The 72,089-nt window shown below is 39.6% G+C and overlaps 1 protein-coding gene across 2 annotated transcripts; it reads left to right on the top strand.

The window, feature by feature from the left end:
* Window positions 1–22,911: 22,911 nt before the first annotated feature.
* gask1a (golgi associated kinase 1A) lies at window positions 22,912–66,027 on the top strand. Of its 2 annotated transcripts, XM_059338304.1 has the most exons (6): window positions 22,912–23,195; window positions 39,052–40,149; window positions 41,618–42,055; window positions 57,606–57,728; window positions 61,993–62,096; window positions 64,694–66,027. In XM_059338304.1, the coding sequence occupies exons 1-6, from the start codon at window positions 23,193–23,195 to the stop codon at window positions 64,896–64,898; spliced, it is 1,971 nt and encodes a 656-aa protein (XP_059194287.1). In that variant the 5' UTR covers window positions 22,912–23,192; the 3' UTR covers window positions 64,899–66,027. The 2 variants fall into 2 exon arrangements, with proteins under 2 accessions (XP_059194287.1, XP_059194288.1); XM_059338305.1 differs by lacking the exons at window positions 61,993–62,096; window positions 64,694–66,027 and adding an exon at window positions 59,092–61,955.
* The last annotated feature ends 6,062 nt before the right edge of the window (window positions 66,028–72,089 follow it).

Genomic DNA, 72,089 nt, shown 5'->3' with positions numbered 1-72,089 from the left:
AGAAAGCTTTTCACTCTTTTTAGAATGAAGGGCTTCTCTACTGTGGTAAAAAGGGCAAAAAGTATGATCTGGTCAAATTAAAGTTCTTAAAAAATAGGTGTGTTGTTAAAGTTGTCCACAAACAGATTGAATTCGTCATACAGAGAAGTGGTTTCACTCAGGGTGGCCTCTCTGTGTTACAGTATGCAGATAACCCTGTTCTACTGTATCCTACTGACAAAGTAGTTATGTCAGAGTTACTCATAAGAGGGTCTGTCTGCAGACCTCCAGTGTGAGGCTGCTTCCGGTCCAGGGTCACCTCACAGGCTGCCTCCAGTGTCACGACTGCAGATAACAAACTTTTTGTGCGTATCTCAAAGGACGATGGCATATAAATACAAACAATGTGAATCCACGGGTTATGTTTGCGAATTGCCGAATGATAATACCGAATGTGGATGGTTTGTAATAAATAAGTTACGCTAACGATGGCTAACGGTTATCTGATGATCAGGCTGACTGATGATCAGGTTATTTGCTCCACTCTCAGGCTGCCTCTAGTATCAAGACCGGAATTTTTTGTTTTTGTTTTTTTGTTATGTGTAAGAAACTTCATAATAAAACTGTTTACACACTTTTGGAAGAAGCCGCTTCGTTGTTTGTTTTTAATTAACTATTTTTTTTATTAATCAACACTACCATGAAAAACATGAATTTATACATTGCATTATAAGTCTATCAGCATTATTATTGCATTAGCCTACATCAAGTGTCAAAATAAACTCCATTCATAGTCTATAGTTTAGCGACATTAGTCCATATAAAAACGCTGGGCTAAATGGAAGATGTTTTTCCTAATAGAAAATGTATTTATTGACACAAATCAATGTCTGCTCAGATGGTTGTACATACTGAAGTAATCTCAGCTGTTATGCCCGGCCAGGCCATCCTAGGTTATGACTGAACGACTGGACACCCGAGACGCCGGTTTGTACGTTTTCAACAGACAAAGATTTATTTACAAATAATATGAATGAATATAGTACTTTTATGTGTATGTAAACTGCTATTTTCCTAAAAAAATACCAACCAAGTAATGGTATGATGAAATAAAGTTTTATTAAGTGCTCACTTAAAACATAAACGAAAATAAAATGACAAATTTTCATTCTTTTCCACAATTACTGCTACTTTTGAATAACACACTGCAAGCAAAAGCATTGAGTATACACTGAAATTATACAATTATATCGGATATAATAATGGATATCGGTTAATGAAACATGGTGATATCACAATACATTGAAACTAGAGTTAATCTTTAAACTTACAGCTGGTTTTAGACACTATAACTGGCACACAGAAAAAGCAAAAAACTAAACAAAACAAAAAGTCCTCAATCAGTCGTGTGAATGTAAAAAGTAGGCTGGTGTTTGCAGCTAAGCTTTTATTGACTGTTACTACTCCAATTCACATTCACAATATGCCAAGTATCCTTGTTTGTCACAAATCTCATCACAAAACAGCCACATGTCCTCGATTTTGGTGAATTTGAACTTTAATGGTTCCCGGATGTCCTCTTTCTCCAGTTCATCAAGTTTGGAACATTCCTCCTCAGACCAAAGTCTGGCATACTGCTTTGCAGCTTCTGCCACTTCCTCCTCTCCGATTCTGACTGCACTGGGCAACTCCACCTTGGATCAAAGATACAAAAGATCCTTCGCTCCTACAGCCATCAGGCTGTCTAATTCTAACAGAGCTAACAGACTTACTTGCTCACCTTCAAGGCCATTCACAACCTCGCCCCTCCATACCTCTCTGACCTCCTCCACATTGCCACACCCGCCCGCCCACTCAGATCTTCTTCCTCCACCCACCTCTCTGTCCCCCCTGCCCACCTGGTTACCATGGGGAGCAGAGTTTTCAGTCGCTCTGCTCCCTTGCTCTGGAATTCCCTTCCCCCTTCCCTTCGCAACATCACATCTCTCAATCAATTCAAATCACAACTCAAGACCTACCTGTTCAGACTCGCTCACTCCATTTGATCCTCCACACAAACTCCCCTCCTTAATTGTAAATGTATTTGTAAATATTCTGATTTGTTTAGATTGTATGATATGTATGATGTTCTGATTGTTTTTTGTTTTTTTTCCATGTTGTAAGGCGACCTTGAGTGCCTTGAAAGGCGCCCTATTAAATAAAATGAATTATTATTATTATTATTATTACTGAATTTAAAATGAATAAATAAATAAATAAAGTAATTTAGATTTTTTTTTGTTTTTGGTTGATTTTGATGTTGAGCCAAATTCTTTTTATTCATCCATTTATCCTTTTTGCACCTTCTGGAGAAATCTCTTTGATGTCTCCTGGGAAGTACATAAATGTGTCTCTCCAGGGGAAGGGTTGGCAGAAGGTGTGGAGGTAGAGGTAGCAGCATGCACCTTTATATCTGGTTGGGGAGGAGGAACAATTGAAATGGGGGAGACAAGTGGAATGGTGGATGGTGAAGGACGGGGAGAGGGTATGGCAGGTAAGTCTGCATTTTGCTTGGATGGGGCAGCAGCTTCTGTTGCACCTTGGCGAGCCTTCAGGTGTCTCTCCATGTCTGTTCTTCTACTGATGGATTTGCTGCATATAGGGCAATGAAGGTGCCCTTTATTTCTGCATTTCTAATTGCACTTGCATAGCTTTTTGTCTAAGAGCAATTAAAGAAAAGTTTAAATTAGCCAATAACAAGACATGAGAGTACATAAAGACACATACCCACACAAATCCATACCTTTGAATAGCATTTTTAATGTGAACATCTGGGTGCTGCTGAAGCTTGGCTCGTTGGCTGGGTTTGTATTTGGGGCAAAGGGGGCAGTGGAAGAGCTTACAACAAGCTGTGCAGTGTTCCACTTTAAACCCTCTCTCCTCTTCGTAGATTGAGGCATGCATCTACATAACACAGGAAAAAGTGCTGAAAAATACATTTATTTCAATTGGTAAAAGTATAAAACGAGTGGAATGAAGGAAAATAGAAATACTTATCATGTCATGATATTCATGCTAACAAATCGCCTGAGCATCACTAAATCTTCTTCCTCTCCTCCCTCTTCTTTTTTGTTTTTAGTCGCAATATATTTATATGCCGTAGTCCTTTAAGAGATGACAAAAACTTTGTTTTTTACAGTCCTGACACTGGAGGCAGCCTGAAAGTGGAATCTGCACCAGAAGCAGCCTCACACTGGAGGTCTGCAGACAGACCCCTCTCAAATTACAGATGTCATGATTTTTAAAGTGCCCCAGATGTCAAGAGAACAAGTTTACCATAAATAATCACATCATTGAACATGGCATGAGTTATACCTACATTGGTATAACCAGAGCAACAGGGAGTTTCAACAAGGCAGTAAATGCACTCCACAGAAAACAAGAACTAGGCAGATACCATTCAAAACAGACCGCTCAAGTTTTTTAATTAGTTGTTGCTGAGGCCATCTCAGACACACTCTGACAAGCCTCACAGCAACACTGCTCTCCAAACACCAATCAGAGTCAACCAAGTTATAATACAATGCAAATGAACTGCAACACTGGAAAAAAGAAACAAAAAGCTAAAGAATATAGAAATGTTATCTGGCCCCCAAACAGAGAGAATGAATAGGCAGAATATCAGAGACAGACAGTCAAGTCGAGTCAATTTTATTTATATAGCCCAAAATCAAATCACAGATTTGCCTCAAAGGGCTTTACAGCTGTACATGGTACGACATCCTCTGCCCTTAGACCCTCACAGCGGCCAGGGAAAACACCTCAAAATACCCTTTTAACAGAGGAAAAAGAAGAAGAAACCTCAGGGAGACAGACAGAGGAGGGATCCATCTCCCATGACGGACAGACGTGCAATAGATGTCGTTTTACAGGATCAACAGAGTAGAATAGAGTAGATAGAGGTTGAAGGGAGAGAGAGAGGGAGGATAGAGAGACGGTTGAGAAGGAGAGAGAGAAATAGAAGAGCAGGACTTCTGGGAGGAGCACAGCAGCAGGTGATGAAGTGCCACCATTGGCCAATAGTGATGTGGTGAGTGTAGAGTGGACCAGGAGAGGAGCATTACAATCTGGGGCCGACCAAGATCCACGGCAGTGAGACCAAGAGGAGAGAGAGAGAGACAGGACCACAGATCTACACCCTGTGAAAGAGAGAGCAAAGAAAAGTGCGAGTACTCTGGGAAAATACAAGCTTGTGTCATGGCTGCCTCAGGCTGCTGGTAGAAAAGGAGGATTGGAGAGTCTGGCAGCCAAGGGAGTCAATCAGGTTCAACAATTAGGTGGCTGCAGGTTTCAAAAGGCTGGCTGGAGCTTCAGTCAGGGGCGGCTGAATTTGATGTGAACTGCCCCTCGAACCTCTGTCTGTGCTCAGATTTGAGATTAGCTATTGTTTTTTGTCTTTGTGCAGCATGAAACTAAAACTGGAGAATGTTATTGTTTCTGTCTAAACCTTAAGCCTGGAGAGTCTTTTGTTTTGTAAAATGATAATGCTGCTATTCTATTTTTTTTTTATTTAAACACCTCTGTTGAAAAACAATTCCATCTGGTTTATGTTACCTCCTTTAACACCTTTAAGAGCTGGTGGACGTAACAATGTTCCAACATACTGTAACCCGGCCCGTGTGGGATGAGCCTCTCCTCTGCGTTGTGTTGTGTATGATGATGTAGGGTGGAGGAGGGACCAGTCGGACACGGGTGGTCGTTATATTTGCGGCTCGGACCGCTTCATGCTTTATTTCTCACAACAGCTCGCAGCTCAACCTTAAACAGTACAAGTAAACACTGGCGTCAGACAACAGAAAGTCTAAAGTTGGGCTCACAGGCTAAGCAACAGATACCTTTGAGCTAGTGCTATATACACACACATAAAATGGACTTAAGTAAAAACTCATCAGACAGTGCACATATCTCCTATCATCACATTGTTAAGCACGGCAGTCTAACAACATACACAAACAGCCGTTAAAATAACAGAAAACAGACATTAATTTGCTGCGCACCATTTACAGTGCTTACCTTAAACAGTACAACTAAACACTGAATAAAAATGGCGACCGCGCGGAACAGAGAATGCGAACCACGGTGTCCCACAAGGGACAAAAAGCTAAACAACCACAGGCCATACATGACACCAGAGCGCCATCCCCTGGCCACCCGAAGCAACTACCTTACAATACTATTACGATACACTGACATATGTACATGTCACTGTATAAAATAGGTACATGTATTTATGTATGTGTATACATGGATACATGTATGGGGTTGGATATTGTTTGGACTTTTATTATTCCGTACTTTGTACTCTAACTGTAACACGTAAATGATACAGGGTCCAACATATGTTCGACATATGACATACTACATAATAACTTAATTTCTCCAGTCGGAACAAAACAAACTGTTAAACAACAAGATTGGCGTTCACTTTAACAGCCTGAATTTCGTAATTTATGAAGTGCACCTGAATGTACCATTAATTCCCCATCTTTGGCCCCACACCATACCTTTCTTTGTTTGCATAAACTCATGGAGAAAGCAACACTTTCCACACTGCTGACTTCAGTTAAGCAAGAGGGTTTTCCAGTTTTGTTGTTTTTCCGTCATCTCTGACTCCAGCAGTGTTTCTGCTGTCTGGAAAAGTACACCTGCAAGCTACCAGTAAGCAATGCTGTGTCATCTTTAATGCATTGCTGTTGTTTTAGACAGTACTCATGCAATTTGGCAGCAAGTTGTGCTGAAACCAGGACTTATTGCCAGTGAATGTTGAAAACAGCATTTTAGTGTTTTACAAATATCCAGCTTGAAACCGCAACAATTCCTCACAAACTGTCTGATCTCTGAGTGAGTCGGAGCAGATGACAAAAAGTTGCGGTCCGTGACACACAGCCGAGTCATGCTTTTAACTCTTCTTAAACTTGTCAGTTTCGAAACAATACAAAATGTATGTGCAGTTTCTTCCAGTCAAGAAAGAGCACTGATGTGTAGCTGCTTAGCTAGTATTATTACTAGTGCAGTGCCTGTAGGAAGTATGTATTCGTATAGTGGGAGATTAAGTAGATTTTTCAATTATGGCCAAATAAGGTTGTGTGTGAAAGTGGGATGTACAATGTGGTGTAATACTCTTGCTTAGTGTTATTGTACAAAGTTAAATTGGGTAATACATGGGTGTATATTGAGATATAAAGAGACACAGAAATAGTTATTTTAAGAAAAAGAAACTTAATCATTCAACATGGTTAGACATACAGATATAGGAGGGAATAGTTTACATGCAGCATAAACAGATGGATGTGAATAATGTGAGTAAGGGTTATTAGGTGTGTTGTGGAATGTCTAGATTGATAACGATTGTGTTTCATATATTGTGGCTTTTAGCAGGACACCGCAGGGAGTTGAACCCCATTCCTGATGCGGATGAAAGGGCTTAAATCTCTGCTTAGCATGCTAATCGTGAGATAGCACATTACGCAGCATGCTGCACTAAAAGTACATTAACATGAAACCAATTAGCTGATGTTCTATATTGCATATGTCATATCAAATGATTATGGGCATTACGCTAAGCAACATGAATGTCATCCCTGAATTACATAGTAATGCAACATAAGAAGTGAATAAAGCTAAATCTCCGTTTAGCATGCTAATCGCGAATTACAGAATTTGCATCACTACAACGTCTGCAACTCCATAAAACACTTACTTTTCATAAGGTACTCACACCATCTAGCACATACACATTGAACATTGATATTTGCTGGAAACTATTTGAATATTATTGGAAAATTGAACCTTGTAGCGCACTTTTAAACTCCGAAAGATAGGTAGGCTAAATAGACTTACACATGAGATGAGTCAGAGTGAATTGTGTTACTGACCAGGTGTAGGCCTATCACACAATGGGGCGGAGCTCCCCTAGAAGAAGAAAACAGTGGACAGTGCAATGCCACAACACGTTCTTAGTAAATAATGATATTTTGAAAAATGAATTCAAAAATCAAGGATGCAGACCTTCACGCCATGCGCAAGACACATACGAAATCTTAAGTCAGTCTGATGGTCTGTCTCCGTCTATCTGTCAGTATTACAGAAAAATATACGAATTATAGTACGACATGAACAGTATATTCTGTAAGCCGTTATACATGGCATCACATAAACTGATCTCATGTTGATCACTGCTATGTCCTGCAAAACCACACCCATACTTGTGAAATACCAGGTTTTAATGAGTTCCCTCATTTTTCTCCTCCAGCTTGAGTGGAGCATGTTTAACTCTCAACTCTTTACTGACTCATAAATAATAAAACAAGAATGATTCATTTAATCAACATAGATACTACAATCCATTTGCACATTCCTAAATTCAAAACTAAAATTAACTTTCAAAAGGGCATATAACAGAGTTGAGACAGAGAAAACCAGTACACATTCCACTCATGTTCTCTCTCTCTCTCTCTCTCTCCAACCAAGAACACATTTGGCAGCAGGTCTACTGAGGACTGCTGTTGTGGTACACTGACTTTCTGTTGGCAAGCACTGGATGCTTTCTGTGTAGACAAGGTTTCCTCCCTCTTGTTCACGTGTTTTTTAGAGTGGGGTTTAAGCAGCCATCACATTGGATAACAAACAGTCTGCTCTTGGCTTACTGAAATGCATTCTGTATGATTTATGTGTAGGTTCTCCATAACATTTATCCTTAAAATAACCATGATCTGTTCCATGTTTAGGGTGATGAGGCCTGTTAGCAGCATGCTGATGTTTTACACTTTTCTCTGTATGGCAACAGTATTTTGCAATACTGTGCTCTGTTAGTAATAAACCCACACCAACACATATTTACTCAAGAAAGAATGCAGAGAAAAAAGAGAATAAGACAGGCGCAAAGCAAAGCAAGATGGAAATGTGTTTCCGCGCCCGACAAGGCTATTGAAAAACATTGTGAAGTAGAGTTACTCCGGCAGAGCTGGACTCATGTCATTGTGCTGGAAATAAAGGGATGAGTCCACTCAGGTGCTGTATAACTGGCCCGGCCATTCAGGTAAGACTCTGGTATTATCTCAAACTAGAAAATCTGGGGAATCCATTGGTACCAACCATGTTATGATAACTTGTATGGAATAAACGCTCAAAGGTTCAGCTACATTTTAACAAGGGAAAAATTAGTATGGTAATGGTTAAAGTGGCCCCTTGACCTCTGACCTTAAGATATCTAAATAAAAATGGGTTCTATGGGTACCCACAAGTCTCCCCTTTACAGACGTGCTGAGGTTTCTCTAAGGTTCCCAGCTTTCCAATTGTGTTCATCATTTCTATCTGGCCCAAAATACCCACTGCCTCCCAACAACCAATTATTGGACATGAAGGGGTTAAGTGTCTCTAATTCCCGCTTTTCAAGCAACATAAGCCTAGTTATTTTGCTGTGCTGGTGCTGGAGCTGGTTCGCAGCTGGTTCAACTTGCGAACATCATAGTGGCTCTAGAGCCACGTCATTATGTCACTGTATACATCTGTATACGTCTCTGATCTCCACAACTATAATAACAACAATGGCAGACTACATTGTCTCTTTACAAAGGTTGCTCATGGCTCTGTGAGCCACCATTACATTGTCACCAAACACTACTGGTACAATACATTTGTTCTGCTTGTCTCGATCTCTATGGAGGGAGATTACATTCTTATTCACAATGAACGTAAGATATTAATATTGTTATGTTATATTTTCTTCTGTAACATCCTCTTCACCTCTGCCATTATGTCCATGGATGCTGTCAACTGTGGTTTGTTGCTTGTTCACCCACTCCAGTTCTGGAGTGTCAATTCCATGAATGTTACCTTTCTCCCTATTACAATTAAGTATTGCATCAAAATGATTTTAAAGCTGTAATTTATGGTGAAATAGTCATGTAATGTCTATGATCTAATAACCTCCCCTCATCTTTATTTTTTCTACAAAACACATTGTGGCCCATTGCGGATTACTTAGTAAAATGAATCAGTCATCTACATGTGTGAAAATCCTGCGCCAGCTAGTGAGCCTTTTAGCAAGTGCAGGCCATATATTACTGTATGTGTTGTTCCCCAATGGTACCATACCATGACTTCTCTATATTAGCCAACTTGGTAATCAGATCTAACCATGATTTAATGATGATTATGTTGGAGGGACTGGGTGGTCAGGGTCTCAGGATCTGGGATGTGGTTGAACAGTGATGGGTGGGGCCTAACAAGTGTATGAATAAGCAGGGGATTATTCATCATCATGTTGGGATCGGGCAGGGCCGTTCAGGCACAATGTGGTGGGGATTTGGACATTTTCCCTCTGATGCAGTTGGGTGGAGTGGGTGCTATTTTAAGAGTGGTAGAAGGGTCAATTCATTAAGCCCTGAGTTGAATACTACATTAAAAGTATTTATGCATCAATTAGGTGTGACTCCTGCTCAGTATGACACAGGCTATTAGGCTATTTTTATTGAGGACATGGCGATTTTCAAAGCAGCTCTGACCTTTGACCTCAAGATATCTAAATGAACATGGGCTCTCTGGGTACCCACGAGTCTTCTCTTTACATACGGGCATACAGTTATGGTGATAACATTCAGTTGAATTCCCTAAACAGAAATTCATAAATTGGATATCAATGGTAAGACTCAGTGAGCCCGATTTTATAAAATGTGTGATGATGCTACTGCTGCACTTCTAGGGTAAGCACAGCCTCAAGATACTTTAGAACCACAAACTAGAGCATTCAGAGGATTCCTAGGTATATTAAAAATAAGGGGGTTCCTCAGGAGTTTACACAATATAAATGTTTGCCATCCATATTGTTGAAAATACAGAAGTCTGTGTCTGAAGTTTTTGTGTTGAACAAGTGGGATCAACTCAAAAATTGCTGCAAATACTTATGGGATATAGTTGAACATGAAAATTATCCTCAGAAAGCCGTATTATTATGTTCTGAACCCTTATACACCTTGATATGTTTAATTCCATGATTAGTCAATCAAACATTTTCAGATTTATGACTAGAACAATTTGACAGACAGTACTAAACTGCATCTCTAAGGTTCCCAGCTTTCAGATGGTGTTCACCATTTCTATGTGGCCCAAACAATCCAATGCATCCCAACACCCAATTATCAGACATGAAAAGGATTTTAAAACTGTAATTTATGGTAAAATAGTCATGTAATGTTGATCTAATGTCTAAAATGAATCTTCAGGTTTCCAGCTTTCATGTATGTTTGACATTTACTGTTGACCCCAAATTCTGTTTTCAGTTAGCTAAAATGACTAGGTTAAATAATGTCTTATTTGTTTAATTGATTCACAAATTCTAAAGACAAGGCAGCTCCAGGTGCCCCCCTAAATTTTAATATTAAGTATTATTGTTGTGTTATTGATTTGTTTTCCACTGCTTAGGGTTAGTACCCGATAACAGTGGAGCACACTGTTGAAAACATTTGGTTATTTGGTTACACCGTTTTTATCATCAGAATGCCAAAACAGGTTCAGCTACAAAGCTGAATATAGTTGTTTAAGACAAGATGACCAGCCACACCTCTAACATTTTTGAAACTCTCCAGTACATTATGCTGGAAGAGTCTGACAAGATCTTTGTCTCTAGAGATAGAAAAGGAAGTGCTCCAGTGAATCATTTTGTGGCTGTCATTTGGAAGGCACAGGCAAGCCTGTTTTGTTCTTGGTGAGGACTAAAAGAAAGTATAATTCACATTTTTTATAAATAACAATTTATCAAATTACAATGTGAAAACAATGTGACAGGAGTCAAGTGTCCATCCAGATTTAGTGCAAACTGAAAACAAAATGTGAACCAATGTGTGTTTCCACGCACTGCTGTTAATACAGTAAATTTTAGGAATTTGGCAGGATAAACAGCTGGTTATGTAAGTTCTTCCATCAGGTGCCATTAAACCATTGTAGAAGAAGATAGCTGAGTGAAGTGTTTAGTAGCTAGGCATGTTCTTTATGAGTTGGTAGAGTCAAAAGCAGAGCTAACACAGTCTTTTGTTGTTTTGTAACTACTGGATATGGAAAAAGGCAACTGTTACCTAATGAGTTTGCTGTGTTAACTTAAAAGGCAATGATATGTCAATGTTGTGTTTACAAATTGCTTCTTCTGCCCCCCAGTGGCCAAAAATATCTGTAAAAAATAAGGTCAAGGTTTCTTTATTTATACCCGAAGGTAAAAAAAAATATTATTGCAGACAGGCAATGCAGCAATCCATAGGTTAAAAGATAAGCAAAAAACAAGAAAACCATACAATTTCTCAGGACATCAAAACAAACACTCACCATCGGGCAGCAGTACAACACAACACACAACACCAGGCTCAAAAGGAAAAGTACAGGCATAAGAAATTGCTTTACCAGTCCCCATTTCCACAAAATTCAACAGATGATACCCATCATCATACACAATTTTTGTTCAATTGTGTAATTGCTGCAGGTACAAAACTAGTTCTGTAGCATTTTTACCCTTAGGGGCCAGAATCAAGGAGGGAAGGAGCTGGAATTCAGCTCAGGGTGGGAACAGTCCTGGAGGATGGGGCTGGCCTTAAGCTGCAGCTGTGTGGAGTAGAGTGCTGACAAGCAACATCCTCTGGGCCTGAACAGTAAAGCCAATAGTGAAGTGCCTTGAATCTGCATTCTTTTTAATGGTCAGCAGGGGGTGACCCAACTGGGTGCTAAAAGAAGTCCATCCATAGGAGTCTATTAGAAAATAATGAGCCTACTTTCTATATTCTTATAATGATCTAATGGTCTCAATTGTTAGTTACAAGTCTCATTTTGTCCAGCGTGACATTCATTTTATAAAACTGATGGTCCTAGAGTAAAGAAAGATGATAAAGCAATCAATTTAAATGTTTTGTTCGTGTTCAGTTGTACTTAAAGACACATTACTATCTGAATTACGAGAATCCATGCATGGTTAAAAGACACCAGAAGTACTTACAGTAAGTACTTACATTACTTCTGCAGATTCCGCCTCTTGATTGACTTTGTAGAGGACTACTAAAGACAGGACAACTACTCACTTACTCATGCATACCAACAGTCTACACTGCTGCTTTATTGTAAACTGTGTTGTGTCTTTGGATGGATTAGTTCATACTGATTAATAACCACAGAGGAGCAAACACACACACACACACACACTTTGTGTCTTGTTCTTTAAATCAACCGACAGCTGTTGAATAGACTGTGGCTTTACTCATCTTTCCGTCATCATCCTGCTCTCCACATGTGTCTTCTGCCTCACGGAACTGTCTGGGTGTCCCCTTTAGACAAACACACAGACCACCAGACCCTCTTCAGTCTACTCACAGTCTGTTATTAGAGGCAGGAGCTTGACAACATTAAGGTTGACTCTTCACTTCCAGTAAAGTTGGACAGAACATCAGCAGCTGTAATCTTGGTTGAAATTCTTTGTCAGAACTGGCCTTTAAGAACTTTATTTGGATTTGTCTGTCTTGTCTCATCAATCATCGTGTGGATGATAGACCTATTACCCAAACTGTGGTTTAATCAATCTGAGCTGTTGGATTGGTTATAACCTGATTATGTTCCCATGCCCCACAATGGTGCAACAGTGTTAATAATAATGTTGGCCAGAACTATAAAAAGAAAAACAACAAAAATGGAATTAACTTTTAACACTCAGTACCTCCTGTTATGTCTGGAGTGATGGTGTTACCTGAGTAGTTGAGGATAACCCCAAGTTGTTTCTGGCTCTCTGCACTCAGCTGTATTTATCACTCGGATGGATTTGATTTCTCCATCGAATCACAAAAAATGCTTTGAAGTCTATTCTGCATATTACCCAAGTACTTTTCCCCCTTTATCTTTGTTCTGATTTTTGTTGTTTTTTTTTTTTTTTACCGACCCACAAGAAGGTCGTGGAAAAAAAAAAGGACCTACTGCTAAACACATGGATACGATTTTTTTGGTGCCCAGATTTAGGAGCTGGATTACTACAGTAAGTTTGTTGACAATAAGAACTCATCTGATCGTAGGCAATTATTTCTGGGACTTTAGTCAACATGCAACATATTAATTTTCATGCTTTTTTAACAGTTACCACCAAACAAATATATCAACCAAAAGTTAAACAGCAGCTCATTACTGATTAAAAAGGTTGGGTTTTTTTTAATCCAAAAAATACAAACTTGTGTAGACAGCTGGGTTTTAAAGCCTGCAGTTAGAGTGTCCTGCTGCCATTCTACATTAGAACTGCAGAGTTTATTAAACATTCTTCTTGCCCTGGTGCAGTGAAGCAGCAAATGTACATCCAGTACTGCTCTTTTCTATGGCTCAATCTTTAATGATGTGTTTGTTGAGCCCACCAGGCTTGAAACTAACTCATAAAGCCCTTCACTACCTCACAACCTCTTATGTCAAACTCCCTCTTTGGTTGCCCCTTGGTCCTTTCCACTTCACCTTTAACCTCTGTTCTTTTTCCATCTCACCCTCCCTCCGTCATTCTCCTCCTCCCATCTCTGTTTACGTCTGTTGTTAGCGATGTTCCCATGCCAACCAAACTGGGCACTCAGACCAAAGTCTGGGCTCACAAACCTATCTGGGGAGAAACAGTGGAAAGGAAGAGGAGTGAGTGAAAGGCAGAGAGGAAGCCAGAGAGAAGAGAGATCAAATCCAAAACACTCTCCAGACATGGCAGCAAAAAAATACATCTGTCTGGGAAATGAGTTGAGTTCTCCAGCTTTAATTATCTTTTAAGACGCACCAGGGGGAAGTGAAAGATTCCAAAATGTAGGGACAAGGAGAGAGGCCACAGAGATTCATGCTGCAGATTCCTGTGACTTTTTCCTCTTCACGGCACACCAGCCAGAATCAACATACAAAAGTCTACAAAGAAGAAGGAATGATTAACAGAGGTGTAGGAAGGGAGATGGCAAGAGTAAGAGCATGTGAAAGAGACACTCACAGAGTATAAAAAAAGGGGGTTCAAATTTCAGTATCATCCTCTACCAGTTAAACATGAGAGAGGCCTTAAATGAACCTGCTGTGCAGACCAGCATCTGTTTGCCAGAGAGCAACTGAAGCCTCCACCCTGAACCAGACCAACACTGAGATCATTGTTGTTGTACAGCCCTCACTGGGCTCAAACAGTGGGGCTCCACTGTGGTAGGTCCTCGCTAGGATTTTACTGAATCTTATCTTCTTACGTTATTCCTGCTCTGTACGTTAATTCAGCATAGTGTCTGATGGCTATTGGCTAGAGAGGAGAAAGATTCATTAAGACATCCTGGAATCACATGATATGATGTAAAATTAGGATGGTATGAAAGGTCCATAACAATGAATGTGTTGTCTTTCCAGCAAATGGTTCATATCACCACCACTTCAATAATCCTGTGTGCGGTACAGGTGTCTGTTGCAACAAGATCTCAGACCTAAACAATAGCATAGACCAGGGGTATTCAACTAGTGATGGGTGATGTGAGTAACTGAAGTTACGTAAAAAGTTGTTACAACCCATCTAGCTTCAATCCACCATTTTAACTCTGCGTTGCCATAGATCATTACTACTACATCCGCAAGATGGCGGCAAAGGACAGTCTAAAACGTAAATGTGAGTCGTATTTTGCTGCATGTACAAATTACGTTTTTGAAAGGAGACCAGTGTCAGGGACACGCACACAAGATTAAAAAATGTGATCTTCCTTCCACCTATGTCTCTCTGTTAGGTGTTGCTATCTTTTCTTAGTGTTGCTATATTACAATGCAAGGAACAGTTCTGACACTGAATTACTATGGAATTACAGGGGGATGCAGGCTGGAGGTGGTGATTGCATTTGCAGGTGAGCGGCGTGGCAGCAGAGGAGTGGACAGATTGTTTCCAGTTTGGCAGCAGTTTGGAAGGGCTGTCGTCATTCAATTTTGTCATTAATTTGACATATGTTTTATTATTCACCCTTCTTAGACTTGGAGGACCTGCTTCTAAAACTGACCTCTGAATTTTGGTGTCTATTGTATCCAGTTCAACATAGGCACAGCCACCACAACCAAAGGCAAAGAAGCCTAAAGTGAGAATGACCGCAAACAAGATGGTAGTTTAGCATCTGGGCTAGTTTCATATCATGGAGGTGTTCTTTAGGAGGTTTAATGTTAGCTGTAGATTTTGAGTGGTGGTATGAATAGAATGTGCACAGGAATGAAGGAAAGTGTTAATTATAGTACAATGAAGAGGTAATATCGATTAAGAATGGTCCCAGGAGAGAAGCCTGGGGAACTCCCTTTGTAGAGGGAGACAGGAGGACTGAATATTATCCATCTTGACATACTGCAACTTTTCAGAGAGACAATTCGAAAACCATCCATAGCTACCAAAGTCAAGAAAAGTTTTAACTGTAAAAGCAGAGAGTGTGGTCAACTGTGTTAAAAGCCTTTGTTAACTGTCTTAACAAAAGGAGCCGCACTCATCTAAATCTGAGACTATATTGTGAATAAACTAAAGAAGTGGCAGGCCTAAAGCCAGACTAAAATAGAGTTAGCATGGAATAAGGAGATAAAAAATATTTTCTGTTGATTAAAAATTGACCCTTGACTAATTTTTGCGAGTTTTAGTTCAGATTTGCTGTCAACTTTATGGAGAGAAAGAATAAAGGAAGTGTTCCAAGCTATAGGAATGATTCATTCATCATCTACCGCTTATCCTGTACATGTCGTGGGGGGCTGGAGCCAATCTCAGTGGACATTGGGCGTAGGGCAGGGTACAACCTAGATGGGACGCCAGTCCATCACAGGGCAACACATAGAAACGGACAATCACTCACACTCACATACACACCTACGGCCAATTCAGAGACCTCAATTAACCTAGCCCCATGTATGTCTTTGGACTGCGGGAGGAAGCCGGAGAACCCAGAGAGAACCCACGCTGACACGGGGAGAACATGCACACAGAATTTCTCCACACAGAAGGTGCCCGGGCCGGGATTTGAACCCGGGTCCCTCTTGCTGTGAGGCGACAGTGCTAGGAATGACACCTGAGAAAATACTTAAATTAAAAGTATTAATTATATATTCAGAAATTAGTTGTGCTGATAATGTCAAAGCATCACACATTGACTGTCGTGCATCAATATTACATAAAAAAGTAGGCTACCATCCAACTGGACACAGGAACTAAGCTCAAGCAGTGGTTCACTTCATTGCTAATATTAAAGAATGTTCTTCATTATCCTTCCACACAGCCAAAACGAACAGTTCATATTTCATGGCTGTCAGTTATCTGAGTATAAAGAACATGGGAAGGTAGAGGACTGCTAGAACTGTTGAGGCAGATTTGACTATTAAATAGTCCCCCTTGACCCCCTCACACTCACTTTTATAAAACAGAAATAATAAAAAAAAAAAAAGCCAGAAGATATTTCCACTCAGGCTGAGGTTAGGAAGGGATATGGTTCAAATTCCAAAAGTATACAAAGTACTTTTGTAAGTCATGGTTCATATCAGTTGTGGAAGAAGTATTATATCCTGTAGCTATAATTGCTATTTTTTGTATTTTAACAATGTATCAAGTTTGACTTCACTCTCATCATAGTAAAGATATTGGACTTACAATCATCAGACAGACACAGACTGTCACAGACTCCAATAAATGCTAATGTTGCTCTTTATCTTTTTTGCCAACAAGTTCACCAGATGAGCTTAAGAAGCAATGCTATGTCAATTCTGTGATCAAATCAAATCAAAATCAAATCAAAATTACTTTATTTATCCCTGCGGGGAAATTCAGATAATCTGTAGCTCCTTTGTAAATTATTGAAGAATTAGACAGCCTGATGGCTGTAGGAGCGAAGGATCTTTTAAATCTCTCCGTGACAAAGGAGTTGTGTAGCGGATGATCTGGGTATTTCGTACAACGACACTGAGCGTGCTTGTACGGCGTGAGTGAGGCTCGTCACAGCTTTATTCGTTGGTGGGGGCCGCATGGTACTTGCAGTGGTGGTGTGGACAGGGGTGTGTCCACTCCCTAGGACTATGGCACAACGGATAGTATCATCTTGTCCTGTGTATTATTGTATGTATTTCCAGAGTACTCGCACTTCTGCCTCCCCAGCAGACTGCAGCATAAAACAACACACTACCACCACAGACTGATAAAACATCTGCAGCATCTTACTACAGATGTCAAGAGATCTGAGCTTCCTTAAGAAAAAGAGGCGGCTCTGCACTTTTTTGAAGAGAGCGTGTTCAGTAGGAGATAGTTCTTGTGACTCCAGTCACTGAAGGCTTTTATCAGATCCCTATATTCAGATTCCTGTCCATTCCTGATACACACCACAATAACAGTGTCGTCAGAGTATTTCTGGATGTGGCAGGACTCAGAGTTGTGTTTGAAGTCCACTGTGTACAGTGTGAACAGTAATGGAGCCAGAACAGTCCCTTGTGGAGCCCCTTTGCTGCTCATTAATGTCCCAGAAACACAGTTCCCCAACCTGACATACTGTGGTCTTCCTGTCAGGTAATCTGTGATCCAGGAGATGAAGGAAAGATCCACTGTTGGGTTAGATGGTGTTGAATGTGCTTAAATTATCAAAGAACATGATTCTCACATAAGCACCAGTTTCCTCCGGATGAGCAAGGGCACGGTGAAGCAAGTAGAGGACAGCATCGTTCTCTCCAATGTGTTGTTTGTATGCAAACTGCAGGGGGTCGAGTTTATCTTTGACTTCAGCTCTCAGTAGGCGTAGAATCAGCCGCTCCAAGGTCTTCATGATGTCAGAAGTGAGGGCTACTGGTCTGTAGTCATTACGTTCAGCTGGACATTTTATTTTTGGTATTGGAGTTTAAATGGTGGATATGGCTGGAGGGGAGGTGTATGGGTCCAACAAATGGCAGACTTTCACCCAGGAGAACGGGGTTTATGTCCCATGTGAAAACAAATGTAATGTGTTTTTACGTAACTTCTGTGGCTCGCATCACCCTCATAACTACTTCACTTCCAGAATTTATGTACATTTATTTACTGGGTAAATTGTCTTTTATAATGCTTGACCAGGATTTTTTTCGCCCTAAACCTAGGCCAGTTGTTTTGTAGCCTGAATTCACCAAAAGTGCAGCCTTTTTTGCAAACTGTACATGTAAGTATAATGATGTGTGTGCTATTTTGAGAACTCTCCTCTTTGTACCATGAGCCGAAAAACTCTCACATGGGTAATTTTGTCAAACGCTCCTGATATGTGTCTTTATCATAGACTGTATAAAATAGGTTGTTATGGGTGGAGTTGACAAATGACTTATTCTGTTGTTAGGTTGGATATCTTGTTGACATATTATCAAGTGAAAAAGTTGTCTTATGGCTTACATGGTAGCAAACAGTTGCCTAATTACACATGTAGCTGACATGTAGCAGCATTAGCATTTTGTTTAGAAGTCATGCTTATGGTCACCTCTTCTTGACCCATGTGAAAAATATCTGAATAAGCCCTGGTGTCTCGGGCTGATCTCTGGCAGTCGGCCTAAAAGGAGCTGAAAGATGCTAAAATAGATCAAACTGAGGTGAATATTCTGTGTAGGTCTGTCACTGCGAGATACAGCTTTACCAGTAAACATAAAAATTTAAACAATTGTTAATATAAAAAAGACTTAATTAGTTAATATTTAAAGAATTGTAAATATAATATTTAATATAATATTTATATTAGATATTTTAATGTATTTTAATATAGCAGTAGTTTGCACATATGTGTTTGGTAGTTTTGTAACAGTACAACATGTGTAACAGTGCATTTTTTTATTTTCATAGCTGATCAACTTAGTCAAGTTGGCCATACACTAGTAAAGTACAACTATCTCCGAATCGTAACATACTTAGTTATGTTTCAGCAGTGGCTGAGATGGATTCAACTCTGTAAGGAAACAGAGATGCTGAGAGACTGTGTGGGACAGCAGAAACAGAATACAGATGAAAAAGGAGAGAAGTGACAGCTGAACAAAAGAGTGTGTGAACAAACTGTCATGGTTGTAAACAGCTTGGATGGGGTTTCCCAAGCGTTATCAAAGCATTAAATTAGCTTTACCCCACAGACTAAAAGTACAAGGGAGCTTATCTGATCAGGCTGCAAACATGCATCTATGAAACAAGGCCCCATTTGTTATCTCTGACTCTGACTCATGCTCTGGTAGGTTTAAGGTGGGTGTTTCTGCACATTCAAATGAAACTGGCCCTGACCAGCTCTGGATCCTGCAACAAGATGGTTATATAACTACAGCACTGTTTGATGTATTTCTCACAGGTTAAAGATTTCTGGGTCTCCTCACACACTCAGCAGTTAAGATGTCCACTCTATCCTTTACTTGAGCAAGCAAGTCTCTGAGTACAGTACAGTCTAATGAATGTACTGTAAACGATGGTGCAGTTAGCTGATAATGTACAGTAGTGTCAAGCCAGAGGAATGCTGCCAAGGAACAAAGCTCTCACTGTGTGGCAGGGAAATATCTTCTGTATCTGCCTCTCTGTGGTTTGGAAATATTCTCCCTCAGTCTTCCATAAAGCCTGTGCAGTCCAACGAAATGGAATGATGCACACATATGTAATGTACATGCACGCACACGAATACTCAATTGGACATGCTGTTTGCTGCACAAAAATGCCTGATTGTGTTTCCTACACACGCACTCACACACATACGCACACATATACAGAGCATCCTGTAGAGTGGATCTTTTATTCAGCTGAAATGTCACACAGTGAGAGCCGTAGGGGTCGCGTGGCTGGATGGGGTCAGTGTAAGGGGTCAAAGGTCAGCCAAGTCAGATGAAGCAGCTGATTGTACATTGAGACAGTAGTCCTGAACATTAGGAATGAGTGAGTCGGCGGCGAAGCAGCAGAGAGGCAGAAAGGTCATGGACCAGATGAACACGATCAGCCAAGCTTTGTGTGCTTTCACGTTGTTTCACACACACATGCACACACACACACACACACACACACACATACACACACACACACACACACACACTACTTCTTTCCTTCCTTCCCTTTTCGCTGTGTCCCTTCCGTGTTTGCACAATGTTTTTCGGTGCGCTCTAGTGGATCACTTTAAAACATGTAAAATTAAGTTGGAATAACAAATAGAAAAGCACTGAAGACACCAGAGGGTCTTGTAGAAAAAGTGAGTAGCCCCTAACCCTAATCAAACTATCAACTTTCTGTTTTATCATGACAGAAGTTTAGTTGTTTGGTTTTGAACGTTCTCTGTTTTACCTACACCCAGAAAAAGTTGTTAAAGTTGTTTCATCCTAAAATTACTATGTCAAACACACATGACAAATTCCTTTCGGAAGGTTTGGCGGTTTTTGCTTTCAAAAGTTTTCATGCTTCTAATTTCAAAAACACACCAACATCACCACCTACAGGTGATTGCTCTTCAACACATCTTATAGCAGCTATGGGTGTCTCCTGTGCCACATACTGTGTATACTTACTAATAAGTGTTTTGCAGTTTGTATTCAAAGTTTTTATTCATATTCACTTTTTTTTTTTTTTTACTAAGGATGCAGCGCAGATGCATAATGATAGACATCAATCGAAATATTTTAAACACAAAAACAAAACAAATAGTTTTTTCCTTCTTTTACTATCTCATCATTTTGGTAATTTTTATTGTTGTCATTTATCTATTTCCTTTTCCTGGCAGATTTTGGCTATTCAGTTTTCCTCATGAAAAACCATTAAAAAAGCATTAGTTCTGTGAATGAAAAATTGGTGCAGTTACAATCATCATGGAGTATCATGGTGTCTAATTCTCACATCTTTTAGGCTAGCATCGCCAGACTAGAACATCTCAGTTATTTTTTTATTTCCAAGGGGCATTATCAACAGGTGCAGACAAAAATGCCTCTGAATAGACTTATAACCAATCAGATTAACTTATTAATTATTAAGGTGACCACCAACCAATCGGACTAAAGGAGCGTGTGATATAGCGCTGACTGACAGAAGCAGGACAAACATGGCAGCCGGGTGACGATATTTCTCAAATTACAGAGAAACAGTCACTAAAATGTTTTTCTGAAAACATTTGAGGAGAGAAATAGACAGCACAGTAACATAATATTGAGTTGGAGTTTCATGAGTTCCACTGAGCATCAATCTTGCGATCAAACCCACTGCCGTCTGGAAATCAGTCTAAATGGGGGTGGCCAGACTCAACTGCCAGAGCAAATACAATGTGCTTGGCAAATTCATCTGGTTTCCAGGCTACAGATCATAGACTGTATAAATAATGTCCTTTTTTAATATGGATATAATGTTATATATGACACAGTGCCATGGATACGCATTATTCTGCTTCTCTCTTAATGAAGTTAGCCACGCCCCAAATCATCCGATTTTTTGTCTTCTAATTTCTTTTAAATGAGGCCATTATTTGAACTATTAACATCAAATTGTCTTGAAGAAGATTTTTTACTAGCGATTGAGACCGTAGTGTTGGCCTGGAAAAAAAATTCTGAGGTAATAAATCAAGTGAGAAGTTTTCTTATTTTGTATTGAAATGAATGGGCCCAAATGCTTTTGCAGTCGCCGTCAGCACCCCCTGCTGGAATTTTCGGTGGAGCAAGAGGAGGTTGCTGCCTGCTACAGATCTTTGATAGTGATTGATGTATGGTGTGCTGTGCATGACAGCATGAGTTAAGGCATAGCTTATTCGTTTTATCAACCTAACTTTCAACCATATCTTCTCATGGTTCTAGGCAGAGAACAAACAACCACTGGTGTACACAGACACAGAAAAGCCAAAAAGCCAAATAACCTTGTTGAACACAAGAGGGCACTGTAAACCTTTGAATAGAATAAGTACTGCGTGTAGGCCACAACTGTGGCAGAGGTATTTTTACAGTCTATGGGCAGAGGTCATTCCTAAAAGATACCTCAATCACACCTAGAAGCTCCTCAGTATGGCCACAGTCCGATTGGGTGCAGGTTCAGGTTTCAGAGGTGATGAGGGAGAGGTCAAACTCTTTCACCTTTCCTACCCTAGTCTTAGGCTACATCTTTTATATCTACCTTAAATCATTATTATGAAAAAGCAGAAGGACAAGGTGAGTTTAAGAAAGACCACCCAGTGGTGGAACGCGTTACTAAACTTCATCCGACCTGCTAAGTCCCCAATCTTTAAGAAGAGAGGAAAGACCCAGCTCTTTATTCACACTTAATAGTCATGGATGATGGGGAAATAAAGAGACATGGCAAAAAAACACACACAAAAAAACAGCACAGACGTCCTACTGAACTCAAACTTAGACACATGGAACTGCCTTGTGTTGTATGAACTCTCGATCAGATGTATGTTGCTTTGGATAAAAATATCTGATAAATTAAACATTTTGCATGACAACATCAATGCAAGCCATACAGTCACCAGCAGGGGTAGTCAGTCATTGGCAGGCACTCAATATACCTCTAAGGAGTTAAAAACTTTAAAAAAAACTTGTGTGGTCAAGTGAATATTATGTGATTTTCTCTTTTTAAGAATATGATGCCAAACAAACTTTCCCAGGGTGACACTTTGTTTGCTCTTCATTGTAAAGATACAACTTTGACATGAATTTCCTAAGCGATTTGGAACACATTAGTGTCCAACGTTCCCTCCCAAAAATGTCCATGACATATAAGCTGTTTTTGTTTGTTTTGAAGCAATACATTCACCGTTATTGTGTGTGTGAAGGTCTGTCTGGAGCTTTGTGGCAGCTGGAGAAACGTTATGATGTGGAGGGAAGACTTCTCAGATTTCACTCTAAACTGACTGCGTTCCTACGTAAACACCGGGGCTTTTACTTTGAAATCAGCTTTCCCAGACGCTCGCGTGGAGCTGCGCGTTCCCCTGGGAGTGGAGCCTGGGCGCGCGACAGCCTGTCGGTCAATTTTCAATCTGCAGAGACGACCGTTGTGATGTTACCTGGGAAACTTTGGTAACTTTTTAAAGCAGTAAGTTGTGTTCAGTTAAATGTAGAAAGATTTTTCACACTAAAGTTGTTGAGTGACTCGAGCGCGACTACAACTTCAGGACCAGCGGCTGTCCGGTGTCGGTGTGGAGGTCCATCAGTGGACGGGATGTCTCTGCGTCCATGACTTGGCTCCAGAGGCTGAGGTGGAATGCACCGTGCCGGGGTGATGAACCATGGTAAGACTGTTTTCATGCTAACGTTTGCCTTCAGCCTGCAGCCTCAAACAGTGCTGAGTCGGCACATCCCGGACCAGCCCATGCTAGTTTCTTTCAGACCTGGAGGAGATCATCTGTTGTCTCAAACATTAAAGTCGCTATGTTTTCTCGCAGTTTAATGCTGACATTGTCTATTTATTAGTATCAAGGGACCTCAGATAAAATAATCGCCTCACTCATTTTTTCAAGTTTTGCAGGAAACAAAAAAAAAACTTCACCAAAAGTGTAACTTATGACATTTATTGATCATTTTACTCAAAAAGGATGTAACAAAGGATGGCTATGGCAAAGTAATAACACTGTGTGTAAATTATGTAACTTAAGAGAAATAATTGACTTAGGCAATTTTTTTGAACATGCCTTTGTGACTTAAGCAAGATATGGTAACACTTTATTTTGAAGTTGTCTACATAAGAGTCACACAAGCCTGTCAGTAACATGACATGACAAGTATCATGAGCATTAATGTCAAAGTGTCATTAATGTTCATGACACATCCCATGCCATGTTTATGAAATGCTCATGTCACTCTTATGTAGACACCTTCAAAATAAAGTGTTACCATATCTTGCTTAAGTCACAAAGGCATGTTAAAAAATTGCCTAAGTCACATTTATTTTGACTTAGGCATAATAAATCCGCTTAAGTCACACACTTGACATAGGCCATTATTATCTTAAAGGGGTAAAATCACATGATCTGATCAACTGAGGATGTAGGCGATTTTAACATAGGTGGCCGGCGTCATGAGGAGATGATTTAGGCAAAAAAAACAATTTTGACAACAAATGACTTAGGTGATTATTTTAACAGTGTGACGATATTGAAGTCGCTATGTTTTCTCTCAGTTTATTGTTGACATAGTCTATTTAGTAGTATCAAGGGACCTCAGAATGTTATGTGTTACAGTTCAGCTCATTTTACAGTCTTTTGTACCAGCAGGCATTATTACATTTGGTGGAAAAAATATTCAGATCCCTTAAGTAGAAGTACTACTACTACACACTGTGAAATGACTCCACTACAAGTAAAAGTTCTGCGTTCAAAACTTACTGAAGTAAAAGTTCAAAAGTATCAGCATCAAAATGTACTTAAAGTATCAAAAGTAAAAGTACTTGTTTTGCAGAATGAACCAACTCAGATGGTTTTATATATTCTAAATATATTATTAGATTGTTATTATTGATATATTTATGTAAGCAGTGTTTTAAGTTGAGTCTTATGGGGTGTTTGACAATTTTGGTTTGCAATCCAGCTTTGTGAATCTTGGACTTGGGAGCAAATAAAAAATAAATTCAAAAACATAATTCAAAGTGGTAATGAGGCTTACTTTCATATCTTATAATTACAACAAGCTCAAGTCTGCAGGACTGTAAGTGACAATGACAATGACAATCGCATGCTTTCATATGTAAACTCGAACATAACCTGCTCCAGAGGAGGTTATGCATTACTATAGCAATATTCCTGGTAAGAAGTGAATCAGAGTTAAAGCTGATGTTGCCCCATTCTCTGCTTTGTAGTACAGGCAGAAATCTTTCCTGGGGACATTTTAGCTAAACATTGCCAACATGAAGCGCAAAGAGTGTTGTTAAAAGAAAAGGTGACATATCACAATGGTTCCAAGATAATAAAAAAAATATGAGAGACTTCCAGAGCACCACTGCTGAGAACCTGTTTAGATTTTTGCAATGGTAAATTATTTTTTAATTTACCAAATGAATGTCCCGGTTTCAGTGCTGGAAATGTCTTGTTGATGTGTTTTGCTGAGCATCAGTTAGCGGCTCGCTGACATAATTACTGAGTGCAAGTTAATTACTCTCCACAGTGTTTTTCTTTATGTATCAAGTCAGAAGAGTCACAGAACCAACTGGAGATAAATGATAGTGTGATCATATGTTCCATAACGGAAAATTGTGTTAATTAAGCAAGTCATTCTACTGATGTTGAAGTGCAGCCAGAGAACACGTTTACTTCTTTTCACGGGTTAGTCGCAAGGAAAATTTCTAACAGAGAGTCAGCACGTGTTAATTAGATGTGATTGTAAGATGTTCTCGTGTTTGGTCATGCTGTAGAGTAGGACAGTTATTTCACAGCCAGTAATACTAGTATTGTTAATGATTAATATTAACCCTGCTGTGTGCAGGTTGGTTTTTGTTGAGACCCTTTTTCTTTACTGTGATTTAAACTATTGCAAACTTAGCATACTGCTGTAGAGGACAGTTTATTTGATTTGTTGACAATAACTATCTGTTTTATAAAACAGTATTTTTAATGCACTACTGGCACTGAGAATCTCTAGATTGGCAGTTTACTTTGAGTATATTGCGTGGTAGATTATCTATTGAATATTATACTGTGATGTACAGAGAATTGTCTTTTTACGTTGATGTTCATTTTGAACTGACATCCTTTTCATGCAATTTGGTCTTAAATTTTACCTAAAGTGGAAAGTCCTTAATTTAAGTAGTTATACCTGTTGACATTGTAGTCTTTCAAAAATATGATCAGCAAAATTAACTGGAAAATTAACTAAAGTAAGTTGTTCTGCAGAAAAATAGTCCTTGTGAGTAATTTGATTTTATATATTTGTATTATATTTTTTGTTTTTTAAAACAGCTGAATTTTTAATTTGGCTAAAGCCTGTTGGACCTTCTGAAAAGCCAAATATATATCAAATTACAACGCAATTTAAACACCACATCCTGGCTACTGAAACTGGATGCAGTGCAGCGGCTCATTCAGCATTGGTGTGTTGCATTAGAAAAAAAGGAAATTCCAAATTTGGACAATTTGTACAACTGAAAGGAAAGGAAATGCACTCACTCTCTGTGACTCTACGTGTTGCCTGGCATTTGGATTCTGCCTTGAGTTTTGTAAAGAGGTCGACTTTGAAAACAGCTTGGTTGGCAAGTCAAAACAGTCATCTCCTGATTATCGTTTGTCTTTCAAGCAGTCCCTGTAGTGTCATATTTCAAATTGGTTCCATATGCAGAGCAGACAGGCTCCTGGTTTGGACTGCTACAAAACCAAGAGGAAACTCTGCCCATTCCTTCCCTTCTCTTCTGCCCTTCATCTCTTCCCATGTAATAGACTTGATTAACTTTCTGTTGAGGTTTGTAGTAAAAGTTATGTAGTTCTCAGGTCTAGCTACCACTGTGTTTACAGGGCCCACATTGGAATTCAGTGCTGGGCACACAATACCCTCCAGACCCAAAGTATAGTCAGTCTTTGTATGTCTAACAGGAGGGACTGCAGCGCTGTTGCAGCTCATTGTGTTCTCAGCTGTGCTTTCCTGTTCCTTTGCCTCTCAACTGTGTGTCTGTGTGTGTGTGTGCGTGTGTGTGTGTGTGTGTGTGTGTGTGTGTGTGTGTGTGTGTGTGTGTGTGTGTGTGGAGGTAATAGAGGGTAGATGTGTTTAAACTGATTGGAGGGATTGAGTCTATATCAGGTGACAGAATTGTAACAATACTTTATGGGACAGTTAATTCACGATACAAATGCGTGACGATTCAAGTCAGTAAGATGAAAATGAATCGTTAACTATTTAAACAGCAGATCATGCTATCTAGTTTTGACTTTGCTTATTTGACATCCTACGTCACTTGCGTCAGTAGTTGTATCAAGGTGGGAAAACATTGCAGCCTGAGGATGAGCCATCCTGTTTCAAATTAGGTCTGACAGCATTTTGTCTTTCTTTTAGTGGAGAGACACTTCTGGGACGCTTCTGAAAAGCACTGCAGCATGTGAGGGCACTCATTGACATAATGCATCCCCTGGCCTCTCACTCCAATCTTAACCATCACATTAAACACCAATAAAAATGCCAACCCAAACCTAAACCTAAGACTGAGCTGAAGATTAAAACCAAGTGTGAACCATCAAACAGGCCTGTGAAGGTCTGTCTGAAGGTCAGACACTTTCTAAAAATGTCTAATTGGTTCTTATGAAGATACACACACACACACACACACACACACACACACACACACACACACACAGGTGAATATTTTATGTGCAAAAGCAAACATACCTCCTTTACTTTGAGTTAAATAAACCAAGTAATTTTAAATGACACAAAGTTTCAATTATCGATAGTGCCTGAGGCACCGGACAGTCCTAATGCAGTCCTCTCATAAACACCCTCCTGTACACACACACACACACACACACACACACACTTATGTATCAAGCCTCCCACTCCTAGCAGGGGAGAGATTTGTTTCCTTGCTGCTTTATGAAATGTCAGCTTGTGTCACCTGTAAGTGTGCAGCGTCCTGCCAGGTGACTAGAGGGGAAACTAGAGCAGATTTACCTCTAAGCCATGACTCCTTTAGTCATGAGTTGATGAGTCACAAAGCAAGTATCTTCAGTATGTGCTTTGGCAGCAGTGTTGTAGTGAGTTGCTGTTTTGTGATCTGATGAGATACGTATGAAAAAAGAAATGGGTCAGTTTCAGTTCAAATTCACATTCCATCTTCATTTGGCTTCATAGACTCTTTTCACAGCACTATTTTAACTTATCATAGCAACAAATGTGTGTTTTTATACACTGGGGCTGGTTAACAATGAGCAATGAACCATTGCACAGACGTCTTTCTCAAGTAAGCTGATGTCTTAGCTCACAGCTCACAGACAGACTCGTAGCTTTGATCCATCAATGTAGATACACTTCATAAGTTCACAACAAACAAAAGGATACTATACTAATATACTGTTAGCCATCAACAATTGTTCCTGCTTCCTATGGTTGTATATGCATCAATTTCATGTGTATTTTCTCCAAAATAATTAAAGCTATGAAATAGACCTTTTTCATAATGTACATTTTGACTCGTCATAGCAGAAAAAAGCACAGGTGAAATTCATAACAATAACATTGGCCCAGTTCTATTCAGAATCCCAGTAAGCTGTTCAAAAGAGCCAGCATGTACAATACCTGGACCTCCCACAAGTGGAATGCACCCAACATTAATGGTGCTTTTCCTACTGTGACATGTCAAAATGTCTTTTAGTTTTATTTTATTTATGTGCACTTACGTAGGAATGGGTACAAAACCCCAGAATTAATCATTAAACACACCATTGTTGATACGTTTTTTTCATCTGTACTTTTTTTTGGGGGGGTCATTTATTATCACTCTGCTCTCTGTGTTGGGGCTAACCTCCTACGGCTACACTTGTCATTATAAATAAGCTCAATAAAATTGTAAAAAGCCAGTACTTTATTAATAGTCAGTTCAACATGTAGATAGTGATATTTCAGTCTGCTGTTTTAGATAAGCAATAGTAAGTAATAAATAATAGCTCCGCTTTAGTGAGTTGTTACAAACAAGCTAAAACTGCATACATCATTTCCATCTTAAAAGTTGGGGAAATTTGTGCATTTTTAGACGGATTACTTAGCCTGGGTATACCCAGACTGCCTTGCGCGCGGATAACTATGAAAAAAAGACAAAAATTTGCTCTGTGCTTTTCCGTGTGACAGGAAATCCCTAAATTCCCCCATAGACACTAATGTCAACTGAAAGAAAACTATTCTGGAAGAAATGAAAAAAGGCAGTTTTCTTAACTGTGCTTATGAACACATTTTAAATTTTTTTTAATTCTTGGATTATTTTATTTTTTTAATCTCTTTATTTGCAGGCTCATGGCAACTCCAGTGTCTCAGGCAATACAACACACCTCACTTTTTTATGGGAACTGTTGTAAGTGTTAAAAATACTTAAATGAAACAGGGCTAAAGAGTGATACAGAGGGCAGAACTAAGAAAGCAGGGGAACATGGCTAGAAGGAGCTGAGGACAGATGAACTTTGAAAGGTCCACCTAAATACAGGAAAGTAACTTTAGACTAAGTGAGAAAAAGCCCCCTGAAACCAGGAAAAATAACATTTAATTTTGAGCAAAGTAGCTTTCTGGTAGTGTTTAAAAGAACTTTTGTGCTCCTCTGGGGTGTTAAAAGTTTGTTCTTGGTTTATGAATTGGATAAAAACCACTTATTTTGACATTATATGTTTTTGCTTGTTTTCTTTTTTTGTTTCAGTTATATTGCACTGCCCCACCCTAGCCTGTCCGAGACATTATAGGAGAAAAAATAGGATTTTACCAGATGCTCGTTTTATATCGTTCCTTTAGTATTCCTATAGTATAGATTGATGTTATTTTTGCACACACATTGGAACAGCGAGCGGTGTTTTCTTTCTCCATACTGTAAAATAAATATACCAAACCAAGACAAAAGAACATCCCAGTGATTAACCAGGTTTACTCACCAAGGTGAATCTAGGCCCTGTTTAATACCACATCCTGCTTGCCTTAGTGTTTATTGGACATGACATGAGGGAAGCAAATAAAGCAGTAACAGAGTGGATAAAAGTTTTGTGGCATCAGTTTTGTACAGTGCAAAGACTTGCACAGAAAGACTTCGGCACAGTGACAGTGACTTTAGAGGCCTTTTGCCTCCCACACGATCTGCTGTAAGTTCAACCCCCCAGGGATACACTGTCCACACAGCTGTCCACTTGTCTCTGTGCGGAGGTGGCTGATGTATTGGTACGCACTCTGATGTGCAGTATTACTTGTTGCTTGAACAAAGCAAGTGGTGGGTGGTGAAAGAGAAGTAAGGAAAAGGCTGAGAGAGGGATGATGACACTTAAAGGCTGGAGGAAGTGTGGTAGCACAGTAGTGTTTACAATCAATGCTGGTCTAGATAAGATAAGATATCTTTATTGTCAATGTAAAAGTTCAATGAAATGTTGCAGGAGCTCACTAATAGATGCATAGAAATATTAACAATAATGTTATGTTATGAAAAAGTTTAAGGTAAGGTCTTTATAGTGGAAAACTTATAAAAGCTCATGTGCTTTATGAGAGATGGCACTGTGTGTGTGTGTGTGTGTGTGTGTGTGTGTGTGTGTGTGTGTGTGTGTGTGTTTGTGGGCAGATCCCTACAGCTTGTTTGTAAAAAGAATTTCTGAGGAGACGTGATAAGCGGTAACCCCTGGCAACATTTGAGCCTAATTTGAGCCTCTGAATGTGGAGCTGTGTCACTCTCTTGTTATCACTGACACACAATTAAAACATATCTAATCATCAGCTGGTGGATCATCCATAATTAACAAGCTGCCCAAATTGAGTGTGTTTCTTGTGTGTCAGTAATGCCCTTTGTATTATAGGGCTTGGTTTTCTTTTGGCCAACACTTCTCTCAAGCTCATGCTGCACCTTTCTCTTAGGAGAATGGAATGTGCAGTGGGGAACAGATTCAACCACATGTGCACTCCCATTGCAGCCATATGGAGCAAGGACTTTTGTGCCACGGAGTAATTACTTTCAGAGCTGTGATCTGATGTCTGGGCTTCATTCTACACACAGAGATGAGGAACATAAAGCACTGCATCCTTTATTCCTTTGCCAAAGGAAAAAAAAGAGTCTGTTCATTCACAACAAAGCTTTTCAACCCAGCTTTTTCCTATCAAGGTTAGATCGGTTTGGCTCTCTAGACAGGAAGACATGTTTTGGCGGCCTATGTTACATATTTTATTCTGAGGCAGCTTTGGAAAATGGGGAGCAGTCAAGGGTAATGGAAAATTATTCAGATGGTTTTATTTATTTACAGGACAACATGTCCTGAAATAACTAAGAAATGTATCTCCAAAGAAATAAAGGAGACACTTCAGACACTTAAAATAAATGCAAGTCCATAGAAAATGGGTGCTTTCAAAAGATGCCCCAGTGTCTGTGTGTATGTGTTGTTAGTACAAGTCAATAATCTCTGACACTAACTCACATAAAAACAGGGACATTTTATGACCTTTTACAGTTGATTAGATACCTGTTTACACATCGTGCATATACAGATTCATTTTTGTATGAATTCTGAGTTGTGTTTCTGGCCACTGGCTTGATTTAAATCCCTCTCCTGTTAGCTCAGGTTTTGGTCTCCACTCTGCCCTGAGAGAAATATCTGTGTGTTTAGCTGTCAGTGCTCCACTGTGTAAATCAGCTGGACGCTAACTTGGCAGTCAATAAAAGCAGTAAGAGTGAACCAAATAGTAAAACCAAAACAATGAAGTGAAAGATGCTAAGTAGCATGCTGGAGTTGATCATTCTCTAAGAAGTCACTTTACACATTACATGTAGTAAATTCAGTATGTCTAGCCCCAGTAGTGCTGCCAGATGGGTCAAATAGGACAATGACCTCATCATTACACCATTAATAAATATGAATGAAAGCATATTGAAGACGTTAACAAAGTCTTGTTAAAAATTAATGGCTTGTGACCGACTAATAGTTGTCAGCTGGGACCGGCTCCAGCCCCCTGCAAGCTGAGTTCGGATAAGCAGTTAAGGATAATGAATAAATGAAAGAGCTGATAAAAGCTGGAGAAAAAAGGGCAAAGGTGAAGGGAGATGCATGCCTCTCCTGGCCTCAGAGTCCCAGCATATGTTTCAGTATTCTTGCTCAGCTTTACCATGATCAGAGTAAAAGGTAGTGGAGTCCAAGAAAACATGCTTTCATGATGGGAGCTGCAGAGTCCAGCCTTTTTGGAACTTGACTCATACTAGGGAATAAAAGTGAGAATATTTTGAGTTTGACCATTCCTTTTTCAGCCATGTATGTGGCATGGCTCTCGTAATGCTTGTCTCTGGATCAGCTGGTGTCTGATACTTACACACAGTTCAGTTTCTGTTTCACATGCAGCGACAAAATGAAGCTCTGCATACAAACACATACTGCATACGCACAAAATATGACAGTAGTGCAGCAGCTTCCTTCAGGGTTGTGTCGAAGTTTTTATTTGTGCTTTAGAACATAACCACAGTGAAAATAATATTTTATTTCTCTGATGCATGGCTCTGTTCTCACTAACGCTATTCCCTCTCTTCATCCACTGGCCACCTCTCTCGATCACAGCTGCTCACTCTCTCTCATGGTTGTGGTGAAATATCACTGATGGACTATATAGTGAGGCGGCTTAGGACCAGATTTGAGAAGAATGGGGACACATCGGACAAAAGCACCAATTTTTTTCTCACATGCTCTCTATCACCATAGGTTTCAATTTTTGGTAGGAGCTGCTTCATCAAGATTGCAGATCGGAGATGGCAGCCATATAAAATCTATGAGAACCAATATATCTTCCAAGCCATCTAGAAGGTCAATCTTTATGTCAAAATATACATTTTCTGGGTCAAGGAATCCATTAAAGCTCTTGAGAATATCACTAGATGGCTATTTGATCAAATAGATAGGTTAATTTTCGCCATGTTTTTAAGTAATTTCAAAGTTCCTAGGCGGTCGGACATATAATAAGAATAGTGTAAAATTTAATGGGAATCTGGTTGGTCCAAACGCTGAGTTAGCTGAGTTGAAGTAGTGATTAACTGACAGTCTAATATGGGGAGTGCTTTGATTGGTTATTTGTGTGCCTCTGTTGGGCATAAAGTCCACAGTTAGTGTTTGGAAAGTACTTACCTTAAGTATTTAAAGGTGACAGTGATAGTTTTTAAAATATTACTTTCTTTTAGTTTTTCTACCATTTTTTTTGGCTTTATTGATAGTTGCAGAGATACAGAGTGAAAGGGGGAGACATGCAGGAAAGGGCTCTAAGTCAGATTCGAACCCTGCTTATGAGTTCTTAGCCACTGTGGTATGCAATCTACCTCACAAAGAACATCCTGAGCTGATTTAATACCTGTCAAATTTCACCTTCGTAATTTCATCTGATGGCTGCTTTCCAGAGGAGGAACTTGCTGACAGGAGAGCAGGACAGAGGACCGTTCTCATTTCACAGGAAAAGCAGTGTAAGGTTTCTGCTGCAGATACTGGAAAACATTAGATATATTCTTATTCACAGGACAATATTGAAATAGATTAATCATTTCATCATATTTCGGCCGGTCCCCACTTCTTTCAAAGCATGTTTGAGGGTGTTTGTGTGTCGGTGTGTGTGTGCTCGGATCATATTGGGTCATATTACTTCAGCTTTTCCTTAAGCAGACACTCCATAGCAGAACTAGATATATCCATTTCAACCAAATTGTTTTTTTTATACTGTTTTGAAGCCTCAAGTTCGGTGTTCGCCATCTTTTGTTTTGCAAATGGTATATGGCAGCCGGAGTAGAGTTTTTTATTTTATGAACGTGGACAACACAAAGTGGTGTAATCTGTGTATGCCTGAACACGGTGGAACACTGTATAACACCTGTAATAACTAAGGCATGATTGTCTTTAGTCTGCTCTATTATTGCTTCTGTCCTCTCCGCTGTAGCTTTCAAGTATGAAATGACACTTTCACCTTACAAATAATGCATGATTATGAATGCACTGGTCTTCATGCTTCCGATAATCATGGTAGTCAGTTGCTGCATTATGAATGCACCAAGCCCACTTACATTCACATGTTCTATTAATACAGTTCAAACATGATGATAGATCATGTTGTCTTTGCAACTTCAGCACTGCCTTAACTTTGATTGATGTTTATCAGTTGATCAAAATGAAATAAAAACAATAACAAGTAAGTCATAGTCATTTGATGCAGTATAAAAATGGAGAATACTGATCAAAATCATTCATCAAACTCATGATGAACGATTAAGATGAGTATCCTTCCTCCATACTTTTGTTCTAAGCCTTCCCCTTTAGTTGATTTAAACCCAACAGCCACAGCACAGATATTCATTTTTCTCCTCTGCACTGAAGCAAAACTTAGATTACAGGCATTTTAAGAATGAAGTGAGGCAAGATATTTGATCCTCACCTTCTCTTTCTTTGGCTGTTACTTCATTTTCCATGTGTTGTCAGTGTGTGTGTGTGTGTGTGTGTGTGTGTGTGTGCGTGCGTGCGTGCGTGCGTTAATGTGCGTGTGCGTGTATGTATTTGTGTCTTTGTATTTATTATACGAAAGTAAACCAGAGTGAGCTCACAGAAATACATGAAATGACCACGACCTCTCCACATTACATTATGGTGACACGTATGTGTTCATATTTTGTGCCATCACCATGGAAACAATGATGGTTCAGGCAACAATATGACTTGGTTAGTTAGTTAGTTAGTTTAATATAAGAACATTTCTTACATAACTTATTATGTAGATTTAGAAGCGCAGCATGAAAAAGGCTACATTATTAAAGGTGAAGGTGATTAAAGGTCTCGTACATGACGTATACATTTCTCCTCCTCACTGCTCCTCCTCTCCCAAGGCTACCTGCAGCACCTGTTGCATGTCTCAACCTAAAGCTGCATAGTGCCTCCTATGCAGTCGTCAGCTCGGAGAGAAGAATAGAAGTGATATTGAAAGAGAAGGGAAATAAAGAGCTGTCAGACAGATAGTAAGACACCTGGTGTGTGTGTGTGTGTGTGTGTGTGTGTGTGTTAGGAACAAATAAGTGTTAGAAGGGAAGAAAAGTTGGAGCGACACTGGCCCTCTTTATCAAAAGAGTGCAGATCTGAGCGTATATTTCGTCTTATGACAGGATTCACGTGTGATTCATCAAACGTCTGTATCTCGCCAGTCACAGTGTGAGAATGGTCTGCTGTAAGCGTCATTTAGATATCATGTCCTATTATTGGCTGGGTTCAGAGGACTTGCCATCGCCATCAATGGATTCAATAAAGAAAAAAAGAGCTTTATTAGCAAAGTGCAAAGTTACAAATAACAACACAGTGGAGCGAAATAAACATTTCAAGCAGGTACGGAAATACGCAGCAATAGATATATACATTATTTTACATTTGGAGCACAGACTTAAAGTTTTTACAGCTTTATGGTTGCAGGAGGTAAACAATGTTTTAACGTATGTTTTAATCCAAAAGAAGAGGAATTTCTCAGAGGCAGAAAGTGAAACGTTGACGTCCAACAGCTGCAACACAACAAACTGGTTTTGTTTGGCAGCATAAAAAGTGAAAAGGAAGGAAATCAATGGTGCTGTCAGCAGAGTAGCAGTGGAGCATTCAACTCCTGGTGAGGTTGGAATATTTCATTGATACATCAAGATATATAAAGCCTAATAGCCTATATAATATGCAAATATTTGTATTATCATGATAGAGAGATATTATTCACTTCTTTACATTTAGTCAGAATTCTGTCCCAGTCAGAGGAGTGTGTGGCAGCGCTGATTGGAAATGTTTCTATTGGGTCAGAACCGCTGGTGGAGGAGACGCTGACGCTCCGTTGTCCAGCAGGATAACGGTAAACAGCAGAAGACAACAACATTTAATAGCCTCGGTTTAAATAATTTCTTGGTCATTTTAATGATAAATGATGTAGCCTAAACATGCTTTGGTTTGTCACCACTAAAAAACAAAACACCACAGAGTTTTATCAGCTCCAGGCATTGATACAATAGTCTAAGATCAATTCTCCAATTCAGACGCGAGGACTTCATGCTGACTCAAAATGATCATACGGCCACTTTACACTCACTTTCTGTCGTACGCTCGTTTGATAAATGAGGGCCAGTTACTTTAGCTTGACAGTAATCATGTCATTTTTCTTTTTGAAAGAACAGAGAAATGGTACAATAACCATGTCTTTAAAGGGAGCAAGCCCTGTGTGTATGTGTGTGTGTGGGTGGGTGCTCTTCTGAAACTGTTGTTTAGGCGCTGGCAGTGTTTCCTTTCAGACTATTCGTTCTGCAGTAAAGTACAGCCAATCACGTCACAAGAAAATGACAGTGTTTTCTTCTGTGTGTGGTTCCAGCTGTGTTCATGTCTCTGTGTTGAACTTTGCCACGGCCTGGCTGTGTGCGTTTACTGAGAAGTGTTGAAGGCAACAGAGAATCAACAAAAGACACTTATGTGGACACATTGACACTAATCTGTACATGCTTGGGTGCTAATTAGCGATGCTCAGCAAAAACTAGGACAGCTGGCAAAGGAGTGAAGCAGGGACACTTTGTTTGCACTGACTGTATTTGTTTTTGTAATAATAACATGTGGTGTCCTCATGTCAGGACCCATTGAAGTTTTCATTAATGTGTTGACTCTTGCGATCAGCACGCAGTACATGAGCATAGAGTTGATGCAGCAGCCTGAAAGGGACTTGTACTTGTTATTATATAATTGATATTGAGATTGGTTCTGGTCTTCAGAGTCTTTGCAGCCACTTTAACAGAGTTTAGCTGCTCTTCTACCAACAATAACACCATATTAAGATTCCCCTTATTAGTCCCACAACAGGGAATTTCACCCTCTGCTTTTCACCCATCATTTTACATACAACCTTAGCCCTTGACCTGTCAGTCCTGGGATTTGAACCGGCAAACCTTCAGTTACAGGCCACTGATTGCCCATTCCATTACCTGGGGAACCCCAAGGTTCTCCCAGGCCAGACAAGATAAATAATATTTTCATGTGTGTTCTGGGCCACCTCTGGGAGCCCAAACCTCCTCAACTGGCACTCATCCGACAGTGGGGCTTGAACCAGGAGAAAATATATATAGACACAATCATAGATATAAATCAAACAAACATGAGTCTTCAGTGTACTTCATATGTTAGTTTATGTTTGTTTTAGGTAGGAAGTGCCAACTTATGGTACAATTAAATGAATGGGCGTGGTTACAGTGAATCTAGACAGGCCCTATTAGAAAAGCTGGAAAAGCTGGGACCTGGCAGCTGAAAGGCATTTGGTTTGGAGGATGCTGCCTCTGTATGTCCGTATGAGGAGCCTTTTACAAGTGTGTGCAAAAAAAGCTTACTTTGGGTTTTTTCTTTTTCTAAAAGGCCAGACTTTACTAGTAATAAGTAAAAATAGCTTAATAAAATGGTGATTAATGTAGTGAAACCAAGGATTACAACGTTGAGGAGCATATATTTATGTTGTTGACTTTTAAGCAACTATTTATTTTTAGTAACTCTTTCTTCATCTCATTTAGGGCTGAGACTCGAGGTTATTTCTTTAACAATCGATCTGCTAATTTTTTTCTTGATTAATTGGTCTAGGAAATGGTGAAAACTTTCTCAGAGGCAACTGTGTTTTTTTTACTGTGCTTATGTAGTTTTACCATCTAAAATCGAGAGCTGTTCTATATACTGTTATATGTGAGAAAAATAACCCTCAAATCACATCTGAGAAGCTTGAAGCAACAGGGTTTGGAATTTTTGCTTGATAAATTATTTTTTTTTCAAAATGGTTAATTATTATTATAAATAATTTAATTGACTAATCATTGCACATCTAATGTCCTCACAATAAAGGTTGTGAAGTGAAGAAGATTTGCTGTGAAACCCAGTGGTATGTAATATAAAAAGCCATTTAGAGGCCAGTAGATGCTGCCAGCTCTCTCAGCAATGATCCCATTTATTTAGTGTGATTCACAACAGTTAACACACTAATGCAGCAATGATTCAGTGACATCCAATTGCTCCATGTAGCACCTTAGATCGATTGTGAAATGATTAGTATTCATTGTGAACCCTCTACAAAGGACTGGAGTTGTCATAGACATCCACCTTGCACCATCCTTCAACAACACTGCAGCATTGTTCACTATATTGCGGTGTTTTCGCAATGGTAAAATATAGATTTGAGTCTGATACAAACTCCAAGTCTCACTCTGGGATCCTACTGTTTATGTATGAGGTTCTCTTAGTACTTGAGCTGCCAGCACAGGGAGGACGGTTCATTCCAGGGGAAGAATAATGGGATCCTTTCACAGGTGGAGAGATCTGGGAATGTTGTTAACAGCTCTAAGATGGGGAAGACGTCTCAGGGGTCTTAGACATTCCTTCACTCTGCCTTCACCTAAATGGAGAAAAGAAAAGTAGGAGTGAGCAGTGAGGGGCAGTAATCTGGGTCATCCATGAGACCACAGTGGCTTTACTTGTAGGTGAGGATAAAAAAAACAGGACATTCAAATGGAGCTTACAATGTTTGGTTCAGATTTCAGTTGCTCATGTGGTTTGGGCATGGTTCCAATTTGTTGGAATGAAAAGAAGGTTCATTATAAGGATAGATGCTCTGTGCTTCCTCTATTACTGTTTATCTTTCCACTGAAAACGACGTGGAGGCCACCCTGTCTGTGGGAAACTGCCAGCGTTACTCAGACTACTTTATTAGTCTTTTCTGTTCACATGGCTAGTGTTACATAGAATAATGTGTCAGATACACAGCCTGACTCAAGGGAACAGCCTAAATAAAGGGCTGGCATTTTGAATTCCTGTAGTAAAATCACTTTTATAGAGCCTTCGGTGAGTATACAGAAAGCCATATTGGGGCAGTGTCAGGGAGGGTATTGTGTAAAATATGGCTTTTTCCTTTCCTGTGCATTGCATGCAGAAGTCTGCATTGAATTATGGCCACATCACAATCATATTGGTCTCAGCTGGATAAGTCCAATTCTGCCATAAGCTTCTGGAAACACAGAGCCGGTTGACACAAGCTTTATATTCTGTCGCTTACATATTCAGATTTGTGCTGATGTTTTAGCTCTGCTCCATCTTTGTCACCAAATTCCTGCTTCTCTCTCTCATTTCCAGTTCTAGTAATAAACACTCAAAGGTCACACATCACTATTGTGTTATCACCGAACAGAAAGATGTGCCATGGCACAGTTTGTTTTTCCTTCTCTCCTCCGTCCAGAATGTGAATCATGAACACATTTGCTTCCCACATGCCTGGAGCCAAGATTTCTCAGTGCGCCTTTGCTTAACCGCACAGGAATCTGAGCGCTCCATTCTGTCTAGTGCAAAGGCTATCTTTGCAATTTATGGTACCACTCCATTATAATCATGGTTGGGTTGGTCTACCTTAAACTTGTGTTCCTGACTTTCTTTTTTTCTTTTTGTCTATTTTTTCTTCTAGGCCTGGCGATTGTGGGCAAAAGTATGCTGTGGACAGAAATGGCTGCTCCTCCTCTCCCCCCTCTTTCTCCTCTTCATTACTATCTCTGTGATGTTGATGACTCTCCCCCTACCTTCGCCATGTGCTGACATTGACTGGCGGTCGTCCCGAGCCCTGAGCTCTGCCGGGGAGTTTAGATCCAGGCCCAGAGTCATGGAGCCCCCTCCAGTCGCTGCCTTCCAGCAGCCAATCACTCACACCCACAGCGGGGTCAGCGCTCGAAAAGAGACATCTAAACATTCAGTCCCACCCAAACCTGGCCATGACAAAAACAGCATCAAAAAGAGAAGTCACGCAGACTTACATAGAAATAAACACAAAAACAAAAGAAAAGAGAAGGCAGGCGCAATTCAGGATCCAACCAGTCATCACCAGCACCATCTCAGACAGTTTACAGTCAACAACACACAGCCAAAGCTTAGAATTAAGCCAAGCAACCACAGACCACAAACCTATATTCATCTTGAAAGAGGCAAATCCACAGCGGCAAATGTCCCCACACCAACACACACTCTAATAAATGTCAGACGAGCTGCAGACAGACAGGCAGACAGATGGGAAGATAGACACATAAACAGCAATGCAGAAACACAAATACATGGCAGCCAAACAAGTGCAAAGCAAGCTGAACATCACCAGGCTTTGGAGAATCACAGACAAGCAACAAAGCATTCTGGGAATTCTGACAAAGTCAATAAGGAGCAGCAGGCTGTGAAAAAAACCTCCAGAGATGAAAAAAAACACCATAATCTCTCAGAGGATCCATCTGAAGTGAAGAAGAGTCGTGGGTCATTGGACCGTAGAAAGGCTTTCGTCAAATCTGACGCAGCTGTAAAGAAAGATGGCAGCTGGTGTCGGAGCTTCAGAGACAGGGACTTCCCAGACAGTGACAACAGAAGGATCAGGATTAGTTCAGATCTCTGGCCTGTTCCCTGGCTCAGCGAGGATGATATCCAGAAGATGGAGCTTCTAGCTGGGGGTGAGGTGGTCAGTAAGACCAGGGTGCCTGCACATGGACAAGTGCTCCGAGTGGCGCTGGACCCTCCTGCACAGCAGCAGGTACACACTTCCACTGTTTGTAACTACATGTGTATGAGATTAGTTGACACATACATTTAGCAGAAGCTCTGTGCTGAGCCACTGTTGGTTGATACTTAAAAGTGATTTTTTTTGCATATATATGATAGCAGTCTACATCACAAACACCTTATACCATGATGCAGTGGCTTTTTGCAGACATTCAAAGATAAGGCTGGTGATATTTTATATTTTACTGGCAGCAGATCCACTAAAAAAGATGACCAATAATGTGTCTATTATTACATGATATAAATATGTGATATAACCTCTTTGTCTGTTGGATTTGGTGACATGTTTTACCATTGTAGTCAAAATGGCCTCTGTAGTTCATTTTGAGTCAATCTCACATACTTCATCCTGCTGCCAGAAATTAATCCTCCACTGGGAAAATAGTTCCCAACAAATGCATTTCCTCCTGGCTGTGTAACATTTGCTACAACAGTGTCCTGCTGTTTTAGAATATTTGATCAGGCTAAGAGCTGACTACCACAGACAGGAAGTGGAAGTCACAAAGTAATGAAAGATGACAAATGCACCATTAGCTCTGGTGGTTTGTTGACAATAAGAAAAAAAATAACCCTCCTCAAAACTGCAGTAGCATGAAATGAATATGTAACACTGAAAATAAATAATAATAATAATAATACTGGCTTGATGTTGTGGGTTTATATAATTCAAGCATGTGCTCTGGGTCTCCAGACTGTAAAGATAAAATATAAAACTGCGCAGTATTCATTAAAAAAAGCTCTTAAAAACGCCCCCATATGTTGTTTCTACAAGCAGCTTAATATGACCAATATTCACAATTGAGACTTTCCTTCCCCAAAATACTACCATGTGTTGTTTGTACAACACCTTACGACAGATGTTTACATTTGCAGTCTGGGGCACGCTCCAATAATAGGAATTATTAATGACACCAAGGATTATAAACCACACGGTGTAGGTGTCAAACAAACCCAGGACTTTCACCCAGGAGAACAGGGTTTGTGTCCCACGTGAAAACAAAAGTAAACCATGTGATTCAAACACCAATTAACTTCTGTGTATCACATTTGTAGCCTAAATTGGGCTCCTGTGGGTCGTATTTGAGTTTAGGAAGAACATTAGGTTGTTTGGTTTGGAGGACTTGCTGTTAAAATGGGGAATGGGGAACATGTTAAACTCAAAGACACAAAAGTATTGTCCATTAAAGGTGGGCACCATGCAGTTGATCCCTTGAGTTCCCCAGTAATGCCCTCCTGTCTGAGTAGAAGGTTGAGGGCAGACCTGCTCTTATGGATGAACTATTAAAGAAAAAGTTATTTGATTGTTTTATATCCATTAAAATGGTGATAATAATTTAAGCCATTTAAACAAAATAGTCATGGTTGTAGATAGTGGGTTTGTGTGGAGTCTTATAATTGAATATGAAATAAAAAACATTACATGTATTTGTCCATCACAGCAGCCTCCAGTGAACACGGGTACTCCTGAGCATGGACCTGACCACATACACCCAGAGACCCACAGTGAGCGCTGTCAGCAAGGACACTGCTGCCTGATCAAACGTACTGATGACTGGTTTGAAGTATTCGCATTCCACTTGGACAGGGTGCTGGGACTCAACAGAAGTCTCCCTGTGGTGCTGAGGACTTTTCACAGTGACATTTTACCAAATCGATATATCAGCGGCACCCCCAGACCTGTCGTGTGGTGGGATCCAGGTATTCAGCACCTCGCTGATAGAGACAACGACCAGAACTCAGTTCCGCTCAGCTGGGCCCAATACCAGAAGATGCTGCAGGTGCACTGTGGGAGTGAAGCAGACCTGAGATCAGCGCCCTGTGTGGGAGTTCACCACTCAGAGTGGGGGAGACTGGCTCTCTTTGACTTCTTATTGCAGGTAAGAGAAATATTTTTTTTCTCTCACAGGAATAAGCCAAACCAGGGTTGCTGCAGGGTTTTAAAATTAAATATTTCAAGGTAGTAAATGAAATTAGCCAAAAATAAGCCCATTAAAAAACATAATCTGAAAAGGTATTCAATTTTCGAACCATCAGCCGCTAAGTGCCAGCAGCAGCACTGTCCAAAAGACCTCAACGGGAGCCACAGACAGCAAACTCTGCGCAGCATCAACATTGTGAGCTAAAGTTCAGAGTTTCCGCTATACTCATTTAGTAGCAGTGCCCCACTACTGCTATATTATGCCCGCTGCTACTTCAGAATAGGGGATTGTTTTATTTGCTTTAACTGACAGGACGTCAAACACTTGAGATGTTATAACAACCTGTCAGAGCGAATGCTAGCTAACTGCTTACTGGAAGAGAACAAAGCACACTGCGGCCAGTCAGCCTCCACTTGTTTTCCTTGTGCTTCTATTTACTAACGATAAGCGTTACGGTAAGAACGTGTTAGACCCGCTAAGCAGACTATCAAAATATGATGCCTTGAATAAAACACAGAAGAACCTTATTCTCCTTTACAATAAAGCATTTAAATATGCAACGATTAAGACTGAATAGTGGCACCAAATTTAGGCTTTTAGGGCAAAAAAAATATCCAGGGGAGCATGCCCCCGAACCCCCCTACTTTGTTTGGTTTTCCCATCATAGTCTCAGATAATCTTGTTCTAGCATACACACAATATTTTTTTCTCATTTATGAAACGCTATAATCTGGGACATTTTCAAGGACAGCTTTGGCCGGGGACAGGTCACCCTAAACAGGGACTGTCCCCGGAAATCGGGGACGTCTGGTCACCTTACTTTAACTCTAATAAAGCTGGAGTACAGAAATGTAAAAGTTTCATAAACCTGTAAGCATATATATATATATATATATATATATATATATATATATATATATATATATATATATATATATATATATATATTCATACAGAATAAGATATACAGGGGTGATCAAACTGACCTCTTTTATGGCAATGGAAAGAATGTGTGGAACAAAACGTTATTCATCGTACAGAGAGAGGGTGTGGTGTAGCAGTACCCAAAAAAAAAGCAACTCAGCCAGTGATAACTATTACCATTCTGTAGCACTAACATCTCTGGGGACTGTTCTTTCTCAGTTACAGAGAGAAGAAGGCATGTACAGTGACAGTCTCCAGTTTGTAAAGAAAACTGGTCTTGATGATGTTGTTTTGACACTGCTGCATGGTGCTTATATCCACCTTTAGAAGCCAAAGGCACATGTCACACATATTTCCTTTTCCACTTCTGCAGCCCCACCTGATGGGACTAAAGCTGCTTCAAATAGAACTTTCAACTTGAACTTTAATTTCTGACCCCAAGTGGTCAGAATCAACAGCCAGTTCAGCTCTAATCAAACCACCATCTCTGGAAATCTTACCTGTTCAGTATAATGGTAACAGCACAAAGTCAGATCCAGCAATATTCCAAGTCAAATACTCCAACAACACAATTATAGTCTGAGGGGCAGCTCCATCCTGAGATGGACATGTTTGATGCCTTGACATCAAAGGAGCTGCTGAACATCAGTGCCCAAAGACAGAGTGGAGGCATACAGATACCTCAGCACCACAATTAACCACATACTCACTTTAAACCCTAACAGGGACATATCATGGGATTGGACTAAGAGCCACAAAGTTGCATCAACAACAGACAGACTAAAAGGAAAAGACTCCAGATGGCTTTCATCAGACTGCTTAATGCCTGAGTTATTTATTATTTACATATGGACATTTTTAAGCACACTTACCCCACTGGTGGATATTTCATTCTGTACATTGGATTGTATGTTGTAACCTTGTTGTTCATGTTATGTTATATGCATTGACATTTTTACACATTAAGTTCCTATTTTTATGCAAGTGACCACCAAAACAAACAGGGTACATTGTCAAAACGTGTGCTTTGATTTGGTCAGAGAATAGGAAGAGGAGTGAAAAGTTAACTGGATAAAAATGTCTCACACATACACACACACACACACACACACACACACACACACACACACATACTCACACACACACACACACACACACACACAGTCCAATCAAATTAGTTTTCTAGCCAAGCTATTAGATTTGTAATATGATTTAAGATTTAGCTTTAAGTGTAATTGCAATAAGTTATCATCTGATCTCACACTGAAGACACAACGCTGTTTGTCACAGTAGTAGTAGTTCTATTTTTTATTTATAAGTATATAAGTATTTAAATGAGGTAATATGCCAACGTATGGTACAAACTGGGCCCCTTTCTATACAAATGAGCCTCACTGCTTTAAAGAAATGGCAGGACGCTCCTCTCAGCTAACCTACGTGTATTTTTTTTTTTTTATACATGAGAAATGTATCAAAAGTATGGTAAATAAGCAAATATCCAATAGCTGATGTGCTCACGTATGCTCAACCGATCACGGTTCAGATAGCGGTTGCAAGTGATGCACAATTCATGGTGCTGTCAGCAGCCACAATCCATTCTTTGTAAATTCGTCCCCGACTGCAACATAGGTCAATATGAAAGGCTCTGTTATTCTAATGATTTTTATGATAATGATGATGATCTTTTTTTGCTGTTGGCCTGGTAACTAATAGGTCATTTTGTTGACTCTGTGCAGTAGTGGTACATCCATCCAAGTCTATATATTCTTGCTCAGCATATTTAGGGCCAAACAGCCTGCAATGTAGTGCAGCATGTTATGCAGTGTGTGAGAGCACATCCTGGAACAATCTGCAGATTCCTAGGGCAAAAACATACACCTTTGGTACATCCCATTTATCTTTTTCTCCCTCACAGGAAGCATGCTTTATTTAAGTTAAAGAGGTCAGTAGTTATATTTAGTTTTATGTAGGTTGTATGTAGGTTTACTTCATGAAGCTAAAAAGGAGAAACATTTAGACCCACAATTAGTTTAGTTTTTATGTGCTCGGGTGCTTATTTGCATATTAGCAACATCATCACATAATCATTTGCATACAGCTTAGTGGCTGTGTCAGTTGCAGCATGGGAGTGTGAGCGGATGCCAGTCCAGATCCATGTTGTTTTTATGCGTTCACACATAAGGTGGCCATATAATGGCTAGAAATACCCTGAATACACATCCAGTAACTCATGCTGATGATTAATATGCACCAAGAGCAATACCAGGTGAACCTCATTTCGTTGCTTGTATCAGCAGTCTCATTTTTTCGGTCACTACCCAAAGCTCATGACAATAGGGGTTGGAACGTAGATGGACTGGTAAATCGAGAGTTTCGCCTTCTGACTCAGCTCCTTCGTCACAACATCCGTCCAGTACAATGCCAGCCTCACTGCTGACGCCACACCAAACCGATTGTCCATCTCACGTCTGTCCAAGCACCCTCCTCCCCCTGCACCTTGAGATCCTGTCCATGAATACCAGCTCTCACTTTGGTTACAATAGGACGGGATAGCTTATAGCAACTAGCCTGGCCCCTGATACTCCTGCAATGCCCCCCTACAGAACTCCCTGACACACGTGTAGAGTGGCTGAGCATACTTCCCTGACACCTCAAGCAGTCTTGCAAGCAAAAAAGATAGTCCACTGCTACATGGCCAGGACATAATCTATATTGTTCCTCCTGAATTTGAGGTTTGGCAATTGGTCGGAGCCTCCGTCCAAGCACAATGGAGTAAACTTTTGCAAGGAGGCTGAGCACACCCTGTCCTTTTTTTAAAAATCATCCATCTCTGGAGCCTTGCTGGGAAGCTTTTTGACTATCTTGGCTACCTACGACATAAAGGATAATGGACCAGATGAGATCGTACTTTTGGATCAATAGATCGGAGTGTATTCAGACTTATATGGCCATAAAGTCTGAGATTGCCCTCTTGGTTGTTAGCCAGCTCCTGTGTGAACCAGTGTTGGCTGTGGGCTGTTGACAGGCAGGGATTTTCTCTTGGCTCTGTGTTTGGAGTGTAAAGGTAGCACAACACAGACTGCATGTTGTGGCAAAATGGAGTCCCTGCCAATCGTAGGTCAAGGGTTTCTCATTGATTTTCATGTTGTGCAGCAGGAAAGTGTTAAAGTTTGTCCACTTCCCATAGATAGACCTGGTTGATGGCCACCGGCTCTTCCCTGAATTGAAGAAGGACTCCTAACTGGCTAGCTCTCAAAGTGGGAGTAGGGTGCTTTGCTGTATGGACGGTAGCAGAGTGGCATGCCGTCTGACTCCATTCACCTCAATTCAGGTTGTCTTCTCCTAAAGCCTTCGGACTGCTTGTCCAGCTTGCTTCGCCCTGGTAATGAGCCACTCACTGCGATATGACTGATAATTCAGTTGCCACAGTTTCTCCACATGACTGAAGAGCTGGACTTAGGATGTAAAAAGACACTATTGTAGAGTATTAACTATTGTGTAGCAGGACTCCAAACCCAACGAACAGGATACAGCAGACTGGTGTCAGATTAAGGACCAAAGTATACAGGGGTCTAGCAGAGGTTGGTTTTTTCATTTGGCATGGTGATTTTCAAAGCAGTCTTGTGACCTCTGACCTTATGATCTATGAATGAAAATTGGCTCTCTGGTTTCCAACAAGTCTCCTCGTTACAATTACATGGCTGTTAACATGCAATTTAGGGCAAAAGCCACATGTTTTTTCTCATGCATCAAGATATGCTATGTCCGCCCACTGTATTTGAGTATTTGTGCATATTGAGGTCCATAAACAGGCTTTGAATGACATAAACTGGATATAAGTGGAAAGCTGAGACTCATGTAGATTCAATGAGCCCAATTTCTTCACCTGGGATGATGTTAGTCATTAGTAGTAGCCAGTTCATTCCAGTGATGGCATTTCTCTAGTCTCGACCTCACTGTATAACATGAGCTGCTGTGACCTCTAGGATAATCACAGCCTCATTAAACTTTACAACCACAAACTAGAGACCTAGAGCATTCAGAGCATATACAGCTTTCTTAGATATATTGACAGTAATGGGGTTTCTCAGCAGTTTGTACTTGTTTAATCACAATTTTAAAAGGTTCAGTTTTTCATATTTTGGTATTGTCACACACACACAATGAAGCCACAACTACAGTGAAATAGGTCTGGCAGCTCAGAGCACAGCATACACCCAAAGCTCCCCACAATAATCCTATTAATACCACTGGAGATATTGCTGTGATTATCCAGAGGAAAGGCTGTTTGAGTTCTGCCTGATTGATTAACAGCCTACATATTTGATTAAATAATACATACATTATACAATGACAACACATTTTTATAGTGAATACTTTAAATGATGTATGACAACAATACAGCTCTATAGCCCTGATGTTATTCATCTGGGCTATAGAGCCCAGATGAATGCTGCTTCTTTGATATAAAGCCAAAAGTACTGTTTGTAAGCCAAATGATTACAGTAGATGCCACTGAACTGCAAGGCCTGAGTATTGAAGTATTTAAAGTTTTCTGCCATGCCCAAATAAAGGTTAAAATATTTCTCAGATACAAAGTTGAATTAATTAAAACTGTTGGTTATAACATAAACCTATAGTGTAGTATCGCTACATTACCTGGGACCGTGTTTATGTCAGTTACATTAAAGCTATTGCTTGAAAATAAATTTCAATGAGGATACCTATGAAACCCTCAAGCTGCCCTATGGCTCTTTTATGCTGGGACACTTAAATGTCTTATAGGGTGACTCGGCCAACAAACAGGTGTCATTGATCCCAACCAATCATCGATACAAATCTTTCATGAAATTTGAGATGTCATCAGAGGGAGGAGCGAGGGACTTCAAGAACAAGAATATAAAACAATGGCATCCAGTGCTGAATCAGAAGGACCGCCTAGTACTTTGTGTTATACTAGTTTCTTTAAAATAGATGCGATTTCATAAATAATTTTTAAAAAGTAGCCCGGTGAAAAAAAAATACAGAAGAAGTACATTTTGGAATATGAAATGGTCCAGTCCATTCTTAAGATAGCACCAGCGGAGTCAAGAAAGTCAAGAAAGTTGCAGTTTTTTGTAGGCTTGTTGTAATAACATTGAGTTTAGTATGAAACCGCTCAGTAAACTGCATAACTCATCTTGTGCAATGTATATCCCCTTAATGTTTATTGCTTGCTAGCTTAGCACACACACACACACGCACACACACACACACACACACACACACACACACACATCAAAGTTTCAGTGAGAGAGAAAGTTGTGACATCAGTTGGTTGTAGTCTTTCAATTACATATTTTCATAGTCTGATACTTCTACAGTTTTACAACAAAATGTAAAATTAGCTTTTAAATTGATAAACATCATAATTTAAGGTACAGTTCAAACGGGATCAGAACATGTTCTCTCCTCATTACCTGTAGTACATATTTTATCAGAAGTAAGGTCCCATGGGGGTCCTCCTAAAGTGCAGGGACTTTGTCTCTATAAAATCAGTGGTCAGCCTTCCTTGCAGCTAAATTCAAAAGACTCCCTAGCACTGTAGCGTGACCACTTTCCTTTTGACATTGTCATAAATGCCAATCAATGAATATGCTGCTCTGTTGTTGTCGCCTGAATCCATACGGTACAAAGGAGAGTAGGACTCAGGATACACGCAACTTGAACTGTATTTAATGCTGCTGTTGTATATGAGCACTACTCCTTACTCGCCACATATTGATGCTTGGTCAGGAACCCTGTAACGCATGTTAACGTCCTTTTTGGACGTGCAGTACTGCCTGAGGAATTGAGGTGATGCAATATAAAGAGTGTGAGTCCATGGAGGGAGGAGGTGAGGGTGGATGGTTAGGTTGAACCTTCACATATACATATGTATTTATAATGAAACCACAATCTTTTTTTTCTGAAACTAAATACATCATTTTGTGTGAATTCCATCAAACTACCCTGTCCAACATATATGCCAAAGCAGTCCCCTGTGCAGGAAGTGATTTAACCAGTTGGAAGTGAGAACGTGTTAAAATGCAGCATTTGCCATGCTCAGTATTGTTGAGCATTTCACCTCCTCAGTGTTGAGTTTGCTCTTACACAGCAGAGGCTGCTCTCTCTCACTGACTTTACAACCTGCAGTAGTTTGTCCTTCTTTGTTCAGTCCACACATTGAGATGGAATGTGTATCTAACACCCATCTACAGTGTGTGTGGGGTTGCATATGAATAACCCAGAAGGCAGCTCCCTCCCCCTCGCTGCCAGAAGTCAATCCCTGTAACAGGGCCAAGCTCTAATAGCCTCCTATTGATCTGCTGAGAGCCGATGAGCGAGCTCTGAACACTTGTTCCTACCTGCTCCCTTAACACCTCCCTGGGCTCTGATAGCAGGGAACCAAACACCAAAGGCACAGGAAGAGCAGCGTGAAGGACACACCAACACACTCACACACACACACACACACACACACACACACACAGTGGAAGTGGAGGACACCCTGGGGAGGATAGGGGAACTAAGGATAGGGTGACAATTTTAGTGCAGGTTTCAAAATGAAAGGTACACTGCTTCAATTCCTGCTGCAGCTCTGAGGGAAAATCGACCAGCACTCAACATGTTTGTGATGGGCTCAGATTGCAGTCTTTAATCAGTTTGAAGGTGATCATGCTCAAACTCATCATATCTACTGTAAGTGTAAACATAAAGATCATTTTGTTTTTCAGAGATCCTTTCCACTGGAGAAGGAAGAAAGTTTAATCAAAAATCCTCGGGTCATTTAAACCAAAGGCCTTATCATCTTGGGAACAGGAATGTACAGTCATATGGTAGAAGAACAGTGATTAATCCAATCAAAAACCAAAATGTGAATTGATTGGTGGGTTATGTTGGACGGCTTAGCTTCAATTAATGAGGTCCAACCTTTGGACAGAGGCGGTGAAGATGTTCCCCCAGGTTCCATTCTAAGCTAACTAGCTGCTGGCTGTAGCTTCATATTAACAATTTCATTCATCAGATGCTTTTATCCAAAGTTCATACAACACAAGCAAAGATCTAACCAGAAGACAACTCATGAGTCAGTGTCATGGGGTTACGTGATTTCAAACAAGTTGTCATTATGTGTGAATGTGTTCAGTAAAGAGGGGGTCTTTAGTCTCTTCTTAAAGATTGGGAGGGCCTCAGCAGGTCAGATGGAGTTTGGTAAATCGTTCCTCCACCAGGGAACTACAGTCGAGGAGAGTCTAGCTGGTGACATAGGGCCCTGTAGTGGCTGAAGAGCCAGACCTTTCATTGGAAGAGCATAGTGAGCGGGAGGGTGTGAGGACCTTGTTGGGACTAGCAGATATGCCACAGGTGGATTATTGTTCATTTGTGGATTTAACTGACTTGAATTAAAAATGCAGCAGCATTTTTCATTAAATGACGTCTGGGGTCCCCTTTGTTTTCTGGCAAGGAAACAGCCAGAAAACTTTACTCTCCACAATGCTTGTCATTAATGACCCTTAAGGGCACACAGGTCTGGATCCCCCAGAGACCAGGACCCCCTTGCTCTGGCACACTAATTCACACCCAGTGTACTTTAAATTTGCTTTTTAACAGACATAAAGCTTTGTAGAAGAATTCAAAGTCTGCACATGTTCTTTTGTCCTCCAAGGCAGGAAAAAGGCCATCTTCCCCCACACCATCTTTATGGTTTTACGACTCTTTCTCCAAAGCCATGCGCTGCTCTGACATAACCAAACAGCCATCTTGACTGAAACACACACACACACACACACACACACACACACACAGTCTTTCTCTCGCACCTTTACACTGTAAATGATTTTCTTAGATTAGACTGTGTAGAGCTCTATACTCTATACTAGATTTTCCTTTTTATGAATACACATGCTTCCATTTAATGTTGTATATATCGAGTGATATGCCAACCTCTCTCCTATGAAAATAATTCCAAAATCATTGAACTATTACTAAATATGAATATGGTAATTTGATTATAATTATTAGAGTTCCAAATTGATAGTTTAGTAACTTTATGAGACTAATTTAGGTGAAATGGCTATATTTTCCTCTGTTTTACAGAATAAACAGTAAATCAAGTCATAATTTTATTATAATTAGTAATTATTTATAATAATTATTAATAGGGAGTTCAGGAGCTGTTTTACTTGTTTTGAGTTTGATGCATGCAGCAACTGGGAGCCATTGAAGAGATATGAATAATGAAGTGACATGTTCTCTTTTGGGCTGGCTGATGACCAGACACTCCCCCTGGATCATCTGCAGAGGCTTAAGGTGCGTGCAGGGAGACCTGCCAGTAGGGAGTTTCAGTAGTCAATGCATGATATCCCGAGGGCCTGCACGAGGAGTTGGTTTGCATGCTCTGTCAGGTAGGGTCGAAACCTTCTGATGTTGTACATAAGAATCAACACAATCGAGCAATCGACATGAGAGTGGGGTTGATCTTTTCATCTAACTCAGCAAGAAAGGAAATAAGTGTATTTCCCAAAATGGGCAGAAAGTGTGTTATTTGAAAAACTATAACTCAACACTCCCGGATTACTCAAATCATTTGCTTTAGAGAATTATCTGAGTACTCACCCACCAATGTCTGCAAGTTTAACTCAACATCATGCTCTTATTATCACGAGTCAGCACTTTGGAGATATCTCATACACAGGGACAGGCGGGGGTGCAGAACTGCGCATGCACACACACACACACACACACACACACACACACGCTTGGGACAATCGTCACATTAAAAATAACCTGCAGAACAGTCCAGAAGACCCATTCCCCTGTACCTTTGTGGTTCTCTTCAGCACAGCAGGGTCATTTGGTTGATGAGGTTTTGTAAGACCCCAGCAGCACTTTATAATTTTTAATTGAAAGGGAATGAACAACCCGGTAAAACACAGTAAATTTTTAAATCACTGATTGTACAGTTTTCTCCAGGAGACTCACATCGTTCCTCTGACCACTTGAGACTTAGAGGGATTGGATTGGACAAATGTATCATTCAAGACCTAGTGAAGCCAAAAGGCTGTGTCACTTTCCTTTGCATTGTAACAGATACACTCTCTGACTGCAATACCTTTCCTGTAAATAGCTGAGTATCTTGGGAATGTTGGCATTTTGTCTCACTTAAGTCTACATTAATATTGAGATGTTAATGTAAAGTTCCAGTTCAATTATTGTCAATCAGCATACATCTGGAAGTTCAAACACCATTGTGTTTGTGTGCCACACCAGCCATTGTACAGGATTTAATTATTTTAACAAAAAGGGGTATTTCTGTAGGGATCCTTTATTTTATTAATTGTTACAATCATTTAAAAGCAAAAGATGCGTGTGTATACATTCAGTATGCCTTAAGTTGCTAGCATAACATGCTAGTTGATAATGTGCTGAGGTTTTTCACTCATGTGGTCAGGAAAAAAATATAAATCTTCTTGCAACCTCTGCAGGTAATGAGTACCACTGGTACACAAGCCCCAGGCACAATGTTTTAACCATGACGAGCTTGAATTGCACAGAACCAGCCTGAAAATGAAGAAATGAACAGTCGTTGGACCCTGGTCTGCTGCAGCAGTTTAACAAGGCAAAACATACAAACCAAATTAAATTTAAATTAAATGTGTTTACTTCAAATCTGATACATATTTACCTCAATAGGAATTAATTAGTTATACAGTGAGTAGTCTTTGATTTCCAGTTTTTACTGCTATTTACTGTGTGTCATATATGGTTTAATATTGTGCACCCCTACTTTGTACCGAACAGGCTCAAGATTGATGTCATCTAAAAGAAAAATATCTTTGCCATTAAACATTATTTTTCAGAACCTGAAGGGATATTGATTCTCAGATTCTCAAAAAGCCATGAGAAGGTACAGTGCAAGAAAATTGGTAAGATGGTCAAAAACAAGGCAACATCAGTAAACCCTAATGTCTGCACACACACACACAATCTCACCCAGTCACTTAGGTCTAGTTCTACTTGTGTTACTCTGGTGACATATTTTTTTCATAAATGTTTGACATAACTGCATAATGAATATTGTCCCTTTATCATTTATTATTTTTTATAGTAGTATATTCTAGTAATATTTTTGGCTGACCGCCGGAGGTCGGCCCTACACATGGGTCTGTGTGTGCCTGACTGACTGACTGACTGACTGAGTGGACTACTTCTACGCAGTGTTCGGCTGATTTTAAACATGTTGTCAGGGAGACATGAGGGGAGCGTATATGTTGTATCGTGCAGTCCACACTGATCAGTCTTCTGTCAAGTTGAGTGAATGAAATCCGCATAGACAGCTGTTTAAATCACACAAATATCCCCCTGCATATGGGTTTTTAAATGTTTAATGATGAATCGAGGCTCCGCATCACTCACTGTGGGAGCAGCTCGTCGATGTCTGTCAGCAGCAGCTGCTGAAGCTGAGTGGACTTGTTTGATGCTAAAAAATCAACAATGTTTGTATGCATTGATTGATTGATTTATTCATTTATATTATCCGGCCACTTTAGCGAGTGAGGGCAATCTGCATGTAGTGAAACAGCAACACAAACAGATTAGGAGTGTTGATCAATCAACGTGGATGTAGTTAATGTGTTTAAAACACATATACGGTGAGATATGTGTGATTTAAACAGCTGTCTATGGCGCGCTAGTGACAGATGAGGGGTTTATTATTAGCGTATTACTACTTTTTTGTATTAAAGGGACAAGAACATACTAACTAAAGGCGGTCAGCCATATACTAGGTTTTGACCTTGTCTATACTGTAACTACAAAGCACAGTTTGAAAGTGCAAAAAATACTTTGCTGCCAGTTAAAGACTTAACTCCAGACAGACTATAAGCCACTATCCACAGCTGAGGATGAACATCTTCTGTTACAGGCTCAATATACAGTTTATAAGCAGGGTGGAAACACGGATGGAAGTTAGAAAAGCCTCTTTCCCTAAACTAACTAAATAGTTTTGCATGCAGTTATTGGTCATTTAATTACTTTTGAGAGAAGTGGCTATAACTAATTACATATTGCCAGTACCTTTGCCAACACTGAAGCAGATCAGGTGAAATACTGTCAGCTGTTACACTGAACATCAGATCACACTGAGCTGAATATAGACACTTCAGCCTCCTCATATACACTTTAATATTGTGTTGACTCTGACCACAGCACAGCACCACATCTTGCCTTTCCCTGAGGCCTGCTGCTGTTCAGTGGCAATGCAAGTCAATGTTGGCTCAGCCTCCACAGGGCTGCTGGACTAAAATCAGTATTCAGTATTCAGTGTGGGATGGAAATGTGGCAGCAGGGTGAGAAGTCTCCTAAAAGCAGCACACAAGTGAAAAGAAACAGTGGAGGAGCAGCATTACTGCATGGCAAAATACACACGCAGACACTTGCACACAGCACTGGCCAGAGGGCAGCGGGGTTGTATTACTCACACAGACTTGTACAAGTACAGTGATGCACACAAAATGCACACACTACATGTACAGAGAGAGAGAGCAAACACAACCCTCAGAAACAGCCAGAGCCTGCAGCGACCTGAGGGCACATCTCATCAGGGTGTGTCAGTGTCTAAGCCCCAATTTATCCAGACAATAACTTCTTTCAGTCTGTATTCTAAAAAAAAGTAAGTGAAGGAGAAAGGAAAATAACTATAGGGATGATTTTAATTTCACCCTAAACCTTAAGAAGGATCATTGATCTTATAAAAGCAAGTAGCTGTGAATGTCTAACCTGCGTAATGCCTGACCCCATTTCCATGACAGTGCTGCCTAAAGCATTCTCAGAAATGTTATAAGTGGAGAACAGACCCTGTTTTATTAGGCAATCTTGAATTTGATAAATTTACAACCTTGCATATTTAACTATTTTTAGAGACTCACTCTGAGACCCTAAAGGTTTACCCATATACTATAACTACTAGAGGCCATGATAAGTAAAAAAAGAAACACTTGAAAACAAGATTGGAAGGTTTACACAAGATACCTTTAAGAAAACATAACCAATATAAATATATCAGACACTTATATAACTGAGAAAGCACTACTTAGAACTATTGTTAGCTTGGCAGTTGAAAAACAATGTCTTCCTCCGTGATTCAAAGGTCAAAAAACTCTACTACGGCTAAAGGCTCTACTATGAGTAAGTTTGATTTTTTATTTATTTTTTTTAAATACCAGCATCTTTTAATGCAGTGTTTCTCTGGGGACCCACTTTATTCAAATACACAAAACACAAATGAAGAAATATCTTCACCAACTAAACAAGTCGTGCAGCATTTAGAAAACAAAAACACAAAAACATAACATTTGATAAGACACTAAAATATTAACTTGGTAACACATACAATATCAAGTTAAGACACACAAATAAAGTGAAGCTTAAAGCTGCTCATGTTTGTTTCCCTGTCAGATTTTGTTGAAGCGATATTGTTGTTCTCAGATCAGTTAGACTCAGGCGCAGCTTGAAGAACTTGAAGAGCTGAAACATACAAGGAATTGACCTTTGCGGTATCTGTATATTAACACACTCTAATGTATATAAATAATCACCTGGCCTGGACGTCATCACACTATCGAAAAGGATTTTATCAGCAGTTATCCTTCCATTAATATTGGCAAGTATGGGCCTACTCCGCCTTTAATGGGTCCAGTAGATTGTTATCAGTCCATTCAAAGGACACTCACTGTCTCTTTACTTTTCACTTTTGTTAGGTTTAGACACTGAAAAGGGTTGCAGCTTCATTCACTTTAGGCTACAAGAATACTTCTCTATGGTTAGGACTAAAAGGTTCCAGGTAAAGTTAAGTAGTTATGAGGACAACATTAATACTGGAAGAGACATAGTTACATCACACAGAGCTCCAGCCTTCTGGGTAAAAGGCCTATGTTTGTTTTGCCATCCATCTCTCCTCCCTTCCCTTACTTCCCCCTTTGCTTTTAAACTCTGTGACATCACTTCCGCCTTGGCAATGGCCATAATTACTACAGCCACTAGAGGGCGCTGCCAACAATGCATGTTAATATAGCAGCCCATCGAATGAGCTGATAACAACCTGCTTACTACCTACTAGAAGGTACAGTAGGCCCCTACTTGCCCATACCTGTAGCATGAAAGGTGCTGATGAACTCCCATTTTATAGTGTGATGACGACCAAATTGGCTCAAATTATCATCATAGCAATAAAACAATACAAATAAGGTGTTACATATTGTACCTTTCTTTTAACTTAACTTAATTTAACCTATTGAGACTAACTATACAAACACTGAAGTAGTGCAGAATGTGTACTCAGACATCACCCTTATCTGTCAATAGTATTACAGAAAAACATATTGATCCCTGGCGTTCACATACACACAAAGACCTGCAATAAACACACCTGCAAACATGACTGTATATCTACACATGAAGCAATGTCAAAGGGATGGGGTCATAGCCATGACAGGCGACCCCAGCAGTTAGAGATTTCATCACCATGAGTTTGAGTCGATCTTATATTCATCCTTATAAACGTGCTGAGAAACCACATGCTCTCTGAAGACTAGAACTTAATTAGGCCTGTCACAATAATTACTATATCGACTTATCGTTCGATATATAAAATGGACACAATCGTTTTTTTCTGGACTCGATATATTGTCGTTCACATGTGTGTTTATATAAGCTCACAATTTTTTCTCAATGTGTTTCTCCTTATAATTTACTGTCACCAGAATCAATCGCCCGTTCTTTCTTGCCCGTCCACACATGCACACACACACACACACACACACACACACACACACACACTGCCTTGTGTCTTAAAGGAGCCACGCCACTCTAAAAACGTGTTGAAGTTGTAACGCAGACTTTTTGTGCTTTTTTGTGTTGTGTTTAAAGTATTGCTGCAAATGTTTGACAGGCAGTCCGAATTGCTGGGAAAATTTTTTTTTTCCCAAGCAGCAATTCCTGCTGTCTATGTTATTAATAATATAAAATAAAATAATTAAAAAATATTTATCTCAGTGCATTTTTTCTTGTTAACAGCGTCTATTTTATTTGTTTTGATTGTAGTTTATTTATTTACATTTAATTTATCTAGGATATTTTAATATTTCTTTTCCACAATTCAATTCCAAATAACTACAATTCCAAAATCCTGAAAAGGATGATCTTGGATTATTATGCTCTAATATCATTATATCAGTGGCATAAAATGGTGCCAAAACGCCATCAACGATACTATCGTTTATCGTGATAGTTTCTGGGAAAATATATCGTCCTAAAAAAATGTGTTATCGCAACAGGCCTACTCTTCACTGCATGTGGCTATTTACGCTGGTGTTTGTGAATTGGACTTTTTTAGAATGAGTTTCATTTGCATAGAAAGGGGCCGGTTTTGAACCAAAATGTATGCATATTGTACTTTGAGAATCACGCGGCTTATTTTCGCTTTATTTGCATGTTTAGCAGTCACAAAAGCCGTGCAATCCTTTTGTGAATTTGCTCCTGAGTTTGTGTTCTCTGTGTTTTGGTGCAGGTCAATGATCGGCTGGACAGGTACTGCTGTGGTTTTACACCTGATCCAACAGAACTGTGTGTGGAGAACCTGCTACATGCTAAGTGTGCCAACACCAAGGACCTGATGCTGGTTCACATCCTGGTGTGTATCACTAACAGTACTGCTATTTCTGCTCCACAGACAGTAAACTTTGTGCCGGTATTAACATGACTGTGTGTCGTAAAACATCATGAGGCCTTTGGAGTGTTTTCTCTTTATTTGCAGTAATGAGTTATTCTCAGTCAAAGGACATTTGGACTGCTCTTAGTTCTAATTGATTTGTTGGTAGCAATACACCATAAAATGTTTTTTTTCTTCTTTTTCTTTTTCGTTTTGTTATTTTCAAATCCTTATTCATCATTTCAGAGGAATGAAGGAAGTAAAATCCATCACAGCTGCCCTGTTTGTTTTTTGTTGCTGCCATTCTTCCATGGCAACACAGGATAATGGATCTATATTTAAATGCTATAATAGAAGCACATGTTAGCGGATGTGTGTTCAGACAGTAGCTAGCCAATGAGCTCTCAGTCAGGCAGATGGTTCTATGGAAGAGCTTGTTATGTTACTTACTGTAGGATTTATATTCTTCACTAACAGGAGAAAATATAGAAAGCATTTTCTGCGAATCACAGCAGTTTACTTAAAGCTCTTCAAATGATGGTCGTCTTTGTCACAGCATACAAGGCTGATACTCAATGGTTTTGTAATGCAAACCACACGACAGCACACAGGTGTCACTAATAACATTAATAATGGATTTTATTTTTCGGCACAAATGTCTTCCTTTTATATTCTACTACATCTCTGCATGGAACTACAGAGCCTGCCAGCTGTGATGGAGAGAGAAAAAAATAACAAAACATGTTCTCAAAATAATGATTAATTAACACAAACTCATAATTAATAATGTTCAATTATTTTTTGCTAGTTAATTTAAGTTGGATCGGCTTATGAGACAAAACAACTGGCTGCAGTTTGTGTCCCACCTCCTCACAGCTGGCCAATCAGGGTGTGAAGTGACGGATTAGATTGTCCATGTTTTAATTACTTGAATTCACCTGCTGCTGACACTCAGTGTGGGTTACTGCTTGGAGGTTGCTGTGGATCCTCTGCTCAGTTAGTCAGAAGCATCGAGAGTGTACTTTGAAATGTAAACAGTAACAGATGAGTGTGTTGTGATGTTGGACTGAGACACAAAGATGTGCTCCACATTCAGCTATCCCTGTTGAATAACATATCAAAAGACATCCTTTAAATATTCTGTTAAAATGTCAACTGTTTTATAAATGCATGCTATGATCGTTCATGTGCACAAATTCATAAACAAGGAGACCATTTTTTTCCACTTTTGCATACGTATTTGTTTGTTTTTTTCCAAAACTTAACTAAATTGCAACTAAATTTTAATTACTTTTACGATTTTTGCAATGTTACAATTTTATTAATCAATTTCTTTTATCCATAGTGACGTACATCTGAGATTTCATACAACACAAGTAAAGATCTAACCAGAAGACAACACAAGTCAGTGCCGTGAGGTTAAGGACGTGTACAGAGGCACTGCAAAGAGTGCATTCTTCTATTCTTTTCTATCATTGCCATTATTCATGTCCATGTTGTGTGAATGTGTTCAGTAAAGAGCTGGTTTGTCAGTAGGAGTGGGTTTAAAAAATCTATTCTTAGATTCAAAATTTATATTAATTATATAGATATTAATTATTATTTCCATTTCTGACCGTGCACATTTTTCTTTTTTTTAAGTTGTTTTTTTGCCCATTTTTATGGCTTTTATTGATAGTGGAATGTGCTCTACCAGGTGTGCCACCGGGACGCCCTGCCATCACTTTTTTAATGTCAACAAGTTTGCCCTTCACCGCATAATCCCTCGTTTTTCACCTTGTTTATCAACGGTATCACAATTATTGTGCTTTTTAAAATAACTTTGGACAGTTAACTGCCATGACATTTTGCTATTATATGCTACTAGCTTACAGTTGTTTCAGTTTGAGTTGTTTATCCGCTGCTGAAGCTGCTCAGACAGGGAGCCCACAGTAACTTTAGAGTGTGGAGCTCTGAAGATCACTACTGTGTATTCCAACAGTGCTCGGCACACAGAGTAGACCAATGTGTTAGCCGGAGCTAGCTGGACAACGAGGTTATGCTTGTGGGATCAAGATAAGACTACAAAATAGGTCATTAATATGTACACACCCAATGGTGGAACGTAACTAAGTAGATTTACTTATGTACTGTACTTAAGTATAATTTGGACGGACTTGTACTTTACTTGAGTATTTCGACATATGTAGCTTGATACTTCTACTCCACTACAATGCAGGGGCAAATATTGTAATTTTTACTCCACTACATTTTACTGAGCTTTAGTTACTAGTTACATTCAGGTCAAGATTTAACATGACAAATATATTATTTTTTAATGTGTATGCATGTTTATAAATAAAACCACATAAAAGTATGTTAAGTAGTGTCAATAAGCTGTAACTTGACAATAGTTATATGCTATTAACATAATCAATATAATAATCAAAAATAATGATCCAACAATATATCTATAATATATAAAACATTCTGAGTAGGTCCATTCTGCATGATGAGTACTTTTACTTTTGATACTTTAAGTACATTTTGATGCTGATACTTTTGTATTTTTACTTCAGTAAGTTTTAAACACAGGACTTCTTCTTGTAGTGGAGTAATTCTGCAGTGTAGTATTGGTACTTTTACTCCAGTATATAATAGGGGCCAATAGGGGAATCCTGCACAGCCAGAGAGCTGCAGTTTCAGGCCCCTAATTCTTTTGCGACAGCGCCACCTACGATACTATATTATAATATAATATAATATAATAGCAATAACAACAATAATAACATACGGATATAAATATGGGTACTTTGTGTTTTATATATGGTTATATCTACAAGTATTAACAGATTAAATGCAGTGATGTATCATTTTATTTATGTTAGTATTAGTTAGTTGGAAGTTCCATTTATTATTATTTATTATTAGCATAAATACAACATATTCTGGTAAAATAAAGATGAAATAATATGCTATGACCTTTGGTTTGCAAGATCTCAACTATATATTTGAACAGCTGGAGACAGTTGATCAACACACTGATGGATGTTTGCCCTTCAAAATAAAAAAAGGGACTTAAATATATTCGGACCAATATGATTCAGTTCACCTAATAAAAAAACCTGTAAACCTGTTACAAAAAACAAAACATTTAGAGTAAATTTAAATTAAAAGTTATAATCTTTGTTTGGAAAAACAAACAAACATAGGTGACATAGGTATCTTTTGTGTTAAAAGAGAAGGTTACTTTTTTTAACAAAACGGTCTACTTTCACATATCTAACATTCATTTTACTGTACAATTTAAGACACTATAATTTCTTTTTGCGTTGAAAAATAAACCTCAATTCACTTTGAATCAAATTTCAGCCATATTTTCTGGAGAAATGCACTTGTTGATCCTCCAAGTGTGGCGCTGTTGCGAAACAATGAGGGTCCTGAAAATGCAGCTCTCTGCCTGTGCAGGATTCCCCTACTCGATCACTCAGTATTCTAATCTGTTAAAATGACTGACAGCATACAAAATATCTTACATATGCAAAAACAATGGGTATTGTAACTGAAATATATGAAATTGAATCGGATAAAATCGGAAGTCCAATTGAATCAGGATCTTGTGAATCGGAACTGGATAGATTTAAAAAATCAGTGACAATACCCAGCCCTAGTTTTTCATCTCTTCTTGAGGATTTATAGGGACTCAGATGGTCGGATGAAGTTTGGCAAGTCATTCCATCACCAGGGACCTACAGAGGTAGTGAGTGGGAGGGTGTGTGGACCTGAAGTAGTTCAGATAGGCAGAAGCTGTTTTACTTACTGTTTTGAATTGGATGTGAGCAGCAACTGTGAGTCAGTGGAGGGATATGAGCAGTGGAGTGACATGCGCTCTTTTAGACTGGTTGATGATCAGGCAGGCCGTCGTACATATTTCACTTTCATGTATCCTATCAATAACTTTTGAATTGTGTGAATTTTCATTCAGTTCACTTTATTCACATATCAACCATGATAGTAACAGAAAAACATGATGAAAGAGATTCTTAATTCTTCAAAAACTAACCCTTACACCACATTTATAACACTTCTAACATGTCTTTTTAACTTATTGTATGTCTTTAAGCTGTGAGTCTGAAGGAAATTTCGTTATCTTGTATAATGAGAATTAAAACTCTTGAATCTTATGAAAACTGTTCATGTGCCACCTGTGTTTGCTTCTGACCGTGTATGTGTGTGTGTGTGTGTGTGTGTGTGCTTGTGTGTTCAGGTGAGGAAGGCAGAGGCCTCAAAATTGGTGTTCATAGACAATGCCGGCCGGCCGGAGCAGTCCAACAACAACTTGAACTTCAGGCTGATTGAGGGCATTGATGAGTGAGTACAAACACTATTTTAAAGCAAGAGGATGTAAATCTCACATATGTTTCGCAGGATACACTGTTACACCACATACCAGGCACATACACTGATGTAAGGAAATGTTTCAGTAAGAAATAAAAACGCATCCAACAGCACATTTCCCTGGTGAACAGCTTTCAAATCAGCAGCACAGAAACGTTCTCTGGAAGCTTGTAAGGGTTTGTTAAGACGTCTGATTCAATTAGTGTGCATTCAGTTAGCCTGCTATTCAATATCCTGGATGAATCCTGTCTGATAGAAATTCCCCTTTGTCTGTCACCTAGGATTACCAAGTCACTTCACAAAATGCTCTAAAATATCTGAAAAATATGGAGAAAAAGACTTTTCAGAGTTGATTCATTTCAAGTGTTTTTATAAACTTATAAGCCAAGTGTTTTAGATCTGATATGCTGTTTACATTCATGGTTACTGTAAATGATTGATGAGATCATTTACAAGCTGCTTGTCTGAATGTTCTCTGCATGTTCTCTGGAGTTGTCATTGCCAGGTTGCAGGAGTTATTTCAGGCTTCCAGCATTGTGTAAATGAAAGTCAGCTTAATGTAAATCAGAGTGGACACAATAGTAGAAAAGAGAAGAACAACATTTTGGACATATTTGGTTAAAAATTACTTCTGGAATTACTGCTGGCTTTACGTCATTACTTCTAGCATTATTTTTTTACTTCTAGCTTTACTTAATTTCTTATAGAATTACTGCCAACATTACAATACAATACTTCATTAAATTAGGCAATGATTAAGATCAGTGTATATGACGGAAAAGTGGCATTAGAATGTGTGAGAGTCCGCCAAATTTGGACTTTTACGAAAATAAATTCTCCAGGGGGACACTCAACACTGTCTGTCTGCTCCATGTCCTAGTGGAAAGCCCTTTTGACCGTGGAAAATGTTATGTGAGGTGTTTGCTCACATTTAGCTCTGAAACTGGACGAGATTGATGCATTACTTAAAAATGTACAAAATTTTCTCCCGGGTGGCATGCCCCTGATGGTAATTTTTTTGTATTTGGCAGCTGTTGAGCTTTGCACTTTGCACTACATTTTAGATTTATGATTGATTTTGTTGAACATTTTTTATTTCCTTATTCAGACTAAAAAATCATATTTTCTGTATTTTTCAGCATTTTGTAATATTGTTGAGAATATCGTTACCGCAAAAATATCCTAACCCCGGGATTCCACTGGATGCGATACGACTCCGAAACAGGTCCGTCCGCAACGGCTTCGTATCTCCGCAGTCCATCAACACACACCGGATCGTCTGTTGCGGACAGCGGAGTCCCGAGGACGCACGAGATCTCGCAAATTCATGCGTAATCAAGTGATATAACTGGATTTTCTACATGTATAACTAGAGAATGTGTCATTTAATGTACAAGAACAGATCATTTGCTTTCAAACAACATTTATTACTCCTGCAATGGTTTTCCAAGCCACTTCCTTTTTATGGTTGTCTTTATATAAAGGATGTGACGGGTCATAGATAATTGTATGATTTTGGATCTCCAGAATCAACATCTCCTCATCCGTGGTGTCAGTGGGGTGAAAAGACGAGTGAAAACCTCTAACCTGTTGACTTCAGGTCTGTCCCCGCCCATCATCACGTCTTCAAGTTGTAAAATACGATCCGCCCTGAAATCGAGGTATTTTATTTAGAGAATATACCAGATGTATTATTTTGTGTCTGTGCACGACTTCCTGCCCCGAACGATCTGCTCTGTGCTGAAATGATGCGCCGCGCTCCGTCGTCCGTCAAAAATAGAAGCTCTGCGCGAGTGTTGTGAGGGCTGACGGATGGCCGCGGGACGACGGACAGCCGTTACGCATTCAGTGGAATTTAGGGGTGAAATATCGTGATGATCTTTGAGGGCCATATCGCCCACCCCTACTGCCAGCATTACTTCATTACTTCAAGCATAACTTTCTTACTTCTAGCATTACTGCCCGTATTACTTTATTACTTAAATAATTACTGCCAGTATTACTCCATTACTTATAGCATTACTTCCAGTATTATTGGCAGGATAACTTTCACTGCTGGGGCCAAAACCTTGTTCCCAGAGGATTATGTCCAATGCTTCTGGTGATCTTCTGGCCTTTAAGTATTATGAGCCATAGTCCATATTTATGCTTGTCCAACACTACAGTATTTCAAAAAACTAATGTCGAGTTTGAAAAAATATTAAATTTACCCATCACATTACTGCACAGAGGGTGATACTTTTCATGGCCTTCCCTTTAGCACCACCCACACACTTACTATTTCATGGCCTCTCTGCTAGCACCACCCTCAGGACAAATTACATCTTGATCACTTCAGAGTGTGCACTTTTGCACTTTTAAAAAACACTGCGTTAATAAACAGTTGTATTATTACAAGTTAAAAGCAGCTGGAAGTAGTGATAAGGTTTAACGGAAAACCATTCTATTGAGTCCTTGTAAATTGTGGCGAACAGAGAACATTTCAGCTCCTTTTACAAGAGGCACTTTTTGTAAGTCCTGTTTGTATTGAAGCTACAACACTAGAGATGTAATTCTGTTTCTGTCATCAGGTTTCCAGAGAGAGCGGTGTCTGTGCTCCAGTCAGGTTGTCTGGAAAGTCTTCTTCTACACTCTCTTTACACGGACAGGGAATTCTGGGACAGCCAGGGCGGGGTCAGCGGTCTCAGGCCTCTCATCCACACTGTGGAGCACAGAGGGAAGGTCCTCCTCCAGCACTTCAGAGACAGGAAACTACAACTCAACAGGGACCTGTGACTGAGCTGATCGTAGTTAAGGCATCAATAAGGGTTTCTGTTGGTCTGTTGAAGAGTCGTTATGATGGACTAGAGTTAGAGGGAAAGGGACAAAGCCTGTATGGTGCTGCAGGAGGAGAAACAGCAGCCAGCAGTCCTAGCTGTCAGGGCTCATAACTGATTGATAAGGCATTAGTTGATGATTTATTAACCATTAATAAAGTCATTACAAACAATGCCTCCAATGGATGCTTCAATAGAAAGTGATACTGACGTGCAGTAAGCTACGAAGCTGATGTATATTACCACAATGTCAATCAAACATTAACATTGAAGTAATAATTGTTTGTTTGTCCAACTAGACTGAAAACACATGCAGACTCTCATGTTCAAAGTGTCTGAATTGATGCTAATTGTTTCCCTAAAGCTTTGTCTGTTGATAAGGGATGCTTGTCACTCCAGAAATATTCATGTTTTTCATTCAGTCTTCCATCTGCACTCTCTAACATCTCCTCAAATGTCCCCTCGCAGAAGGGAAATGTAAGACAAATTATTCCCCCGCTCCTCCTCACGGCCAACTGGTGATCCAAACAATTTAGTGGAAAGAAGCGTGCTCTATCTTTTAATATTTTACAGAGAGCTAGCAGCAGATCCAGTGATTGATTTGGATGTCTGTTTTTATGAGATAAGCTTTTCTGCTTTTAATCGAGGGATTAAAAATGTCTGTCAGCAAATAGCTTCTGGACGGGATCCTGGAAGCTTTTGATGAAAATGGACTGAATATATATATATATATATATATAGAGAGAGAGAGAGAGAGAGAGAGAGAGAGAGAGAGAGTTTTTGTGCCTGTCTTTGCACACAGTAAAAAGCACAGCGGTGGACAGAAGCAAATAGATGAAAGAAAATGAATGAGAATTGGACGAGAATCAAGTGTCATTAATGAAGGAATAGAGCTGAGGCTTTTCTATGTGAGCGACACATTTCTAAAGCTAAACTGTCACAAAACCTTCTTTTGGTATCTGGGTCTTGTGAATAGCATAGATGATATCACTTGAAGCTGTTTTACGCCTGAATTAAAATTCCAGTGGTAACTTCATGGATTAATGACATTTTCTGTGGCCCCCTCCATCACTGAATAAAAGGCTCTGATGAGAAATGCTTTGAATGTGTGATCCTGTCTTTATCCCCATTTGATCTCTTTTACATTAAATGTTCTGCTTTTTTTTCATATGTCAAACTTCCAGAAGTGAATTGGCTGCCCCTGGTTTTAGATTGCATTCATTTCTCTGCTTCTACTGCTTCTACACATTTTGGTGCAGCTCATTAAGCCCCGTCTGGATTATACTATATACATATAATATACTGAATATGATGCATTCATACTGTCAGTAGATAGTGGTTTAAAACAGGATTATTTAAAAAATCATTATTTTTAATTTATATTTCGTTTTAGTATTATTTTTTCCTAAATGGCATGCACTTATAGATTTCGTTCCTTCCCAGTGTTTTACAGTTTGCAGTCATTTACACACATGCATGCCCAGCCTTCAGGGTTCAGTGCTCTGTCAAAGGAGCCGAGAATCACTGGAGGAAAATATTGCATCTTCTTGCCGTGTGAGCAGCAGATCACCAGTTTTGCTCTTAGTGAAATACTTTGGCTGTTTTCTACTGGACTGCCATGACATTTGATACATTCAGAAATTGTCACAATATAGCCATCATGTGACTTTTTATCTAGCACTATCATCAGCTAATATACAGTTTGTCCAATACTTGATATCTCACTGACATTACTAGCAGCCTCTGCCGCAACAGAAGCATGGCTTTAGCCTATTCATATTTACACAAACACACACACACACACACACACACATATATATATATTATTATTTATTTATTTTCTTTGAAGGCCCTCTAGAAATGTGAACTTTTAACTGCTGGGGACTGATACATGATACATTACAGTAATGAGAGCGGGAGGTTGGTTGTCTTGGATTGATCAATAAACAGATATGAATCCAGAATCTGTAGGGATGACATTTTGGTAATCTGAGTAGGATTGACCAATCACGTTTGAGTGGGTTTTGGTTAAATGCAGGTAAATGCAGTGATTAGATGTTGTCTCTCAACTCCAGTCTCAAGTTGCTCATGGGACAGTTAACAATTTCTGGTGCACAGAAAAGCTAGTCTTGGCTCTGACAAGCACACCTGAACCCCAGAAATATAAGTAATAAATATTAGCTGTTGGCCACAGAGGCTTGTCTTTGAGACTGATAGCTGATGGGATTTGTGGGGATTAAATTACTTCAACTAGTGGCACAGTTAAAGTGAAAGTAGAGCAGATCCGGTATGTGTCCAACTCCTACATTATCCAACCGGATGTGGTCAAACATCAGATTGTTGTGATGCGAGTTCATGCTGCTTAAATAGATCAGGTTAGTGGAGTGGGTGCTGATGGCTGATACAGAGAGAGGAGGCAGCTGCTGACTGCATGAACTGGCTGAGAATTTAAACCTGCAGTTCCCTCTTTCATCTCCTCTAGGATTACACATACTATTGATATATTGATCGGTAAATCAATGGCATTATATGTGAAGTTGCAGCCAAAGCAGCTCCTTTTTTATGATGTGATTGTACACTCTCTTCTCTCTTCACTGTATGCTGCTGTCATCATCATTCAAACTAAAACATCTCTGAGGTAAAATGATGTCTGGTGTACGCCACAGTGTACTGCTGCAGGAACACACTGGCCTTGTTCCTGTACGTAGCTATTTTTATGAATATAGAGTGTCTCCCATGTATGCTTAAAACAAATAAGAGTGCATTTTTATGTGTGCATGTGTGTGCCAGAGAGGAAAGAGAGGATGGAGGAAACAGAAGGATATATAGGGAGTCATCAATGACTCAGTATGGTGAAGGCCGTATCAGACCACAGTTAAAGGAGGCTAGCTACAGGTCTGCTGTAGCTACTCTGAGGCTGGACAGAAACAAGTGAGTCACAGTCCTGAAGTCTGCAAAAAGGAGGCTAAACAGTCAGCCATGAGAGCTCTGGCTGCAACACATTTTGGTTGTATTTTCCAGGTATTTGGGCAAATAGGTGTAAGAATATTTACATTTCCTTAATTTATTTTCTTTTTTTTGTTAGACTAAAAAAACCTCTGGAACATAGAGAACTAGCAGATGATACAACAGTACAACAAGGGAGGGGGTACACACTCATCAGCACAAGTATGTCTGCAATCGACAGTTACTGGGATGATGATAGCTGGTAGTCCCAGCCTAGTCGCCATCTTTACCATCTACTGCTACAGCTGCTGTATGTGGGTTGAAAATGCAATTGCATGTACACAATACTCATTTTAATGCCAGGTGTAAATGGGCTCTGAGTCAACCATTTGAATTGTAGGTGAGTTAGTGGGACGCCCCAATTTCTATTCTTTTATGATGTAAAAGAAAGAAGTGGCTCAGTCCCCCTGTCTCTGATTTTCATTGTTTTAGCTGTCATTCCTGTCATTGATTTCTGTTGTTTCATTCATGCTTAAAGCTTGAGGTTGTAGTGATGATTGATGCAAGCTAACAGCGAATAAAATAATATTTAAACACTTTCTGCTCACGTCAAATAATGCAAATAATGTTTTTACAGAAGTGGCAATAAGCCATAAATAAAGTCTATCAGAGACAGGTCAATGCCCCAGGCCCCCATGCTGCTCACTTTTACATTTTTGTCCCCTTTATCTCTCTTAGATTTGTTGTGTGTTAAATGTACCCGAAGCCTTTGTCTGCTCCACCCCTCTACACCCATCCTATACTATGTTTAACTCTTGTCTAAAAAGGTTCCACACACTAAAGTGGATGTTGCTGAACTTGTTGTTGTAGACCAAATGTATTGTATCAACTATGCCACCTTTGTGGAAAATGAATCAGTCAATTAAATAGCCAGTTACAACTGATTCTACAATTAAGAACAATGGATAATAAAGAAAAAACATAATTCTGATGTAGATCTAGGAGAAATTTTAGTACCTCAAAACTAGAGACATCATTACTTAATAGGGGAAATTTGTATTATTGAGAATTACTGCAGCTAACCCTCCATCAGGCCCATTAAAGAAGTGCAAATGAAGACTTAATAAATTAGATTACACAAGATATTGTAGATCTTACACAAGTTTTCCTGTTGTAATCTTACCATGATATTAAAAATGTCAACAGAGTATCAGAGTCAAGTAGAATATGTTAAATAGAGATTTTTTAGAATTGGCATAAATCTTTGACATACTGCCAGCAGGCACAGTTTGATAACATGCTGCTAGTAATGCCTATGGGAGTGAGTATGGTGTGTGCAAAATATTAGGTTAGAGGAGAGCATCTGCATGCCAGTTTTGTTTAAGTGGAGCCCATCCAGTCCAAAGAAATTCCTGTCCTAAAAAACATAAAAATTGTGTATAAAGACAAATATAAAGACAGACTGTGGGAGTGTCAGACAGAGGAGAGCCAGGGGTTGAAGCTGGGCTGCCCAGTCCATGGTCTAAAATAATGAGGGTACGAAGTAGAAAAAAGGAGTAGAATTTGAGTCTCCCTGAGTGCTGTTTTGGAACCAACTACATAGATTATTCGTCTTTCTTCTTCTTGTGAAGTTAGCAGATCCAGTAGTCCATCCATAGTCCATAGTCAAATTCATTCCTGGAGAGAGTGGGCAACATGAATACTATTTAAAGGTGCTGAGTAAGGATTCACTAAGATACAAAAAGATTGTTATTCCCATTGGCAGTAACGACACCCGGTTAGCTCAATCAGAGCTCACTAAAGTTAATGTGGAGTTGGTTGGTACACATGAGTTGAAAGTTTATTTGTCGTCTAAAAGAGTTGAGACCAGGCAGAGTTGCAGTCTAACACACTTATCTGTGCATCCATTTGAGCAGTTAGAGGAGTTATTTAAAAAAAAAATGCATTTCATTTTGGGCCTTACAGTGCTAAATAAAGGGTGTCTATGCTTATAACTCAGACCCCAGATGTTACTCTGTCGGCTCCGATGACAACAAATTAACATGGGCAGCGGTAGAAAGGCGGAGGTGTGCCGTGAGGGAGTGTTCAAGACAGTATTGTGAAATATACACCCCAAAGCTGTAGGGGGAGCTGTAGGGGGAGCTGGGGGAGCTGCGGGAGCTCCGATCTACCAAGTATGCCTTTAAGCTCTTTGCTGCCACCACCATGAAGTGGCAATATACTGTAGGATCACTGATCAGGTGTGCATATGTCCATATTGACCTATGACTAGGAGGAAATTGGTCCCAACAGAAGAACATGGAGAAACAGGGGAATCACCAACACAGCCTGCAACTTCTGATGTGTAATCACAGTGAATCTCTCCGAAGATAAGCTCATTTTTACTTGCAGTCGATACAAGCCTACATATAACAACTGTGTCTCTGTCTCAGTTTCCTGGTAACAGCTTCATACCAACAACAGAATTAGTGCTTGGGAATCACTGACATATCAAGCAGAATGAACACAGAGAACATAATCAGCTCAGACTGCTCTCACTCGAAAGTTTTAACTAATTGTGGTGGAGTCAGAGACAGATACTGGGTTGGAAGAAAGCAGTTGGATATGTTGACTGTTTCCTGTCCCAAAATTAGTAAACCAACATCCAAGAGCCTTGACCTCTATAAATTGTGACTAACATTGATATGTTTTTTAGCTAAAGCAATAAAAAAATAGTGGTTTTAAAGGGTGGTGAGAAAAACTATACACGCAATCTTTTCATGTAGCTCAGGTGCAGTAACAGCTTTAGCTTGTCACTGAAACACTGCAGTGTGGATTCATGTAAGTACACTGTGTGGTCTTTTGATATGACACTACTGCTGTGAGGATCTGTGCGGGGGGGACTGCTGCTCTCTCTCTGCAGCACTCTTCTTTACAGGTGAGCCATATGACAGGAACCGACACATCAGCCCCCTGCTGCCACATATTAACCGCATGCCAGCCTGCAGGGCAGACAGCAGGCGTCTGGATAGCAGCACTGCAGTGGCTGCACACAGTAGTTTGCACTACACTCTATTTGTTTGCTCACTTATTGAGCTAGGTTCAATTCAGTTCAATTCCAAAAAAAAACTTTAAAAGGGGGGGAAATGAAAGAACTCTCAGGGAGAGCAACAGAAGAGCGATCCCCCTCCCAGGATGGACAGATGTGCAGCAGATGTCATTTGTACAGAACAGATCAATCTTAAAAAAGTTACGATAGAAAGTGAGAGGGGAGAGGGAGGGGGAGATAGAGGAGGGGGAGAGAGAGACAGGGAGACAGAGATGCACATTAATAACAAGACTAGCACCAAGTGTAACCGGTGGAGGCTGACGAAGCCCAGACTAGATCTCTTCTGGAGGCGATCTCTGTATATTTTGGCAGCTTTCAGATACAGCAAACAAAAACAACACTCCAGTGAGTCCTGCCCTCAACATCAGCTCCTACGCAAATGTACAAAGTATAATAGAATATTTAAGTATAACGGTCAATTAAGGTTAGTGAACATACAGGGAAAAATGCATCTTATCATCCATGAACACAGTGACAAGAGGGGAGAGGTCAGCGCGACGGCCCAGTATATATACAGTGGATGGACACACAAAAATGAAGTGGGTTTCAGGAGCTTAATGTAAAACATTCCACATGCAGACTCAGCAGGGTAACATGTCAGGTAAGAACTATATATACAGATTTGGGGTAATTATAATACAATGAATCACAACAAAATATTTAACTCTCTTATTTGCATTTCTTCTGTACAATGAGCCTTGCTACACTATTAATACCAGCAGTATTAATAGTGTATTAATAACAGTATAATATAAATATGACTAATAATGACAGTTGTATTAGCAGTGCAAATATTGATATCATTTAATGATAATAACAGCGGTAGTACCAGTAATAATAACAGAAAAATGACTAATGAAAATGACAGCAGGTGTATCAAACAGGACCATGGTAGCAGGCGCAACCAATATCCATGGAAACCTGCGAGAATGTAAAAAGGGTGTCTGCTTCCCAGACTGAAGCTGGAAGATGTTTTCACAAGGAAGGAGGTTAATAACTGAAATCTTTGGCTCCTATTTTACTTTTGGAGAATCTAGGAACCACAAGTAAACTTGTGTTCTGTGAGGGCAGTGCTCTAGTAGATTAATAGAATGAACTATTTAAAATATGATAATG

This window comes from Centropristis striata, chromosome 8 (assembly GCF_030273125.1).
Source record: "Centropristis striata isolate RG_2023a ecotype Rhode Island chromosome 8, C.striata_1.0, whole genome shotgun sequence".
Lineage (NCBI taxonomy): Eukaryota > Metazoa > Chordata > Actinopteri > Perciformes > Serranidae > Centropristis > Centropristis striata.
Note: the sequence above shows the minus strand (reverse complement) of the source record. Positions and strands in the feature narration are given on the sequence as shown.

Bases quoted from the DNA above. Each gene is read 5' to 3' on its own strand.
- gask1a (XM_059338304.1), top strand. The intron at 42,056-57,605 runs GTAAGAGAAATA...GTTTTGGTGCAG, and splicing joins TCTTTGACTTCTTATTGCAG to GTCAATGATCGGCTGGACAG. The intron at 62,097-64,693 runs GTGAGTACAAAC...TTCTGTCATCAG, and splicing joins CTGATTGAGGGCATTGATGA to GTTTCCAGAGAGAGCGGTGT.